This window comes from Pistacia vera, unplaced genomic scaffold, assembly GCF_008641045.1.
Source record: "Pistacia vera cultivar Batoury unplaced genomic scaffold, PisVer_v2 Contig344, whole genome shotgun sequence".
Lineage (NCBI taxonomy): Eukaryota > Viridiplantae > Streptophyta > Magnoliopsida > Sapindales > Anacardiaceae > Pistacia > Pistacia vera.
The window spans coordinates 82,074-154,162 of record NW_022196162.1 but is presented as its reverse complement, the minus strand read 5'-3'; the positions used below and the strand labels follow the sequence as shown (position 1 = coordinate 154,162).

The window sequence follows — 72,089 nt, the reverse complement described above, 5'->3', positions numbered from 1 at the left end:
AGTTGGACACTACATTTATTTAAGGTTGTTGTGTTGTTCGCCTCAACGAGGAATGGCAAATCTCAAGTCAGTTACGTAGAAATTTTAGGGCAAAGACACTTTGTGGGTTTATAATGCATTGAATAGACCATGTGAATTTAATGTTTAGTATAAATACTATAACTAAACGTAAAATTCACACTCTGGTAACTCAGGGCATGTCTGTCTAAATCCTGAGTGGATAAAGTAACATTTCTTATAGTATGTTTTCTTTAATGAAATTAAAAGATGAGACCACATGTGTATGGTCAATACTCTGGTTAGCTAGGAGAATATACTTATGAACATTAAAACTTTAATCCATGGATATGGAATTCATAACTCCTAAGTGAGATAAGAATGTCACCTTGAGTATTTTTGAGGGACTTTGATAATAATCTTGGCCAAGTATTTGATAATTAAATTTATCAAACTGAGACTATGCTTATATTTGTGTAAATTATGAGAAAAATGGTTTCAACAGATTAGATGTAATTATAGGAGTAAAACGGTAGCTTTCTCCCAGCTCCAACCAGGGGCGGACCCAGGCCCTTTGAGGGTAGGCCCAGGCCTGCCCTCAACTTTTAAAAAAAATTTGAGAAGTTTTTTAAAAGGTAAAAAAAAAAAGAGAAAAAGTTAGGTTTTGCCTTTTTTATATTCAAGTTTTTCTTTCTCAATTCCCAACTTCCCTTCCCTTTTACATGCGTATCTGGATTTGGAGTGATTGTAATCCATATTTTTGTAAATCTTTGTGTATTTTACTTTTATTAGAGTTGTGATTGAATTCTAAATTTATATAGAATATTTTTGGTGAATTTGTGGTTATTATAAATGATAATCCTATTTTTTCCTATGATTTTGTATTGAATTTCGATAGGATTTAGGATACTTCTNATTATATGATTGGGCTTCCCTTGGCAAAAATGGCCATCAACTAATATTTTTATTATAAAAGAGTGATCAAAGTATAATTGATAGATATAATCCCAGCCGTAGACTGAAGATGCCTTTGTGGGGTCAGTACTAGTCTTAAGGTTCTAACTAAATGAACTAAAATAGTAGTAGACTCAAGTCCTAGTGGGATTCAAGCTATTTTTATAGTAATAATTTGTCTGAGCTGAATTTATGTTCTTTATAGAAATTGACTCTTTTCCTTTTTTTTTTTCTTTTTTTTTTAAGACTTCAAATGTTAGGAATACGCTTAGATGCAAGATGTTTTTCTATGATAAACATTGAAATATTGAAAAAAAAAAAATTATTCATGATAAACCATACAATGTGTTAAGTTACTTGATAACTTAATCAACACAATGTGGAAGGTTCTTAGACTTATATCAATGTGAATAACTATCTATATGAGGTGGTCATATATAAGAGACAATTCTTTATATAAGTTTGAAGTTGTTCACAACTTTAAATAAAGTTGGACACTACATTTATTTAAGGTTGTTGTGTTGTTCGCCTCAACGAGGAATGGCAAATCTCAAGTCAGTTACGTAGAAATTTTAGGGCAAAGACACTTTGTGGGTATATAATGTATTGAATAGACCCTGTGAATTTAATGTTTAGTATAAATACTATAACTAAACGTAAAATTCACACTTTGGTAACTCAGGGCATGTCTGTCTAAATCCTGAGTGGATAGAGTAGCATTTCTTATAGTATGTTTTCTTTGATAAAATTAAAAGATGACACCACATGTATATGGTCAATACTCTGGTTAGCTAGGAGAATGTACTTATGAACATTAAAAACTTTAATCCATAGATATGGAATTGATAACTCTTAAGTGAGATGAGAATGTCACCTTGAGTATTTTTCGGGGACTTTGATAATAATCTTGGCCAAGTATTTGATAATTAAATTTATCAAATTGAGACTATGCTTATATTTATGTAAATTATAAGAAAAATGGTTTCAACCGATTAAGATGTAATTATAGGAGTAAAACGGTAGATTTCTCCCAGCTCCAACTATCCATATTCTATGTGGATACACATAAAATGTGTAAATTGCCATATGAATAGGGTTTTAATGTAAAATTAATCGAAATAATTTATTAAAGCTTTCTTAATAGAGTATCTAATTAAAGAATTCAATTTTGAGCTTTTAGTATAATAATCCAGAATGAATAGATCAAGGCCCTATTTAAGAGTCAAATTGATAATGCGCTCACTCGTTGGAGTTTTAATTATAGAGAACGACCCAAGGTTTGATGAAATGACACTTTCACACCCCTTAAGTTTTAAAATGACACATTCCCACCCTTCGTCAAGTTTTATTAATATTTTTTGTTAATATTTGACTGAAAAGACGAAAATACCATTAAATAGTTTATTTCTTAATTAGTTTATTATAAATTAAAATTTAATTAAGTCAAAGTCTTTACTCAATTATTTATTAGTTCAAGTGTAAAGATACTTTTTTTCTTTGTTTATTTAATTAATTAGGAATATTGATTTTTTATATTAATTAGGAAAAATGAAAAACATCATAAATTTAATAGATTATTGAATAATAGTGATGAGATATTGATGACATTATAAATAAATAAATATTTATATTAAGATCATTTAAGTTTAAACAATTTCATAACATTACTCCTAACTTTTTAGGTGGGACTAACTACTTTTTCTTTTTTGACTTTTTAATTAACTAAAAATTTATAAAATCAAATTTTTAAGGGTACTTTTGTCTTTTCAATAAAATATTAACGGAAAATATAACAGAATGTAACAAATTGTGGGAAAATATCATTTTTAAACTTGAAGGGCGGGAAAGGCCATTTTGTCAAACCTTGGGTGGGAAAGTGCTGTTCTCCCTTAATAATATATGCCTATACGGGTCCCCTGCATAGCTCCATATTAAACTCTAAAGAAATTATATTATTATTTGTTTTAAGAAATTATTTTATTATTGTTGTGAACAAAAATAAAATAAATATAGTTCTAGAGTTTTTGAACCCTTGACCATTAGCTTTAGTAAGACCCAAATCTACCACAAGGCCATGGGCTTTGAACGCATAAAGGGTAAGGCTTAATTTAATTATTGGATTATGAATCTTACTTTTATAATTAAAAGATTTTCTATTGACTTAGGGTTTATAGGGATGGCAAAAATCCCCTCGGGGACAGCCCCGCCCAGTTGGGGCCCGAGATGATATGCTTAAATTCAAGTATGGGCCAGCAATCATCCCCGCATTGATTTCTAGGCCCGACCTAACCACTAAACTCCAAAAGATATGAAGGCTTTATTTGATACACTTTTTCAAATGTTATTTTGGTTTTTTCAATAAAGTTAAAACTCAAAAATACATTTATTTTAATATTCTCAAAATCTTATTATATTTTATTCATCTCACAAAACATTAATAATTACCTTTCTCGTAAACATAACCCAATTTTACTTTTTTTTTCTTTTCAAAATATTATTCTAAAAAGTATCATAATAATGAATCAAACAGACCTTTAATTAAATAAATAAATTTTTAAGTGACAAGATTTTGCATCTTTAATGTATATTTGTTTCGAAGCTGATTTGTTTGTTTGCTTCACAATTATGTTTTGTAAAGAAAATATTGTAAGTTTGGAAAAAATAGTAATAATAAGAGAAATGTTTGCGTAATGCGTATGTAATCCTATTTACGTATATTATATAAATAATTATGAGAAACAATAAAAACATAGGTAATAATTTTCAAATTATAGTCTTACTTTTATTTATCTTATTACAAAAGGCACGAAACTTAATGCATGTTATATCATGTGGTCAATACAAACTACTACTAATAGTTTACTAATATTAATATTTTACCAATCTAATGGATTTAGTCTAATCTAATAACTTCACTACATTTTAAGTTTAATTGATTCTTAATATGTAATAAATATGTGGTTTTTTTTTTTTATTTTTTATCTCAATGTGCTATTGATTTGCAATTTTTGTGAAATTCCTTTAATTGAAGTAAACAAATAATTTTTTTTCTTTTGTTGTGTTAATAGGGGTTTAGATGCCCCGCTTCTGCATATTTTTTAACTGATGCAATTTTTAAAATAACTTTGAAAAAGAAAATATCAATGACAATACCTAACTATAAGCTTTATGAAGTCATATATGGTTTATATAATTTTTTTAGAAAAAAAAATGATAATTGAGGAATTCAAGTCGAGGCGAGGATTGAAAAAAATTTCGAGGTTCCTTGACCCAATCCCCATATAATTTTCACTTGGGGACGAGAATGTTGCTGGGCATATCCCTGACCTGTTGCCATCCCTAGTTTATGATGCCTATATAGGTGAAATTAAACCAAGGGATTTAATAATCATTCTATCTCCCAAAATCAGTATACAATATCCATAGTTAGTGTGTGAACGGCCGATGAATTCACTAATATTAAGGAAGATGATTAATATTTGTCATATAATATTTAGTGTTTTTGTGAACATGAGATACATTATAAATATGTTCCCTAATCGTTATGGGATATGACAACACTACAGATAAAACATTAACCGAATCTCATAATCTCCTTGGATGAGGTTTAAAATAAGTCAACAAAAATTTTGTACCAAGTAAACATGTAAAAATTTGTATGTGTATACAAAATATTCCACTTTATTATAAAAAAAAAAAAAAAAATTGGGAAATTGTACCAAGTAAACATTTACGTATAAGGTAAAAGCAAACATTCGGGTTTGACCCAAAGCGGATACATTGGCTCTTTTGGGCCTAGGTTGTTACCATTTGTATTAGATCATGGTATAAGACTATATGGACATAAGCTAGTGCAAAAAGGGGAACTAAAAGTCTAAAATAATGTCGAACCATTAGGATCTCTTATACCTAGTTATGGGCATTTATGTAATTTGCTTTCGTTTCGGTAGGTTATTTGTGTATAGATATATTGATCATTAAGTTAATGAATATTATTTCATCTGTTAGACGTTAAGAAGGTGTGTAGAAAAGTGAGGGTATATAAAAGTAAAAGTTTGGCTAGAAGTTAGATGATAATTCAATTTGTAAAAGTTAAATTAATTTAAAATATTTGAAATATTTAGAAGTTACTGACAACGTGGTTCTATAGATGAAAAGAAAACAAAAATTAAAGTGTTTTATCTGGGTAGTTTTGGAATTTTGCTAGGTGTATAGAGCAAATTTTTTAATGATGATATTTTGAAGTATGGTTGTGAATTGCCCCATACTTTGAAGGTATTGTCACCCTCCTATTACTCTTCTTAAAAAACAAAATTAAAAAAAAAAAAAAATGTTCCATATTTCTAAATATTTGGAATTGGTAAATATTTTCACTAATGTTAAGGAAATTGATTGATATTTGTCATATAATATTAGTGTTTTTGTGAATTTATATGACCCTATTTTAAGAGTTAAATTGAAAAATAACTTATTTTTAATTGTTTTTGTAAGTAAGACAATTGATACAAATTTTGGACAATTTTACCCTTGTTTTTCAATTCACTTCTTTCTTTCTCTTCTCTATTATTAATTTCTCTTAATTTTTTAGATTTTTTTTTTTTTTTTAGTTTTTTTTTTTTTTTTTTTTTTGTATTGTGTGTAAATGTTTTGGGGTGTATACCATGGTCATATAAGTTTAATATAAGTGAAATAATTCATATGTAGGGAAAAACAAACTTGAACTTTGAATTTCTGTTAAGATAAATTTGCTCTATATGAGGGAACAATACCTCCCAAGAACAATAAGAAGGAAGACACTTTTATTAATTGACTAATAACTTATTTCCAGACCACTATTATTTAAATACCCAACAAACCACGCATTTCTAATGAAGCTAGGAATCCTATTTAATGTAAACTACATATAAGAAAGAGATCATAATTAACTACTAATCTATTCAGAATCCAAAAACAACTAAACTACTTCCATTGCCGCATAATCCTTGGACCATATTGGAGGCTGCCGAACTCTTCTTGAAATTCTTCTTTCATTTTCAGCCTTGTCATCCGCATCTTCCTCCACTTTCCTAACATTGCCCATCTCATCTGGCACAACTTTGTCCTCAATGTTGGAAGGCAACCCCCCAGAATCAGTAACCAAATTTGCAGCATCTTCCCAAGACGCATCCTCCAAAGGTAGTCCTTCCCACTGCACTAATAGCTTCTCCACCAACCCACCTTTCTATTGCACTATACGACGACCAACCACTGCGAAAGGTGAAACCAGAGGTTGTCTTGATACGTCAAAGGCGACAGCCGTACTATATCTTGCGGTGGCATATCATGACATGGTTTCAATAAGGATACATGGAATACGAGATGAATCCGAGAGTTCGGTGGTAACTCCAGCTTATAGGCAACCTTTGCCATGCGCTTGAGAATCTTAAATGGACCATAGAACCGTCTCCCTAGATTGGAAAATGTACCACCAAAAACAGAGAGCTGCCGGTACAGTTGCATCTTCAAATAGACCAAAGCTCCCTCCTGAAACTCCAAGAAATACCCGTGCTTGTCAGCTGATTGTACCATCTGTTGTTGTGCGCAAAGAAAATTGGACTTCAATTCTCGCAGAATGCTATCACGAGTGGCAAGAGTACTTTCCATTGCATCCAACTTAGATTCTCTTGCAACATACGGACGGATCAAAGGAGGGTCACAACCATACACTAACTTGAATAGCGTAGTGCCTGCAACTGAATGGAAGGAGGTGTTGTAGGAAAGTTCCGCCTAAGGTAAGAAGTCAAACCACCTCTATGGCTGGTCCATAGTGAAACAACGGAGATACTACTCTAACATGTGGTTGGTAACTTTCGTTATGTTGTCTGTTTGTGGATGATAAGCCGAACTATGGCTAAGTGTAGTATCGTTGAGCCGAAAAAAATCCTGCCAAAAAGTACTCAAAAAAATAGGATCACGATCACTTAATATGGACTTGGGCAGAACATGTAATTTATAGACCATATGCAATAATAAATCTGCAACTTTGGCCGCTATAAACCCCTTGTGCAGTGGACCAAAATGCGCATGCTTTAACAATCTATCAATCAGACAATCACTACCGTAATCATTGTATAAACTACTGACACAGGTAGCTCAGTGATAAAATCTATCGCAACATCATCCCAAACTTGAGTTGGAATTGGCAGGGGTTGAAAAAGGCCGACCTGAGAGAGAGCTTGGTGTTTTGCTTGTTGACAAATGTGGCAATTTCTAATGAAATATTTAACATCACAGCCTAATCCTTTCCAATAAAAATTTAAGGCAATCTTGCCTTCTGTCTTACGAATGCCACTATGACCTCCTATGGGAGAAGAGTGAAACTCCTCCATTAACTGCCGCCGTAAGTCATCCCAAGGTGTAAGTAATTGATCTACCATAAGCAGCGAAAAACAAAAATTCAATCGGTAAATCAATTACCTTTCTTTGCCAAGATCCGAGTATAGATTATACCGTTTACATGTTTATAAACAAAAATCCGTATAAAGTAAATCCATTCAAGGATTAGAATACTTACGTACGTTTAGAGGCTCCTTCAAATATCTCTGATTTCGGACATGAACACTGGTCACTGGTTATTGTTCACGTCTACTGTTCACTTGATTCTTTGCTAATCGATCGCACTCACGGAAGTCCACATGAAGATAATCTGCAGAACCCTTGATTATTTTGCTAGAACAATCAAGGGCTTCAAGAATAAATAAAGAAGAACAAGAAAAATTTTCTTCTTGAGAGAGAGAGAGATAGGGTGGCTAGGGTTTTAATTGAATGAATAATTCTCATGTGTTTTAATTTTAAGTTGCACTTATATTGTGCAACAATTAAAACCCTATTCCACTTAGGAATAACCATGGGCTCCAACCCTAGTTCACCCTTGCAACCAAACACACCCTTTATGGTATTTTAATTAATTAATTATTATTATAATTAAAACAATAATATCTAATAATAAGGACCAGATTGGCCCCTAGCAAGACATCATGGCCACCCGACAGATTCGAATTCAGTGATGAAACCGTGTCTGTCAATGGTATGGTTACCGTGCAATCAAATCCTTTATCAACTGTTATAATTGAGACTGAGGTATAGAAATAGTGTCAACCTCAGATATCGTCGACATGTTTGTATTCAGTTACTGGACCAATGACATGAATATTAAATTGGATTGAGCATTAACTCAATCCCACTATGGCCACAGATTTAATGTCATTGCCATTTACTGAATTACCCAGTGAGATAACTTCTCCTATACCCAGGAGTGATGAATCCTTTGTCGATCCACCATAGTCTCGATACACTTGTCAATGTAGCCAATCACTACTGTATTGATGGCTCTGAATAGAACTACGTTGGGCTAGTGTCAAACTACACCAATTGGTGCACAAGGCGCTTTAGTGATCTCAAGTCTAAGGATCACATGCACCACCATCCGTTAGAGGATTTATTCCATAGACACTGGGGTTACCATCCATATGGAATCCTCTGGTGGGTTTGTCCAGTGAACTTGCCTCTAGCAAGCACCCATGCGTTGCACCAGGTTGTCGGCAAACAACCTTGACAAGTGAGATCAGTCACTGCCTTTTGACAGGGTCGTTCAACACTATGATAACCTTACCGTATTATTTGTGTCCTTGGTTAGAATAATACTAGGGCTACAGACGTTTCTAGAATGGCCATCATATGTGATCATAGGGTTCTCACTATCAAGATTTGAAATACTTAATACCCTCGTCACGGTTTTACCATCTTAAGGACATATATCATTACATATAGGATATAGAAGAATATGCATTTTATTGATAAATAAATATTTATTACAGAGTCAATTTTACAATATTTGATTGGCTCTAGGGCACCTACTCTAACACAAGGTGACACTGTAATATGCTCCTGGTAAAACAACAATTTATCATGAATAGAATACCCCGGGTGCAAGCTTGGATCCCTTTGTACCTGCTTGATCAACTCGGCACATGTGGTATCTTGAAGATGGGTCTCCTGAATCTGCTGTAAAATGTCAAAAATCAAGACTATTAAAGCAAGTACTTTCGATTCCTCAGTTTCTTCATGCTGGCGAGACAAAGCATTGGCGGCAACATTGTCTTTTCCTAGCTTGTAAGTGACGGTAAAATCAAAGTCGAGCAATTTGATAAAGTAGTTGTGTTGTTTGGATCACTTGCGAGAGAAAATTTCGTAAACTTTGCTGATTAATACGGATAAGAAATTTACGCACCAAAAGATATTAATGCCAACACGTCACAACTTCCATTACCGTGAATAACTCTCTCACATACGCGAAAGCTCGTTTTAGTCTCGACGACAATTTCTTACTAAAGAAAGCAATCGGGTGGCCTTGCTGCATGAGAACATCCCCTATGCCAATGCTCGAGGCATCAGTTTCAACCACAAACATGTCGTGAAAATTCAGTAAGGTCAAAATATGTGCTTTAGTCATTGCCAATTTTAGATTATGAAAAGCGTTCTAAGCGTCCGTGGACCGCGCAAACTTTTTCTTTTGGAGTAGGGAGGTAAAGGGTGCGGTTAATTTAGCATAAGACTTTACGAAACGCCAATAATTAGGGCTGTACAAAAAAACCGGTAACCGAACCAAACACGGCTACCGAACCGAACTGAACCCAAATTTTCGGGTATCCGAAAATTTAGGTCGATTTCGGGTAATTTTTATAAGATACCCGAATTTTTGGTTTGGGTATCGGTTATTTAATTTTAGAAAACCGGGTACTCGGTACCCGGTTTTATTAAATAAAAAAAAACAAAAACGCAGACTTTCAATTTTCAAAGGCAAAACGCAAAATCGCAAAAGCCAAAAGCCCCAAATCTGAAACAAATATGAAATCCTTTATGCCCTAAAACTAAAAACCGTCACTGCGTCAACTTCAAGTACTCAACTCAAGTCCTGCAAGACCTGCACACAGGCGCACTCAAACTCATCTCTCTCACTCTCAAATTCAGATTCTCGCCTTCTCCAGTCTATTATTATCTCTTTTCCATTATGTGTGTTGTTTGAAATTGAAATAAAAATAGAAATAGAAATAGGGTTGGTTAATGTGACCCATGCAATATGTCATGTGATTTCACATTCTCCATTGTAGAGAGAAGCACACGCAAGTCATGTGAAACTTCACATGCTTTTGGAGAAGGTGATAGTGGAGGTTTCCCATGCTTTTTCTTTAAATTTTTCTACCAATTGCTGCTTTTCTTTTCTATTCAAATGCCTTCAATCAATTCATTCAATAAAAGCAAAAGCATGAAAGAAAGAAAAAATCAAATTCTTGAATGAATGAATAGTATGAGTAAACAAAACTGCTTTTTTTCACAAATGAATTTCAAAGCTGGTGCAGTCTGCTGTGTAATTTTAAATTTTTAATCAAATTCGGGTCACAAATCGGATACCCGGTTTGTGACCCGAATTTTTGGGTACCCGTAAAACTGGGTATTCTAAAACTGAGTCGATTAACGGGTACCTTTTTAGAGGTACCCGAATATTCGGGTACCCGGTTTTCTGTTAAAATCGGAGCAGGTACCCGGTTTTTCACAGCCCTACCAATAATACCCAGTTAACCCCAGGAAGCCACGCAATTGTCGTACTGTGCTTGGGATTGGCCAATCGAACATGGCTTGAATCTTTGCTGGATTAGCTTCTACCCCTTCAACCAGAACAATATGGCCTAGGTACTCTAGATTATTGACGCCAAATACACACTTTTCCATTTTATCAAACAATTGATTTTCCCTCAAACACTATAGTACAGTCGAAAGATGGTGCACATGATCCTCTAGCCCATGACTGTACACTAAGATGTCGTCAAATAAAATAATAACAAACTTACATAGGAACGAACGAAATCGTCATTCATTATACTCTGAAAGGTTACTGGAGCATTAGTGAGACCAAACAGCAACACCACAAATTCATAGTGACCCTCGTGGGTGCGAAATGCCATTTTGAAAATGTGCTCCTCTGCCATTTGAATTTGATGGTAACCGGAACGAAGATCAATTTTAGAGAATGTAGTCACACCAAACAATTCATCCAGAAGGTCATCCTTCGTAGGAATGGGAAATTTGTCAAGAATAGTATTTTTATTCAAAGCCTTGTAATCCACGCAGAAACGCCATGAACCATTGCATTTTTTAACCAATAAAACCGGTGAGGAAAATAGATTGCAACTTGGACGAATAAACCCGTTTTCTAGCATTTCACACACCATGCGCTCTAAGTCACCCTTCTGAAAATGGAGATACTGTAATAGCCACTTTCTACTCAAATACTCATAATGAAATACATATAAAATAATATAAAGAAATTGGGCCCAAATTTTTTTCTTTTTATTACATATATATATATATATATACTTCACAACATATACATTTTTACACAAAATTATACAGTATACAAAAGTCATCAAAAACATAATAGACAGTGTAACCACTTCTCCTCGAACGCCGACGTCCATCCGACCGTGTCCTCACCTAGATCCTACAAAACATAGGAAAACAACGGGGTGAGCACTAAAATAATGCTCAGTAAGTAAATCCTCTACTCATCTATCCCCGTAACTCTCTCTCTCTAATTCTTTCCTTACAACTTCTCATTCAATTTCTCTTTGGTACTTCTCTCTCTCTCTCTCTTTCTTAGAACTCTTTCTATTAACTCTTTAATAAGTCACGGCCCCATCTTACCGGGGGCATGGCCGGGACTCGCTCCCACTTTACGTGACCTTACTCGTTCTAGCGATCGGACTCGGTTATGCATGGATTCAGAACCCTTGGCCACGTGAGTGTATAATCTCTCTCTCGGGTATCGGGTATAGCCCCATCCGCATGCACTCTCACGGGCTACACCATTCTCTATCTCATACTCATGCCGCTCTCTCAATGGGCGTACATGCGGGAATACTCTACCATTACTCACGGGTTCCCATCGCACAACTTACTCTATTCTCTTCTCTACTATATCTCAAACTACTTCTTGAGTGTATAAACAAATGTGTATAGATAGCTCATGCTCACCAATGCACTTATGAAATGCCAAATACAAGATTTCCTCAAAACAATCATTCTGCACAGGTCACACTAAAAGGCCATAACTTGCGTTATACACCTCGGATTGCTACGGTTTTGGTCTCGTTTTAAAGCTTAGAAACAGGGCTATAACTTCTATTCGGTCTCAGCCCAGTTTAACTCGTAAGATTCCCAAAAAACTAGAAAGTCATGGCAGTGACAGGGCAGATTTCACCTAGGCATTTCATCAAACAACTATGTGCATAAAAACACTCTACTAAAATTACTACTATACTTCATTCTCTAGCCATCCAAAATGGAGGAAAAGTCCCTCATATACTCATAATCCCTGCCAAGAAAAGCACTTCCAAATAGGTTCACACAACATCTCTCAAACTTCATCTCAAATTCCATTTCTCATCACACATCAAAAACACTTCTCATAATACATATTCATCTCAACTCAATTCTCAACAACATAACATACTTATACAAGCATACATCTCTATTCAATCTCTACATCTCTACTCAAAACTTAGCAAACTCAAGTTGGTAGGATTTACTTACCTTGTGGAAAGGTGACTTCTTTAGCACTTTTCCTTTCCTTTGTTGTCTTATCTTCTCTCTACAACTCAAAACAACAACAAGAACAACCAAATAAGACTTCACTATAACTATAAGAAAACTCACATCTAAAGCATGAATCCTTACCTTAGGATGCTTTAGATGAAATCTCTACTCAAATTTACTCAAAAGCTCTCTTAAATCCCTTGGAAATCTTGGAAGATTGGATGGAGAAATTGAGAGAAATTAGGCAAATGGAAGAGGCGGTGGAATGAATGAATAAAGGGTTTCTCTACACTTTAACTCTTTTTAGCTCATATTATAAGCATCCTTTCCCATTTTGCCCTTGCCCTTCCTTAGAAATTCCATCTTTATCCTTTGATTTTTTACAACTACACCCCCATCCAAACACAATCTCTACTAAATTTCCTTACATTTTACTCCCCACTTTTCCTACTAATTAGGGGTAGAATGGTCATTGTGCCCCAAAAGAAGAATTCTCTAGAAAACTCAAGAAACTTTTTATTAGGCTCATCGCCGCGGCGAAGAACTTTCCGTCGCCCCGGCGAAACAGGGCAGAACCTACCCGTGGGTGCAGCTCCTCCTCGCCGCGGCGAAGCTTCTTCTTCGCCCTGGCGAAGAATGGATTTCCAAACTTCATCAAAATTCAACCAATTTCAAGACAACCAATCAACCAACTCAATTGAAACTGAAACAGTAAACTTTTAACTAATACAGCAAATCTTAAATACGTACCTCAAGTGGGATATTACAGATACTGGTATGGCTTAACCTGAATAGGTGGAGTAGCGGCATGAAGAGGAATCCAATGATCACTAAGGCGTTAAGGAGGCAACTCTGTAGGGATGTTAACGACTGACGCATAGTGCATTAAAACGTTGCCGATGGTTGGTGCAAGAGCAGAATTTTGTAGTTGTGTATCAAGCGAAAAGGAACCTAAAATATCAAAACATTGGAAAGATTCATCAATAGAATTCATATTGAACAAATGTTCCAATTGATGGAACTAAATCGGGGCAATGTGTTGAGGTTTTGGCCTTGCAAAGTCAAAGAGTTGCCCTTCCAATTGAAGGAGATGGTTAAAGCCTTGTAATCTATAAGGATAAGACCCAAAGTCGCCAGCCACTGCACTCCCAAAATAAGATCTACACCACGGATTGGCAGGACAAATAAATCCACTGAAATTCATGGCCATCCAGTAGTAGAGAAGCATTTGCACACACCCCAAAACAACAAATTTGATCTCCATTGCCAATCATTACGATAAAGTTGGTAGACGCCACTATAGAGAGACCTAAATGAATAGCCACACTCTCTTGTATGAAATTATGTGTAAAGCCACCATTAATTAACATTTCCACTTATTGGCCCTGAAGACGCCCACTTATCTGGATGGTACTTGGATTGCGCTATCCCAATAAGGCATGCAAACTAATTGCAGCCATCTCCTGATCCCCTGGATTGTCAGCACTGTTCGTGGTCTCAATCTCAGTTAACATATCCTCATCCTCCTCAGTAGTGAGTAAGTAGAACTTGGCCTTACATCGATGTCCAAGATGAAAACATTATCACAATTAAAACAAAGTCCTTTTTCATGGCGCGCTTGAATTTGAGCTGGAGTTAAACGCTTAATGGGAAGCAAAGTGGCATGCCCGTTTGATGAGACCACTGAACAACGAAGTGGCTTTGGTGTGGGTAGAAAGGACGGTAGCTTGAATGATAGAGTATATCCTAGTCTCTGAGAAGCCCAACTACGCGAACCCAACATACGTAACTATTGTCTTAATAGACCCAATTTATCCCCCTGAAGCCGAGCCAGTCCCATTGCTTGCGTTAAAGAAGTCGGTTGAAACGAGCAAACCTCATGTTGAATATCAGATTTTAGGCTCGAAATAAAAAAACTAAGGAGAAAGGAACCAGAAACACTCCTGCGACTTTATTGGACAACTCCTTAAATTGATGCTGATACTCAGCAACTGACCCTTTTTGCGAAATCTTGGCCAATTTCCCCTGGTATTATACAAAAGTCGATGGACCAAAACAAGTTTGTAAATCTTGTGGGAAGGATCGCCATGAGCGCAGTTGTCCGTTGGCGTGCATCCAACGATACTAAGGTAATGCAAGGCCCTCCATATGGAAGGAAGTGATGGTTAAGTGAGGCATATGTGGAGAATTATGATAATCGAAAAATTGTTTAGCCTGAAAATGCCAACCTTTAGGGTCTATACCGTTAAAGCGAGGAACTTCCAATTAAAAAGGCTTGAAAGGAATGCCCCCCGAGTTCGTGTGCTGGAATCCTAAAGTAGAAGAAGTTGCGACTCCTATCTGATTACTATGTGTACCACGTCCTATCAATGGTAGCGCACTCTGTTGTGTCTGTTGCCTGTCCACGCGTTCTGCATGCAAAACGGAAACCTTCACACCAAGTTCTTTTAAAAATTGCCCCAAGGACTCCAATCGTTCAACCGTAGCGGCCTGACTTGTCACCAGTTGACTAACCTGTGTATCAAGAGTTTTCAAAAGAGTATTGTTGGCCATTGGACAAAAGCACCAATTGTTAGGATAAATCTGCTCTATATGAGGGAACAATACCTCCCAAGAATAAAGAGAAAGAAGAGACTTTTATTAATTGACTGATAACCTATTTTCCAGACTACTATTATTTAAATACCTAACAAACCACACATTCCTAATGCAGCTAGGAATCCTATTTAATGTAAACTACAGATAAGAAAGAGATCCTAATTAACTACTAATCTGATCAGAATCCAAAAACAACTAAACTACTTCCATTGCCGCATAATCCTTGGACCATATTCGAGATTGCTAAACTCTTCTTGAAATTCTTCTTTCATTTTCAGCCTTGTCATCCACATCTTCCTCCACTCTCCTAACAATTTCCTTCAATTTTGATTTTTTCTTAACAGATCTGTCAAGAATTAAAGTATCTTAACAGATCTGTCAAGAATTAAAGTAATGCAATTAAGTTTGGTCATAGATCCTCACAAAGTATTCTTCATTTTACTCTTTTATTTGATTTTTATTCTTCAAATCTGATAGGATCATTTTGAGTATTTGACTTTTATTTATTTGCTTGATTCAAGAGAATGATGAAAGACAAAACAACACAAACACTAACTCTTCATATTCTACAGAACGAATCAAATAGAACAAGCTTTTAAAATTCTACTGTAAGTGATATCATTTATTAGGAAAAGAAAAGAAAAGAAAAGGTCAAAATTAAAGTTTTTAATGGATATGAAAAAGAGTAATGCGATACCCTCTTTAAATAACTTTTTTCAAATTACAGTGTTATCCTCAATTAAAATTAGATAAAAAGGCAAATACAATTTTAAAGTAACTGTACATCAATTCATAGCATCAGTCTATGAAAAAGAATAATTGGGGTTTAGGCAAGAAGTGAATATTTAATAAAAAAACAAAAATATAAAATAAAATATGGATGTTATCAGAATGTGTATTGTCTGTAAATTTATTTAAGGATCACTTTCCATTCAAGAAACTCTAACCTCTATTGTACAATTCGTTTCAGAGAGAGAAAAAAACTATGTTTCTATTATTCAACTTTAGTCTTGAGTACAGAGACATATTACATTTGTTATATACAAACCTTGTTAACCATGGTTAAGTCAACCACAGTTAAGTACACTCTAACTAATCAATTAATTATAACAATTAACAACAGTACAATAAACCCAATACCCCCCCTTAAGTTGGTGGGTGATGAATATCAAGCACCCCCAACTTGGATAAGAGATGACAATGAAGAGAAGTAGCAACAGCCTTAGTAAACAAATCAGTAGGCTGTTCTTGAGTGGAAACATGAATGGGATGCACCAATCCTTCCTTAATCTTACTACGAATGATGTGACAATTGATGTCAATATGCTTCGTACATTCATGGAACATCATATTGGTAGCAATGTGAATTGCGGACTGATTATTACAGCCAAGAGGAATGGGTAGCAGAAGTGTAAAGCCAAGATCAGTCAAGAGCTGAGTGAGCCAAACAAGTTCACAAACCGTGGAGGCCATGACACAATATTCAGCTTCAGAGGAAGATCTAGAGACAGAGACCTGACGCTTAGATTTCTAGGATAGCAAAGAACTTCCCAAGAAAATGCAGAAGCCAGTCACTGACTTACGAGTCATAAGGCAAGAAGCCCAATCAAAGTCACAAAAAGCCTGAAGATGCAGTGAGCCATGTGTTGGGAAAAACAAACCCAAACCAGGAGAGCGTTTGACATATTTAACAATCTTAAGAGCAGCATTAATATGTGATTGATTAGGCTGATGCATTAATTGGTTGAGTAGGTTTACTGCAAAACTTAGATCAGGTCTAGTTAAGCACAAATAGAGCAATTTATCAATCAACTTTTGATAGACCAATGGATCAATAAAGATAGAATCCTGTTGACCAGGAAAAGCATTATCATACTCCACATTAGTGAGCTTCAAATGAGGATCAAGGGGAACCAAAGCTGTCTTGGCAGCAGCCAATCCATAATTAGCTATCAATTTCAAAGCATACTTTCATTTGCACAAACTTATACCTTTGGAAGAGCTTGCAACCTCAAAACCTAAAAAATATCTAAGAGAACCTAGGTCCTTTAACTTGAAATGTGAGTGTAATAGATCCTTAGTAGCCAGAATCAAAGAACTATCAGTGCCAGTGATCACCAAATCATCAACATACACAAGTAATATAACAATATGTGCATTGTGTTTCTTAAAAAAGAAAGAATGGTCTGAAGGTGACTGTTGGAAACCACCTGTCAACAAGGTAGCAGTGAGTTTAGTATTCCAGGCCCTAGATGTTAGTGTATGCCCTAGAAACCATTCATGTTGTCGGTTTCATAGCGTTTTATTTGTATCAATATATCATAGATAATAGAAGAAAGAGCTATTCAATTCATATATATAAATTGTTTCATTTATTCAGTCATGCATTTAAAATAAAGTATGTATATGAATTGTCCAGATGATTCATTTAATCGGTAAATGAATTTATCAAAAAGTTTCATATGGAAGCAATATTATTTGGGCAACTATATTGCATAGTAGGTATACTAGATGCTTCCGAAAGATATCATGAGTTGATATATATACGGATGACGATGATAGTCATGTCAATGGGGCATTAGTATGGATTAGCGGTTAGTGAACTGTTTTTCGAATGTGACCGAATAACGAAAAATTACTTCGAAAAACATATAGTCAATGATTTATTGTTTGGTTATATCAGTGCACGATGGTGTCCTTTGACCTGAGACATTGTGATCGGATCCAATATGGATGTGTATGGTTCATATGGTGTATAAGTACAAGACCAGTCATGTTTCGTATGATAAAGCCTATTTGGTCATGCGTTGTTCATGTGCGAAAATGAACGATGGTCAAGATGGGATCATTAACTCGAAAATATAGGATCAGGAGTATCACTGACTCTATCTAGATCTGGTTCCTGGATGAACGTCGATAAATGTAGGAAACCAAAATCTCTAGCCAGAGTATATTATTAGTCATACAAAAGTAAGTTTGTGATAACAAGCTCCGGACATATTGATCGACGATTCGATAGAAGATCAAGTTTAGGATTTTGACGTTCCATGAATCTGTACTCGATCAAGATATATCAATGGATGGACTTTACCTGCATAGTACATATGATCTGAAAAAGGGTTCGATGAAATATTTCTTCATTGTGGTTTAGGGACTATGGCACATTGCTAGATATTTACCATAGTTGTTGGGCCTTCAGACAGGTTTCCGGATTCATCCGAAATCGGCTCACGGTTAATCCACGGTGGACCTACATGGTCACAGCGATAGCCTTGAAAAGTTAGAGAAGGATAAGAGAGAGAAATGATTATTTGAAGAGGGCTAGCACTTTCCAAGGGTAATGACAGAATTTTTATGGTAATTGTTACATAGAAAATTATTCGTGACATTTTAAAGGTTAAAATGTCAAGCAATAATTAATTGTATTTAATTATTATATCTTAAAGCGTTAAGATAAATGAGATGAACTAAAATAACTTTTTAATAGTTAAAGGGCAAAAAGGTAAACTTACGGGTTGTTAATGTAAACTAGTGTAATTTACATGGGCCCTTAAATAATATTGATTATTCAAAGGCCTTTTAGAATAAGATTTTATTAGGGCATGCAATTGAAAGACAAGTAATTACAAAATGACCCATGTATATATAAATGCAAATAGTTGCATTTTAGGTTAAGTTGTTCATTGTTCACTCAAAAGAAAAACACAAGCTCTTTTTATATGGTTTAGCCACCCTCTCTTTCTCTCAAGGTGGTGTTAAAGTGTGGAGGGTTCATAGCTTTGAATCTTGGCTTCATTAAACCTAAGCTTTAAGGAGAAGGTATAATGTTAATTTATACTTTATTTAAAGTTTTTGAATCCTATAATCCATATCTTAGCTTGCATGTCTTGTTTACATGCATTCCATCATTTTTCCACCACCTCTTCATGGTTTTTTTCACTAGAGGCCCGTTTCAAGCCATATAAAGACTTGTGGAGCTTACAAGCTAAAGGCTTTTCATGCCAGTTAGAAAAACCTTGTGGTAAGTGCATATATATTTCTTCTTGAAGGTCCCTTTATAAAAAAGCATTGTCAACATCTAAATGATAAAGAGGCCAATCTTTCATGGATGTTATTGCCAAGACTAACCTCACTGTCTCCATCTTCACTACAGGAGAAAAAGTCTCCTCATAATCAATTCCAGCTTACTGGGTAAACCCTTTGGCCACTAACTTGGCTTTATACTCTCTAAAGTCCCATCAACTTTATACTTGAGCTTGTAAACCCACTTACACCCTATTGGAACTTTACCAGAAGGCAGGGGAACTAGAGACCGTGTCCTATTTCTTTCCAAAGCCTAAATCTCTTATTGCATAGCTACAATCAGTTGGGATCCTTGGATGCTTGGGTAAAAGATGTAGGCTTAGTGAGGACAGAAAGGCTGGATAAACACTTTGCGTAGGCAAAAGAAAGATGGCTATAGGAAATGTAATCATGGATAGGATATTTAATAGTAAAGGTCTAATTTGATTTAGGTAATGTAGGACATACAAAATCAGTGGTCCAAATAGGTGGTTTACCGACTCTACTAGTCTTTCTAATTTGGTTGGGAGAAGGTAAGGGTGCATTAACTACCAAAGAGGGTGAATGTGAAGTGCAAGAACTAGGTACTGCTGGTTCTCTCTCATGAAGAAAATTTGTAGAATCAAAAGATGTAGAGGTTAACTCTTCTTCCATGAAATGATCAAGTAGAAAATGAGGTTTGTTGGACTGATGTAAAGAAAAAGGGAAAATGTGTTCATGAAACAAGACATCTCGATTAACACAAACTGTTTCAGATTTCAAATCATATAGAACATAACCTTTTTTGGTAGAGAAATAGCCAAGAAAGACACAAGGAGTGGACCTTGGAGCAAACTTATTCTGGAGGATCAAAGTGGTAGCATATGCGAGACATCTAAAAACTTTCAAATGATCTAACTTAGGCTTATGACCAAAATTTTTTTCTTAAGGTGAAAGGCCATTAAGAACTTTGGTAGGCAGTCTATTAATAACATAAATAGCAGCCTTGACTGCATAGCCCCATAAGTAATCTAGAATATGAGATTGAAACTTAAAGGCCCTAGCTATATTAAGGATATGTCTATGCTTACGTTCTACTACTCCATTTTGATGTGGAGTATAGACACAAGTGCTTTGATGTACAATTCCTAAGCTAGACAATAGATCATGACGTTGATGATTGAAGACCTCTAAGCCATTGTCAGTTCTAAGATATTTAGGTGTTTGATTGTATTGATTTTTAACCATGTGAAGGAAATTTTTCAAGGTTTGATACACATCAGACTTAAATTGCATAAGGAAAAGCCAAGTTGTCCTAGGAAAGTCATCAACAACAGTAAGGAAAAACCTAGCATTACCCTGGGTAGAAATTCTATATGGTTTCCAAACATCTAAATGCAACAACTCAAAAACATGTGATGTAGTTGTTTCACTTAATGCAAATGGCAATCTAGTTTGTTTGGCTAAAGGACAAACATCACAATAAAAACCCTTTTGTTCAGGAAGACTATGACATAATTTTTGAAGAATTGGAAAACGTGCATGCCCTAATGTCCTGTGCCATAATTCAACATCAGTACTATGCAAATGTGTAGACAGAACTGAAGGTAAACTACCTTTTATTGATGAATCAAAAGATGCATTTTGAGAATCAGAAACTGGCCCTTTATTACAAATTGACTCTTTTATGCTTAAAGCTTGAACTAAAGCTGGAAAACATTATTTATTTTTGAAATAGGTATAAAATGGTTTACTCCCTGACATTGCTTACCAATCCCCTTCAGCTCCAAAGATCCTGGATAACACAAAAATCCTAATAAAATGTGATAGAATAGTGACTAGTAGAAGTCAATTTAGATATTGACTTAAAATTATACTTAAAGTCGGGTAAATATAAAACTTTTTCAATGACAAATTTTCTTGCAATTTGACAGAACTAACATGTTCAATAAGGGTTTTTGTTCCATTTGGGAGATCTACATAATTGGCTATGGAAGGATTGCTAGCAATAGGAGATTCAAAATTTTGGAAATTATGGGTCATATGGTCAGGAGCCCTTGAATATAAAATCAAAACATCTCTAATATCATAATTTGAGTATAGAGAAACTATTTTACTTGCCAAATTTGCAGATGGAGCTCCCATATTCTCCTTACCCAGCAACTAAAGCAATTGAGCATACTGCTCTTGAGTCAAGACATTGTCGAGATTAGCAACTCCTTTAACGTTGTCAAAAGCAGATTCAGTGGCTTGTTCCTAACTTGAATGAGTTTGATTAGCTTTGATCATCGTCCCTGATTTTCCTTTAGTGAATTGGAAATCTGTTGGATAATCATGTAGTTTGTAACAAGTATCCCTCTTGTGCCCTACAATATGACAATAGTCACATTCTATGTAGGGTTTTTTCCCCTTATACTTTGAATTTTGATTCTAATTCCTTTGATTTCCTTGTGAATACAGTGCTGTAGTAACCTCAATAGTTTGATTAGAGCTAGTCAATACCTTTTGACTCTCATCTTGACTCACTATAGAATAAGCTTGCTTGACTGAGGGCAGAGGAACCATTAACAAGATCTGACATCTCCCCAATGCATATGATTCATTAAGTCCCATTAAGAACTATAATAGCTTCTATTGGTTGAGATGAGCTAGATAAGCCTTGGCCGAGTCACTATCTGGTGGCGGCAAACTCACCAGTGAAAGTAGTTCATCCCACAAAGTTTTCAACCTATTGTAATAAGCCGCAACTAAACTTGTTCCTTGCACCAAATTAGCTATCTCCCTGTGAATCCCAAAGACTCTTGTTCCATTGATCTTGTGATTTTGTTCTTGAAGATCTTGCCAAACTTGATGTGCATTGTTTGAATACACATTACTGTTAAAAATGTCCTTCGAAACAATATTGAAAATCCACGCCAAAACTAAAGAGTTACAGCGTTCCCACTATTCATGGATAGATTTATTGTACTTTGACTTCTCATAATAACCATTAACAAACCCTAATTTGTTCTTTGCCCTTAGGAGACTGTCGTAGCATGACTCCATATCACATAGTTCTCTATACCAGTGAGTTGTTTTGAAACTAGAACTGAACCAAGGGTGTCTGACGGATGAATGTAGAGAGGTGAACTTGAATCTGTAACATTTGACATCTGTTTGAAGAAATTAGCTCGATTTGGCGACGTGAGCAATTATGAACGAATGAGAACAGAAGCTTGATTAAAGACAACTGAAGACGAGTCGAATCAGATGAGAAGTTCGATTGAAGACGAGAAGCTTCAATCGCAGTAGCTTTTAAGCTTGATTGTAGATGAGAAGCTGAGAATCTTCGATTGAAGAAATTTTAAGCTACAGGGAGCTGGAAATCTTTGATTGAAGAAGCGGGAAGCTGGGGATCTTTGATTGAAGAAGCTTTGAGCTTGATTGAAGAAGCTAAAACTTCAGCTTAGCTTGAAATGATGCACCATGTGCTCTGATACCATGTACAATTCATTTCAGAGAGAAAAAAACTATGTTTCTATTATTCAACTTCAGTCTTGAGTACAAAGACATATTACATTTGTTATGTACAAACCTTATTAATCATGGTTAAGTCAACCATGGTTAAGTACACTCTAACTAATCAACTAATTACAACAATTAACAACTGTACAATAAATCCAATATCTATCTTTTAAAGACCCACCAAAGAGTGAATCCGTGAGCTAGAGAAGGCTTTTAGGCTTATAGAATATATGGATGTAAAAGAAAAGTGTTGTGTACTAGTTATATGCTCAATGGAATTGCTGGAATCTGACAAAAAGGGTTCAAAAAGTTTGACGAGAGTAAGATCACATGGGTGAGATTTATGAAACTGTTCGATGATCAGCCCATCCACAAAGTCAAGGAACTGATAAGCAACCTGTACTCATCAAAATTTTTAGTGCAATTTTACTCTTCAATCTTGTTGTTAAAGTGATTTTGCTTGCTTTCATATTGTTATACACAACTATGAGTTGACTTTACAGGATGGCGACACGACCATTTTAATCATGGGGCCAAACTTTGCACTACAATTTATAGTTCAAAAAGAAAAAGTTTCTGAAATCTTTTTTTTCTTGGCATACTTCGACGGCAGTGAGAGGAAAATTTTTATCAAATAAAAGAAAAAAAAAATTACAATTATACTCATAAAATTTTAAGTATAAAATTAATGGGCATAAACAACAATTATAAAAATTGGACAGATCCTAATCTTTGCCGAACAATCTTCTTAAATCTTAATTGAATGTAGAGATGGTCGTTTTACCCGATCCACCAGAGCCTTGACCCTAATTGACCCGAACAGGGCGAAGATTCCCCGAAAATTTTAGGGATGGGATTGGGTATGGGGAGAAGGGTATTCCAAAGAGGCGGAGGCGGGTCAAGTTTGGGGCTGCATCCCTACAGGGCCCCGCTCCTGCCCTGCCCTGAAATTTCCCCACCCTGAGAATTACCCTCCCCACCCTGAAAATATATAATTATTTAATTATATGTTTTATAAAATTTTATGTAAAATAATTGATTTTGTGTAAAATAATCATCCTATGAATCATGTTATGCAATCAAATTTTGTAACTGTTATCTTTAATTTATTATTGAATATTTTAATTTATATATTAAAAGTGATTGTAAGGCATAAAGTGAATATATTTTGATATTTGATTAAAGATTAATAATTTATTATGTTTTATAAAGATACTTAATATTTTTAAGTAAATATTAATAATTCAAAATGGTCTCAGTAATATATCTCTCAATCTCTCTCTCTCTAATTAACATATTAAGTAATTATGTTTTAGTGCCAAATATAATCACCATAATTATGCAATTTTAAAAAAGGTCGTTAAATTATTAATTTTTGATATATTTATTGAATATTATAAAATTAATCACTATTGAACTCTTCAATAATGGAATAATATTTCCATTATGTGAAGTTTTATTATTTTTATTATTATTAGTGTAATGAATTATACCTAGAATGAATCATATTAATTTATTCTCAAACATAAATAAAATATATTATGTCACTATATATGTTAATTTAATAATTTGTAAATTAAATATAAATATTAACATATTAACATAATCTAATAGAAATTTGAACTCTTAATCTTAGATAAATGAAATCACAAGTCCAAAACTCCAAATTGTCCGATGTCAAATTTATTAAATTATTTATTTTTTTATTTTTTTGGAAGAGACTGATTAATGTTAAACACATTTATAATTAATATTGAAAATATTATATAACTGGTAACCCTTTGAATTGATTAAAAGAAAATATTAAAAAAAATCTAAATATATATATAAATATATATATATATATTATTATTTTATTATATATATCATATATATAATATATATATATATATATATATATATATTATATATATTGGTTGTTACAACTAACAATTAATCTCTCAAATTGACATATTTTCATACATAATTAGCTTTTATTTAAGTGGAAATAGTTTATAGTTATGTAGATAAAACTCAATCTATCCTAAAATATTATTGTAAATAAACTATAGTTTATAGGTATTGATTAATTGGTTCATAATCAAATGGCCTAATTTATTAATATTTAAAGTGCTTGATTGTATTTTTACTTTATTGAAATAGATTATTACAAACGTACAAATATATATTTAAAATCACCATTCATATTACATTTATATGTGATCAATATTTTTATTCGAATAAATGGTGTCTCTAACTCATAAAAATGACAATATCTCTTATGAATTATGATTGTGTATTTTTTTTTTAACTATACAATTATCTTACTTTTTAAAAAAAAAAAAAAATTTATGACTTAATAAGAAATAGAAAATGACCCACGGGATTAATCCCCATTCACAGGGAAATTCCCCCAAGGGCTACTTCACATTGGGGGAATTACCCGTGGTGGTTACTCCCCATCAGGGGAAAATTCCCTAGGGTAGTATCATACGAACATGACAAGGGATGGGGGAACATCTCATCTCATCGAGGATGGGGGTTCCCCGACAACCCCAACTTAGGTAAGGGTATGGTACGGATATTTCCCCAAGATCAGGTATGAGGAGGGGGACGGGGACCCATTCCTTGGCTCCAAACCGACTCGACCTGCGCCCATCTCTAATTGAATGGTCTTGTAAAAGTTTTATCACAACAATATATTTAAATAATAGAGAAATATAATGAAATCAGAAAAGTTGGAAAGACCATGCTAAAGTATAATAATATTTAATTAGGAAAAGACAATTCTTTAAATAATTATCAAGATTGTTTTAACATGTGTTTTAGAACAATATTAAAGATACTAGACAGCAAAATATTTATTTATTTATACTAGGTAATCATATTAAACAATCGAAAATTCAAGTGAATAACCGTCTCATATTCTAGAAATTAAAATAATTTTATTATAAAATTTAAAGATGTTAAAGTTTGATGTGGCTCTATACTTCAAAATAACTATTACACCCTAAATGTTTAGAACTTTCCTAAGTTTTTAAAGGGTAAATAATTAACTCACTATTCAAATATTAATTTTTATTAAAAGTAATGAAGAACAGGTTAACGTGACTTTTTGTCTTTTTCATTTGAAATTCCTCAAATGTAAATTGTAGACGAAATTTGGAGGGATCCAAATAGATATTTCAGCTAAGATTACATCAAATAATATTAGATTCTTAGGGTGGGCTAACATAAACAGTAATGCTAGACTATCGACTCAATTATCAACTTTGACATACCAACTCATAAAATTGAGTTAAATTTTGAGATTTAGATAATTGGGTCATCAATCAAAATCGATAGTTAGATAAGTAGTTTAACATTACTGAATATAAAATATGTTTACGCAGGGCAACATCAATATATATTGTTTTAAATATAATTGCATGCGTCAGCCGTCAAACATCAATACCAAGCAAATCTTTTCTCTTTCTCTCTTTTTATTTTAAAATATAATCGAAGCATATGCACTATCACAGAAAAAAATAATAATTACCCCATTTCAGAAAGTCTTTCTTTTAAAATATAGACTTTTCTAATCAATTGCCCAATAATTTCAAAAATTAATCAAAGAAAGACCAAAACACAAACGACATCTTACTGTTAATGATTTACCTGAATAAAGTAAAAGACTAGAGTACCTTTATTAATGAAGACTACAATTTTTTCCATTCTTGTTTTTTTCTTATTTGTCCCCCATATGTGTTTATTTTTACTTTTCTCCCCCCCTTTTTCTTCCCCCTTTCCCACCCACCTGAAAAACCTCCATAAACCCCCAAAAACAACCACAAAACACACTTCAACAACACGAAAAGAAAACTCCTCTACTCACCACAAAACTCATCATCATTCATCAACCATCTAAAACCCAACCAAAAACTCCTTATCTTGAAGAACCATATTAACAAACTCGTCCCTCACACAAAACCAATCCAAAAGTCCACCGTCAACCATTACAAAACCCATATCCATTACCTAAAGTAAAACTACCCTAAAATCCACTACAAACCTATTTAAATAATTATACTATTGAAATACAAAATGAAATGTTGATATTGTTTGCTTCGTTTAGCGAGATTACACAATTATGATAAATATTGTGTTCCTTTTATAATATTGTACTTTTATATAATAGGGCAATGTATACGCATGCAATACAAAAATTCAACAGAAAACAAATTCTTTCTATCCATTATCCCTTGGGCATACTCAAGCTATTCCCATTTGCCTCTCTTGTTTTCTCAAACTTTGACATCGTATAAGAGCAATCATTCTTATTTAGCTTCTGCTAATCCAACCACTTAGAGATGGTAATTGGCCCGATATTTTCGGGTGCCTTGCCCATCCCAAGGGTCGAGATTTACTTGATGTCAGTTGGGTTGGACATGGACATGGGACTTTTAGGGCCGACCTGGGTACAAGCTAAGCATGGGATAATTATCAGTCTTAGCCCGCCCCGGCCCGTACCCAAGGTTTTACTATAACTTTACCAATTACCTTATAATTTATATTTAATTATAGAATTGTCCTACATATACAGACCCATTTTTCCCTAAACCTAATCTCAGTCCATTCGAACCACTGCCCTAAACTAAACACACGACCTATTCGGCTATTCCATCTCCTGATCTCCATCACTAATTTTTTCATTCCCGTTATCATCGAATCTCGCCGTTGTTGATTCCTCTCGTCGTCACCGGTTTCATCTCGCCGTCACTCTCCAACTCCCAGCTAAATTCTTCTAATCTCTCTTATCAAATTTCTCTTTTAACTTCATTTTCATTGTGGGTTTGGAAACTTGCCCTTTGCAATCATGGGAGTGGGGTGGTTTGGTTTCGGAAGTTGTGTGGGCTGCTGGTTTGTGCTCCCTTTCACCACCACAAACAAACACCGCCCCGACCCCCCCACCCCCCCCCTCTCTTTTTTTTTCTCTTTTCTCGGACTTTTCATGTCGTGGTGTGTTGTTGTGTGGGTGATCCTGGGCAGTGGGTTTATGTTGATGGTTTGGTGGCTGGTTTTGGCCGATTACGGGTTTCCCCCCTCATTTTCTTGGTTTTTTCCGTGTCTCTAGGTTCAGGTCTGTTTGTCTGTAGTTTTGTGTTGTGTTGAGGTTTATTGGTGGTGTGTTGGTTGCTAGTATGGAGATTTTGAAGTGTGGTGGACAGGCTGTCGGTTGGGTAGTTTGGGGGGTGTGCCTTGGTCTGTAGGGGTGTGGTTGATGTTTCCTATTGTTTTGGCTTGCTGTGTTTGCTTTATTTCCAATCATCATGAAGCATTGCACTGAGTATTCATCTTTGAAAAACAGTCTGAACTAAAATGTATACATCTGGTAAATTATGTGAGGAAAATTTTTGTAGGTTAGGGAGAACCTAGACTAAAATTGTTTATGATAAATGGGCAAATCTATTTTCCTTTAACCGTAAATTAGCTGTTAATTAAAGATTTTAAGATTATTAGTTTTGCTTTAAAGTTTTTGGATGAATTAGTTGCTGAAATTTGTTTGCTCAAGTTATAATAGATTATTGTATGTTTAAATTTCTGGGCTCTTCTGATTAGGATTCTGTTTCAAAGCTAAAAATTAGTGGGTTTATTTCATACATCCCGTTATGCGATTGTTTAATATAAGAGAAATGCTAGGCTACGAAGAGAATACAAAGAAAAACATACAAAGATAATCCTACACTTAATCTTCATGATTATCTTTCTCTCTCTCTTTTTCCTTCTTTTAAGGGTATGATTTATCTTTGTATTCCTCTTGTAAGAGTAGCATTTCTCTTAATATAAAGCATGCCCTACCTTTTCGAAAACTATAAAAACCCCCTAAATTATTGAATACCTAAATTGTTAAAATTCCTCCTCTTATGGTCCTCTTATGCGGTTTTCAATAATATTAGGGAGTTTTTAATAGTTATACATTACTTAAATTGAAGATCTTGGATGTGTTAAGATTAAACATTTCCACATGGGGATGTATAAAATAAACCCTAAATTTCACTTAATGATTTGATTTTGTTGAACTTAACGAAGAATGATGCGATTGTTTAATATAAGAGAAATGCTAGGTTACAAAGAAGAATACAAAGAAAAACATACCAAGATAAATCCACTCTTATCTTCATGATTATCTTTCTCTCTCTCTTTTTCCCTCTTTTAAGAGAATGATTTATCTTGTGTGTTTGTCTTTGTATTCCTCTTTGAAGGTAGCATTTCTCTTAATATAAAGCATGCCCTACCTTTTCGAAAACTATAAAAACCCCTTATAATTATTGAATACCTTAAATTGTTAAAATTCCTCCTCTTATGGGGGTTTCAATAATTATAGGGGAGTTTTTAATAGTTTACATTAGCTTAAATTGAAGATCTTGGATGTGTTAAGATTAAACATTTCCACATGGGGATGTATAAAATAAACCCTAAATTTCCACTTAATGATTTGATTTTGTTGAGCTAAAAAGTGATTGGAATCTTTTTTCTTCATACAATAATCGATAAATGTATTCATTTTCTATCCTTTTTGTAAGTTTGTGAAGAGTTGAAATATATGTGGAAACTATTAGAAGAAACCGATGTCCTTATGTCCCTATTCTATTAAGTTAATTATGAATATGAGATTGTGTGGACATAAGTGTAAACTGTATCAGGAAATGGTCTTTGAATGAATTGAATACACCAAAATATAAAGTAAAAAAGCAAGAACATAAAAGAGCATCATGGGTGGATTTGCTTTATTTTCCAATCACTTCAAGCTTATAAAGAAGAGGTCCGTTCTAGGTTTCAACCATTGTATTGACATAATAATTCTCTGAATGTGTTTATTGATATTCATACGTTTCGTTCATTCCCTTAGGTTTCAACAAGTCAATTCAAAATTCTTTACTTGGTAAACGAAAAAGCTTAGACGAGGTCCACGAGGAGATCAATCTACCTTCTCAGTCATCGAAAAAATTGTTGACTTTGGATCCGATTGGAAGTAACCAAATTCAATCTCCAATTGCAGATACTGAGGAAGAAACACATGAAGAAGATGGTCCCTTTAATGATGTTTACGATAGTAGTAGTACTGTAAGGTCAAAATCAATTGTATGACAATATTTCAAGAAAGTTAAAGTTGATGGCAAGGACAAAGCAAAGTGTAACTATTGTCATAAACAACTTGTTGGTGGTTCTAAAAACGGGACAAGGCACTTGCATTCACATTATAAAATCTGTCCAAAGCAAAAGTGCAGAGATATAACACAGAAGATTCTGTCGATGACCGTGAGAGAGGATTAGTTTCAAAGTCACAATTGACCTTAACTCTGCATCATTTTGATCAAGAGTCGGTGAGGAAGGACCTTGCATTGATGATTGTTCTACATGAGTATCCTTTGAGCATGTTGATCATTACAGGTTTAGAAAATTTTGTAACAACATGCAACCGTTGTTCAAGGTTGTGAGTAGAAACACTATTAAGAAAGACATTTTCAAGATTTATGATGTAGAAAAAGAGAAGGCAATTAAATTGTTGAACAAAACTCGGAGTAGGATTGTTATCACTTTGGATTTGTGGACTGCCAACAACTAAAACAAAAGGTTATATGACGATCACAACACACTTTATCAACAACAACTGGGTCTTACAAAGTCGATTGATAAGGTATTATCTTTTAAGGTTTTATTATTTTTATTTTTTAATACAATTTTTGTAGTTATATTAATATTATTTTTTGTGTATAATTGATGTTTCAGATTTGTATATGTGCCTTGCCTACATATCATAGATGTGCTTGCTGCAGCGTTGATGGATTGCTTTTATGAGTGGAACATTGATAGAAAGTTGTTGACATTGATGCTTGATAACTGTTCCACCAATGATACAATTGTTGAAGATATCTTAAAGGAACTTAAATTGTTTCATATGCGTTGTTGTGCACATATTCTGAATCTAATTGTTCAAGATAGATTATAGGTGATTGGACAAGCAATTTGAAGAATCCGTGAGAGTGTTGCTTATTGGTTAGCATCGCCCAAAAGAGAGCAAATATTTGTTAAGCATCACATCAAGAAGGCATTGAAAGTATGAAGAAGTTGGCTCTTGACTGTAAGACTCATTGGAACTCAACATATTTAATGGTTGAAATTGCTTTCATTTACAAAGAAGTGTTTTTTCGTTTAAAGTTTCGTGAGCCACAATATAGATGTATGCCATCTGAGGAGGAATGGGAGTTGGCACAAACAAGTTTGTTCAAAGTTGAAAATATTTTATGTTCCCACAAACTTGTTTTCCGGAACAAAATATCCGATGGCTAATATTTATTTCCCAAAAGTTTGTGAAATTAGAATTGCATTGTCTAACTAGCTCAGAATTGAGAATGATTTGATAAGGAATGTGGCAACAAAAATGCATGAAAAATTTAGCAAGTATTGGGATGTGATTCACGGTGTCTTGGGGCTAGCGAGTGTTTTAGATCCTAAATACAAAATAAAATCGTTAGATTTTTCTTTTCCTCGGATCTATGGAGTTGATAGTAAAGATCATATTATGAGAATTCAAGGTTTTGTTCAGATTTATTTAGTCAGTACCAATCTAAGCAAGGAAGTAGTCAACATTCTTCTTCCAATGCATCTTCTTTTTAGATTGATATTCCTTATGTTGAGGAGGAGGGGTCTGTTAGTGACTTTGAGATGTATATTAAACAAGAATCAATGTTACCAAAGGAAAGTTAGAACTGGAATGTTACTTAGAGGATAAACTTTTGCCTAGGACTCTTGACTTTGACATATTGGTTTGGTGGAAGGCAAATGGGCCTAAATATCTAATCCTCTAGAATGCTGCTCGAGATATCCTTGCTATTCCTGTCTCCACAGTCACTTCTGAGTCTGTATTTAGCACGAGTGGGAAGATAGTAAGCCCACATCACAACAGACTTCATTCTAATACATTAGAGGCATTAATGTGTGCTCAGAATTGGTTATGGGTGGATATAAAAGGTGATTATATCAAAATTTTATTTCTTTAACATACCAGGATGCGTCTTTAATGTATATTTTGCATTCTTATTAGGTCAACAATTATACTCGACATTTTCTTATGACATTGATGAGGAAAAAGAGGAATTATAATGACGAAGAATAGGTATGCAATTGGTTAGATATTTAGTCTTTGATGTGTTGCATACTGTTTATGTATTTTATAATTGCAGAGTGGTGGACTTACCCGACTGGAGCTTTCAAAACTTAAGGAGACAACAGCTTAGAAATTTGTGATAGAGTTTAATGTTTGTTTTTGTTTAAATTTTAGTGTCTCAATTTGATTGTTGATCTCATGGTTATGTTATACTCTAAAAATTACATGGATGGATGCACTTTTAAATGGAAATTATATAAAAGGAAATGAGGGTGGAATGTTATTTAAAAATAAATTAATATTTAAAAGCTGTTTCTAAAATTAAAAATATAAAAAAATTGGAATTTATTTTATTTCAATATAATTTTAAGATTAATATTTAAAAATTGTTTCTAAAATTAAAAATATAAAAAAGGGTCGGGACTGGGATTACAAAAAGCTTGTTGGGCCGAGCTTGGGCATTACCCGTCAAGCTCATAACAGGCCTAAGCTAGGCATGGGTCTATGCCATAAGGGTCGGAACAGGCTTGGGCAAAAGGCCTTTCGGTCTTGGTCCGACCCATTGCCATCTCTACAACCACTCCAGTTTTTAGTTTTTTTTCCTGTAAAACACAAAGGCAATTGGTTAGAGAACTAAACCTCATAAAAATTTGGATGGATCTAAACCAGAACCTAAACCCCTTAGACCAAGAATAAGGCCTGAATAGCCCACACTCGGGGGCCCACAATGAGTTTGCAGAAAATCCAAAATCAGGCCCGCATTTGGATGGATCAAGTCTGGTCCACGAGACTCATGAATCTAGTCTGAATCCACCTCTTTACTTGTTTGTCTTTCCGAGTTACAATCCAAGTCAAACGGGTTCAAATCCCTAAACGGGTTCAAATCCATACCCGTTCACCTTTCAATTGGTTCCAACAACTAGCAATCGTTCAAAGTCAGGCAGTGTGTTGTATGTGTCAACATCAGACAGATCAGAACTCATTATCATCAAACAATCACTTATCGGTTCTGACAACTATGCTACATGGCACGTGATTTTTGGCAAGCACTAGTGATGAATGATAATGACAATTTTCTTGACGGAACCAACTTTCTGCCCATTGAAGTGCATCTTTCCCGACTAGAGCTGGGCAAGGGACCGGTCCCTTGTGGGCCCAGGCCTGGGCCTGGGACCGGTCCCAGGTCCATGAGAAAAACCAGGACTCGGACCAGGCCTTAGGCCTGGTCGGGACTTGTCCCATGGGCCTTGGACAATTTCATTTTTCCCCTCAATTTTTTTATATTTTGGGGGCAAAACAAAATTTTATAGGGGGTTTTTAGTATTTTTTAGGGGGTAAATTATAAATTTTATAAATTTTTTAGACCTGGAAGATTTTTTTTTTTTATAAATTTTGTAAAATTTTATTTTAGCCCTCGTAATTTATATCTATTTAAAATTAACAGGGAGTTTTATGTAATTTGGTAGGGGACTACATTGAAAAAATACAAATTTTTTTGGGCCCAGGCTTGGGACCGGTCCCATGCCCGGGCCTTGGAGGAGGGCCCGAGCCCTCTTCCTTAGGCCTGGTCCTGTTTTGGGACCAGGCCTCCTAGGTCCGGTCCTCTCAAGGACCGGTCCTAGGACCGGGTTTTAGAGCTGGGCTTTTGGGCCAGGTCCCAAATGCCCAGCTCTATTCCCGACACTAGAATCGCTACAACATGCTGGTCTAATCCTGGATTAGCAACTGCTTATCCCCAAAAGTGGCAGCCGACCTTCTGCCCACTAAGATTGTCATTGAGCTGTGGGCAAACATCAAATAGATGTATGGGAAATCGGACCTGTCCAAGACGTTCAATCTCTGGCAGCACCTTGTAGAAATCAAGCAAGGCAATTTGTCGGTTATAGCGTATTTTAACCGGATATTTGCCATTTGGAATGAACTGGATGCCGCTGAGGAGTCTCTGGACAAACCATCGAAAATATTGTGACAGTCCTAACGCATCAGAGATCGAGAACGCCTCATGTGGTTCTTGTTAGGACAAAACAAGACTTTTCAACCTTTTCGGACTTAGATTTTGGGCACATCTCCGCCACCACCACTTCTTCGGATTTTTCAACTTGCGGTTCAGGATGACAGTCAACGGCTGGTGTCTCCGAAGGGTGCTCGGGTTGGTGACGTAGCCATCTTTGATGCTTCGTAAACGGCTTTGTCGAATGGTGGAGCGACAGACATAGGAGAGCGGCTAGGGTTAGGATTCCACAACACACAAAATTACTCTCTTTTATATAAGAGCATGAGTGGACAGGATTTGTCCAAGCAATTGGATTGCCAGGAAGTAATATCTCTCTTGCACTCATCCAACAGCCCACAAGACACCAAGTCACACACCCATACAAATGGGCTTAGGTCAAATGGGTCTAACATTACTAGGTCTAGGTCATCCAAATCTAGAAAAGGAAAATTATTATGTGAATATTGCAAAAGGAAGAATCATAGCGGGACATTGCTGGAAATTACATAGGTGTCCCGGTGCATCCAACAATGACAAAACTGGAAACCCTTCAGTTTATCATTTAGCTAACACTATGCCTTCAGGGAACCAAATTTCGGCACCTATAATTAGTATGGAACAATACAATCAATTACTCCAAATGCTGAATCACATTCTATAGGAAAATATAATAGTATCCTATCTGAAATCTATTTCAAATGATGTTTAGATAATTGACTCAAGAGCTAGTGACCACATTATTTGCAACCCTAAATCTTTTTCCACCAATCATCTACCTACTAAATCATCTACTTTCTTACACATGCCAAACAGAAATTTCGCCTCAACCACTCACATAGGGATTGTCCATCTCACAGAGAAACTAACCCTTAGAAATGTCATGTTCATCTCTACCTTCCACTTTAATCTTATTTCCGTGTCAAAGATTTGCACAAATAATGATTGCCCATTGAAAAGCCTCCGTACTACCTGTGTATTTCAAGACCCTACGATTGGGAAACTAATGGGCTTAGGTAAAGCCCATCATGGTTTGTACTACTCAACACCTGTTTCTAGTGGATTTTCTGAAGTCCTTAAAGAGTTACCCACTTGTATTACATTAAATAACAAAAATTCTCATTATAATGCAAACATTAATAAAAAATCTTTTATTTTCCATAAAAAATTAGGTCATAGTGCTTCCATTCCCCAACCTCAATGTCCTATCTATCCTCTTGCAAAACAGTTTAGTAACCTTTCCTATAAGCACATCTTCTACTACACATCCATTTGTCTTAATCCCTCTCAATATCTAGGGTCCACATCAAACCCCTAATCATGATGGATCCAGATATTTTCTCACAATTGTAGATGATTTTTCTCGTAGGACATGAGTATTCCTTATGCAATCTAAAACTCAAACACTTACCCACTTCAATTTTTTTTTTTTTATCTATGGTCCAAACACATTTTCGTACATTAGTTCAACTTGTTTGAATTAATAATGCTTGAGATTTTTTTCAATCTCCAATGTTACTCCTTATTTTTTTTTCCCACAAAATTCTTCGTGCGAGTTCCTACACCTATACTCCATAACAAAATAAGGTGGTAGAACAGAACATCATTGCTAACTAGAAGTGGCTTGTGCCCTCAAACATCAAGCCAATATTCTTGTCTTTCTTTGGGTTGAATGTGTGGTCACAACTAGTCAATCACATGCTAACACGAGCTCTTGGTGTTAAGACCCCTTCAAGTGTTTGGATGTCTTTATTACTCCAATGTTATTAGTTCACATGACAAATTTAGCCCCCGTGCCACTCGATGTGTCTTCATGGGTTATCCAAAGTTACAAAAGGGATATAAGTTATATAATCCTAACGAAGCTAAGTTCTTGATCTGCCGAGATGTTGTCTTTCCTGAAGATAATTTTCCTTTTAAGGTCAACACCTTGTGCTCCACCTCACCCTCTTCACATTTGTCTGCCTTCTTGGAAGAGGATTATCCTGTATCATCAACCAAAAATCATTTCACCAAGCTTCATATGACTGACACTGGTGTCCCTACAGTAGAACCTGATACTCCTTTAATAGATCTAGGTACTCATCCAACCGCTGTTGATTCCCTTTCAGTATTTGCTAACTCACTCCAAGCAGAATCTCCTTTTGGCGACACTACTCCAGCATCTTCCATAATAGCTCATATTGTTCCTTCCTTAGAGATTGTAAAACCCTAACATGGCAAATACTTCTAGAGTTGAGGTGAATAGGAGTTAATGGAAATAAATCCAAAATAAAAATTCTAACTACCACGATGCATTAAAACAACCAACAATAATAAATGAAAGCATTAAATGTGCAAGAAATATTAAATGAGTTGAGAGAAAAAAGATGCTTAGAGCTTTATAGTGGTTCAGAGCTTTGATCAAGAGCTTTTTACATCAACTTCTTCAAGGCAACCTCCTTGAAGTTTTAATAGAATTGGATTTCGCCAATAAAATAGTTTAATAGGATTTTGCCTCTAGATTTATAGGATTTCACCTCTAATATGAATGAAAAATATGTTTGTGATTGTTTACCTCTAAGCTAGGTTGAGACATGCAATGGGTTTTGAATTTCTCTCTAAGGATACAAGTTTAAGTACAAATGAGAGAATAAATTTTTTATTCAAGATTGAGCTCTAAGGTTTCCAATAATGATGATTGATTGTTGCACTGTTCTCTCTCCCTCCGTCTTTCCCTTGTAATAACTCTCTCTATTTATGTCTTCACCAACCTTTGAAATAAATTAGAGTCATTGCTTCATTTAATGCACTGTTATTACTTTTTGCAAAACTATAGAACTCAGAGGAATGGGCATTCCCCTACCGAGTACAGGCGTTCATGACACCAACGATCATTTTTCTATGAAAATTAGGGTTTTGAATGGTCGTTCTCCTATCGCGAATAGGCGTTCCCCTACAAGAACGATCGTTCTTTCTTGGATCACTTAAGTCTAAAAATTCCAAACCATGAACAACTTCGAGGAATGGTGTCATTCCTTCTTGGAATGGCTTGATATTTTCTAGGAATGGGCGTTTGTCATGGTAGTTCAATTTTGACTTCAATTTCTCAAAACCTTGACTTGAGCTTGAATCTTCTAGGTCCAAAAATCTTGACTTGAGATGGAAGACACATTCTTCTTATGGAACAAGCGTTCCTCTTCAGATAGCAAAGGATGTCAAGACTCTAGAACTATGAATGATGTGATGGAACAACGTTGTTCATATGGAATGATCGTTTTGCTTCAAATTGCGAGTGAGTGTTAGCCTTTTCGAATAAGTCTTCAGTTATGCTCAGAACGACTTGATGGATCAGGGCATTAGATTTGGAACATATTGACTGCAAGTTGGCTTCTTTTTAGTTGATTGATGAACGAAATCATGCAACAATGTCATTTCTTCTTGGGATGCCTTAAGTTGGAGTTATTTTTAGTTAGAACTGAAAGAGAATGAGCGTTCTATCTACGAGAATGTGTGTTCCATCTAGAAAATTGCATTTCTGTTTTGAGGTTATGACTTATGTCATACCTTTGCACATTGTTAGTCCTTAAAATTCTTTTGATTAGTTTTGGCACATCAAAACATATAAGAGCTCAACAGAGATAGTCTCTAACAACAATCCTCCCGTCTCACTTGACCTCCCATTTGGACAGCTGACTACGTTTGTGCAACCATTCTGGCTCCCTTGTTGGGTACTACTTATCCCACATCTATTATGTCAGTTTTGATTGTCTTTCTCTTACACACAAGATTTGCATTAGCCAGATTTCTACCGACCAAGAGCCTTCCTACTACTCAGATGTTCTTGATTGGCACTAGACAATGACAACTGAAATTAATACCCTTGCTAACAATCATACCTTGGACCTGGTGCTCCGCCTTGCTTGGATGCCAATTGGTTGTAAGTGGGTGTACAAGATAATGTATCGCACCGATGGCTCCATTGAACGTTACAAAACCCGTCTGGTTGCTAAGGGCTTTACCTAACGTGAAAGATTTGATATTAGGAGATTTTTTCCCTAGTTTCCAAGCATGTCACTGTGCACGCCTTCTTCTCCGTTGCCTCTGCTTGTGGGTGGCCTTGCACCAAATGGACGTCAATAATGCATTTCTTCATGGAGATCTTCAATAAGAGATTTATATAGACCTTCCTCCGAGACTTTGTAGACAAGTGGAGAATAAAGTTTGTCATCAGTGAAAATCACCTTATGGCTTAAAACAAGCATTGCAACAATGGAATGTGAAATTTACAAAGGCATTCACAAGCATAGGCTTTAAACGGTTTAAACATGACAATGCACTCTTCTCTTGGTATCGAGGTAAATTTTTCATCACTCTCATAATATATGTTGATGACATCCTTTATCACAAGGAATGATAGAACAGACATCGAAACACTAAAAGAGCATCTCAATAATACCTTTCGTATAAAAAATCTAGGCGAATCAAAATATTTTTTGGGTACTAAAATTGAAAGATCACTAGTTGGTATATCTCTCAATCAGCATAAATATTTCTTAGAGCTCATATCAGACTCTAGATTTTCAGCATGTCAACCAAGTGTTGTTATTGTTAAACAAAATACCAAGCTTACCACCCAAGAGTATGATGATGAGATGGCGTCTTCAGAAGTAGATCCACCACTAAAAGATCCTTCACATTATCAATGACTTGTAGGACGTTTTATCTATCTTACGATGACACGACAATACATCAGCTATGTAGTACACATCCTTAGTCAGTTCATGCATGCACCAAAATAGTCTCACATGAATAAAAAATTGACACATAAATAACTATTCATACAACTATAAGAATAAAAATAGGGTTTATAGAGCAATCATAATTTTAGATTGAGAGAAACACAAGACAAGATGATGGTATATTAATTTATTATCATGTTAACATGGGAGAACATGATTAGGTACAATTAATTTAAGCAACCGTGATAAAACCGAGTGCAACTAGAATCCTGAGGTAAACTGAATATGAATGGATCTTCACTTTCCATTCCTACTTGTAACCCAACAAAATTAACTTAGGTTTTCTTTTTTACCAATAAAAATTAAAAGCCTTACATTGTTACATCAATATCTATATAAATAAAGAACAAAACTAGCTCTCAAAGCCCTAATTCATTCTCTCTTTTTCATTTTCTTTTTCTTCTTCCTCTAATGGAGACTCAAAGAGAAGAAAGGGAAGATGAGAAACTTGTTTCTAGGGGTGATGGTGGAGATGAGCTTTTTCAGAGTTATTGTCTATTGATTGTAGTGTTTGTAGCTTTCATCATCAACTGAGTGGGTTTATTTTATTTAATTTTTCAGTATCAATATCCAAATTCTTCAGTCATCAATTATTTTATTTATTTAACAACCGAGCTAACAAAAACAGTATATCTAAGTGAAATCGGTGATGACCCCATATTTTCTCACTTCTTTTACCTCAAAATGGAAACTTGGACATTATAGTATACTGCGATTCAGATTGGGGTACATGTCCAATGATAAGAAAATCATTCACTAGTTTTTGTGTAAAACTTGGAGGATCACTCATCTCATGGAAACCAAAAGAAAAAATCAGCAATGTCTCTTTCATCAGCAGAAGCCGAATAAAGCCATGGCTAAAACTACATGTGAGATCACCTGAATTTTTGAGCTACTAAAAGACCTAGAAGTGCAAATAAGAAAACCTGTTAGTTTGTACTGTGACAACAAGGCAGCTAACGACATTGTAGCAAATCCATTATTCTATGAAAGAAAATAGCATATAGAGATTGATTGCCACTTCGTCAGAGAAAAAATTCAGGAAGGCAAGATCAAAACTATGCACATTCGAACCTTGGAGCAGCCAGAGGATATTTTCACAAGACCATTATGTAGCAGACAACTTCAAGCTTATGACATATATAAACCACAAGCATGAGGGGTCAGGGGAGTGTTGAAATACAAAATGGAATGTTGATATTATGTTGTTTCATTTAGTGAGATTACACAATTATTTAATATTGTGTAACTTTATTTAGTGAGATTACACAATTATGATAATATTGTGTAACCTCATTTAGAGAGATTACACAATTATGATAATCTTGAATTCCTTGTATAGTTATTGTACTTTTGTATAAATAGGGCAATATATACAATACACAAATTCAATAGAAAACAAATTCTTTCTATTCTTTTATTCCTTGGGCATACCTAGGCTGTCTCCATTTGCCTTTCTTACCTTCTCAAACTTTGACATAAACAAAAAAAAAAATGTCGTGAAATATTTGGTCAAACACACAACCAATAGGTTTAATTAGAACACTCGAGGAAGGAACAACAAAGAATAAATATAGAAGAAAAGAGAAGACACACAAGATTTACGCGGTTCGACAATATGCCTAAGTCCACAAGACACAACACAAAAATATTTACTTCACTAGAACAAGAGTCACTAGAACAAGAGACAATTACACTATTAGGGATCTCTCTCTCTCTCTCTCTAGGAACTACCCACAACCTCTTAATGAAGTACTTGAGAAAAATTCAATATATTACCTATTTATAGTACTCTAATCCTAAGAATTTAAGAACCAGAAGTCTTCAAGGAATAGAAATTCTAAATAAATGTGTATACATAAAAGAAATAAATCTGACGTAAACAAGATTGTAATTTCTCATCATTCTAGGTGGAAAAGAATCCTAAGAAACAAGAATTTACATCCTATTAGGAAAAGAACTCCTAATCTAACACAAAACCCATCTTCAAATATCATACAATAAAACTCATATTCAAACATTTTCAAACCAAGGGAGAAGTTTATTATGGCTAAGGGAAGAGCTCATGGTGGCCAAGGGAGGAGCTCACTACAGCCACACGAGCTCCTTTTCTGGCGGCCAAGGGAGGTGCTTGCGCAATGTCATTTGGTAAGGGAGAAAGAGGGGAAGAAGAAAGAAAGAAAGAAAGAAAATGGGAGAAAGAGAGGAAGTAGAGAAAGAGAGAAGAACAAAGAAGATGAAGGAGAAAGAGAAAGAGAGGAAAAAGAAAAAGATGATAAAGAATGAAAAAAATAACGAATGGAGGGGAATTAAAGATATTAGGGTTTCAAAATATAAAAATGTGAAAAACTATTATGCCTTTCTTGACCTAACGTCCCATTAACGTCGTCAATGTGTTGTAGTGTCTTTGATTCATTTTTGAAACTGTTGGGGGCAAACTGAATAAAAATGTCATAATTTTCCAAAAACTGAGACTTTCTAAACTGTAGAGAGGTTATCATTTTTTCTCACACTATCATGAATTTTGGAGCTTTATTTGATCGAAAAATCAGTAAATAAAAAATGTCATAGAATTGTCTCTTTTCTCTCTTTCGAGAATTGAATTTTTTTAAGCATTAGAGATTTTAATTATTTCAAATATAAATAAAATAATAACTTTAAGTTTTATTTTATTAAAAAAAATTCAAAAATTTGGGATGCACTTTAAGATGTTAAAAAACTAAATAATATATAAATATTATTTTGACTTAAGCTATAGGATATTAAATTAAAAATTTTATTATCTAGTTAAAAATTTTAACTAAAATTCGGGACTTCAAAACTTAACGTAAACATTTGGCTATTTACTATCTTAATAGATTAGATGAAAGACCTGGCAAAATGGGTACTACATCTACGGGTCCATCCATACCCGAGTAATTTTTGCGGGTAAGGGTTAATATGTTTAGTGGGGGTGTTCAAAAAAATGCAAAAGGCGAACCGAACCGATAAATGAATCAGTAACAGAAGCAGTTTTTCGGTTATCCAAAAAACTAGTTTGGTTTCAGTTCAAAGAAATACAAAAACATATTTTCAGGTTTGGTTACTAGTTTACGGGATTATAAGAATCGGTTAACTGAAACTGGTTTATTATAAAAATCCTAAAATATAAAATAGAAACTATAAACCTTAAAGTAAATCCGCAATTCTATTTCATTCTCTCTTCTTTCATTCTTCGTTCTCCAGTAGCACAAACAAAGGCGAGCAGCTTCGTCATTCCTTCTCTGTCGTTCCTTCTTTAGTTTCATCCCCCTCATCAGCTTAGTCCCTCATCTTCTTCAGCTTCGTACCTTTCCAGATTCATCACAGATCACAAAGCATCCACCATTTTCTATAGATCACAAAACTTTGTCAGTCTTTGGGTAATTGATTTTTAATTTTGTAGCTTTGTTTATTTGCTTCTACATTTTGGTTCTGGTGAAAGAGTGAAGAAAGTTTGAGCTTTTTGTTCATGGGGTTAAATTATAAAAAAGATTGTTGTAGTGGTTGATGTCATAAGATAGTTTTACTTTTGTTGACGATTGCTTTCTTAAATTTGTAGAGGTTCTTGAGCAATGAAGAAAGGCTGATGCGGTGTGCTTTGATGTGATAGCACGGTATGCCTAGATGAGGGCATTGATGACCTTGGAGAATTTTATGGAGCAAGAAAGGCTTTTGCAGAATGGAATGCAAGGTTGGTGATTCTTTTTGTTTGTTGGAGATGATTGATTGATATTCTTGGGTGTTCTTATTGACTTTAATTTTGGATTTTGTAGTGCAATGGGTGGTTCTGTTCCTTTTGAGGAGGCCGTAGCTGCTAGACTTTCTTTGTTCAAACCTTCAATTTTGGATTTTTTAAGGCAATGGGCAATGAGTGATTTTTTATTGTTAAAGGGAAAACCGGTTAACCAGTTAACACGTTTTTCGGTTAACCGAAAAATTGATTTTTCCCTTAATTGGTTCGATTTCAGTTCAAGAAATTTCTTGATTTAGAACATTGGTTCGGTTTAAAAAAGCAGGAAACCGATTCGATTAACCGGTTATGATCACCCCTAATGTTTAGGACCTATGTGAATAGTACACAACTCGGCCCACCCATTTTTTTTTTTCTAGTGGGCCAAGTGGTACTCGCGAGTACCGGCAAAAAATTAAGAGAGAAAGGGGAAAACATTGCTAAGCCCCTAACTCCTCCAACCCAAGTCTCATCTCATTTCATCTCTAAGGGAAAGTCGTCGCCGTTGCACACCCTGACCCTCTCATCTCTCTCACAGTTTGTCACTGTCGCCAGCATCGGTCATCACCGATTATCCCCTCCAACCTTAACTCTCAAGTCAAGTTTGAATACTTTATTCCTCTTTAAGACTTAAACCTCTACTCAAAAACTCAAAGCTTTCCATTTCTTTCCTCTTCACTTTCTAGCTATTAAGCACCATCTCTCTCTTTGCGACATGGGTACAAAACCAGGAAATAAACTCCACAGCTATTGAAATACCAGGTCAATTGAACCTTCTTAGTAATATTCACTTGTACAAAACACTTAATAGCTTTCTTTCTTTAACTCAAATCTCTATTGTGTTTTACAGACATGGGTTTTGAAAGTTTCCATCCACTACTAAGGCTATAAGAAGAAAGTCAAGAAAGTTTCTAAGAGCATTAATGATGAAAATGTATTGATCTTTGCTTGAAGTTTGGTGAAATTGATGATGAAATTGTATTGGGTTTAGTTGTTAAGTATGTATGATTGGTGAAATTGAAAATGTTGTGCATAAAAAGTGAAAAAGGTAAAATTATGGCAGATTTGGGAAAAACGACTGACTTATGGGTTCACTCGTACCCTCATGACTAGGTATGGATTATGTATTTCCTTACTTGTTTACATTTTGGACCTGTTTTACCCGCACCCGTCTTTACCCGACCCGTGTCCGCCCTATTTACTCGTTTACTAGGTCTAGTAGATGAGTTGTGAAAGATTAGGGCCCCTTTGGTTCACTCTTTAAAATATTATTCTGGTTTTTCCAATAAAGTTAAATAGTAAAATTGGTCTTTGGTTCACATATCAATCCAAACAATTCAAAATATTACTCATAATATTTTTGACCGTTTCTGTCAAGTCTTTGTTAATAACTTTTTGATTATTTCTCCTAACTCCTACTGACATTTTTATTCCATCTTCTTCTCTTTATTTACTCCACCTATTCTCCACTAGAACACAACCATGAATCCCTTCCTCTCTCTCAGTCCGTCAACCAAGCACAAAGCACCCATTTTTCTTCTATTCTTCACTGAAAAGGCTTCCTACACTTTTTCTCTTACACCTTTAGAGACCATTTTCCCTTCTTCTTCTCCTTCTTCACTCAAAGTTTCAAACCCCTAGAAACCCATAGAAAAACTTCCTCCATTGCGATCTCTCTCTCCCTCCTTCCGACAACAAACCAATCTGCACTGATTGTGGGATTTTCCTCACAACTTTGTCACTCTCGTGAAGGCCATCTTAGTTCTCTCTTGTGTGCTCTCTCTCCTTCTGTCAAGCATCCTTCCTGCAATCAATTTCGTTTCAGATCCAGATGCAACCGAGCTCATCTCTTCGATTTCGTCCTCAACATCTCAGATTCAAAGCACATACGTAATTGTTAACCTTTTGTTTGTTTTTTAATTTTTTTTTTCTTTCATTTTTCCTTAGTATTTTTGCTATGTAAGTGAACGCTGCCTACATACCCATATATTCTTTGAGGCAAATACTTGATAGTTCATACTCTTCAAAAGAATGTATGTTGCTTCATGGAATCTTGGTTTTAAGCAAATGCATGTTAAAAAAATGGACATTCGTGTTGCATAGTTGCTCTACCCTTACTGTTAGGTGTGTCACATTGTTGTTGCTTTTAATTACTGATCAACACTTGCTTTTTCGGTGAGCGGCTAATTTTCTCTTTAATCTTTTGTTTTATATTCTCTTCTGTTGTGTTGGACAGATTAAGTTTAATTTGGGGGTGAGTACTTTGAGAATGAGATCTGGTCATTGTATAGTTCCCATTGCAAATTTTGGCTTCGCAATAACATGTAAATTTCTGATGTTGAGAAAATTGATTTCTAGCCATTAGCTTTTACAACTAATGGCAAAGCTTGGCCAAAGGTGATATGTTGTATATGTAAATGTCTGTTAGATTAGACCATTCATTCCATGGTGTACAATAATGTAGGAATTTACACTTGGAAGGTTGAGTATCACTTCAATTGAATGGTGGCCTTAAGACCAGTTTCATGCTTATTGCCTCCCCAGTATGTTTCAATTTTTTTGCCCCCATGTTATAGATTATTACAGAATGGTGGCTTTTCCGTTTGCACCAAATTATTTTATTTTCTTACAAAACTTTCTTTCTTTGAATCTATGTTATTGTTATTATTAGAGCTTGGACTTTTTTTTTCAATTAAAACGAGGTAAAGTAAACACTATATCCTTTGGACTAATTGTTATAAGTTTGCATATGGTGGTAAGATTTTCTTTAGAGCCATTAACATGACTTTTAGGTTATAATACTCTAATAGATGAACTAAATTTGAATGGTTAACAGAAGTGGGTGTTGGTTGGGGAGGTCTGATTTTTAAATCTTGCCAAGCCACATATCAGTGGTTGTTGATAACTCCAAGTTAAAGCAAAAGGCTGAAATTATTTGTCTAACTTATGTATTAATCATTTTGTAGGTTGATAACTCCAAGTTGATCGTAATAGCTACTTACAATGCTATGAACAAATGTACATGTCACTCAGCCCGCCGACGCAGAATTGATTATTACTTTTGACAGTGGAGGACGTTTTGACATTTTTTCGGAATTGGGTTACACAGTAGACCTTGTTGGTCTACCTTGACTGTAGTGTCCCTTGTTCTTTCCGTTGAAAGCAGCGTTGGGTCAAACGAGTTAATATTTTCTATCTGTTTTGTTTATAATGTTGTATGTTGCATATGTTCATATTGATATGTTTGCTTATTGTTACAATATTTCAATCCTGGTTGTTGTTCCCACCTTACTATTATTAGATGAGTGAGTCCGTTCAATGGACTACTGAACTCACCCATAGGTTTTTAGAACTGTTGGTTGAATGGGTGAAAATAGCCCACGGTACTATAATAAAATCTTCTGACCACAAGAGGATTAGTGAACAATTACAAAATGTAGCGAACAAGAAACAGGAAGTGTCACAGTTATCTTCTAAGTACCAACACTTGCCATCGACATACAAGTCTTGGCGTGCGCTAATAGAACATACGGGGTTTGGTTGAGATCACGAGTCCCAAACTCCAACATATCCTAAAGAGATGTGGGAAGAATATATAAAGGTAAACAACATTTTTTTTTTCCAATTCTTATAACACAGTAGTCAGTATGCATTTTTTTTTTTTTTTGGAAAATGTGAATTAATGTATGTCTATTTTCATTAACAGCAAAACCCTTGTGCGTAGCAATTCCTACATAAGGGACTTGTTGATAGGGAGTTATATGAGGTCATATTCAAGAAGCAAAATGCAACTAGCAGATTTGCTTACACATCTGCGTCTCAACCTACGACATCCAACATGGATTTTCTCAATCCTATTGAGGCAGACATGGATCCAGATGACTTCGATTCTGATCTAGATAGGTCAACTGGGGAAAAACAATCTAATAGGTTTAGAGATAGCAGATTCGTAAATAGGAGGAGAGACGTGCAGGGAAACCCATTATTGGGTGTGATTGGTCAGTTGGCAGAAGCTATTTCCAATAGGATTGGTTAGTTGGCGGAAGCTATTTCCAATAGGACTATGGGATCTGTAGCATCAAATCGCAGTGGTGGTGATAGGACCTAAGGGAACACAAGTGCTAGGATGGATTGATATTCCCTGGAAAATTGTCAGACAATTTTGGAAAGTATGCAACTTCCACCGCAACTATATTTGGATGTTGTGAAGTACTTAATTGCCAACCCATAGTGGCATCAGCTAATGGTGAACATATCACCGGAGATAAGGGAATTTCGGGTTTATAATGACTTCCGTATTATGTAGATGATGGTGTTTGACTTCCTTGTTGAACTTGTATTTTTCACTTGGTAGTCTTTATTTATTCCTTTGACATTTGAGATATTTTATATTTACTTTCTTCATATTAAAGACTTAACTTGCTTTGTTCTAAGAAACGATACACCATGTGTTGTTGTGCAATGTTTCATATATGTTGGATATGGTCAACTGATTTTAAAATTGAATGTTCTTTATACTTTGGTTAGTATTAAAAAAGTATGAACTAATGAACAAATTATTACAAATGGACATGTATAAATGGCGTCGTCTAGCCATACAAACCATAATCGAGATAATGAAAGTGAGGAAGTAGAGTTATATGTACATGCTGCAGCCGCATTGTGTGGGGCTATTGCATATGAAACAAAGTTCAGCATGCAAGGATGCCAACTTATACATACATCTGCATTAAATGGTCACGACTATATGGTGGAACTACTAAATGGTCATCATACAAGAATATACAATAAGTGTTGCATGAGCAAACGATGTTTTCAGACCTTATGTTATATATTGGCACAACAAGGCAAATTGCGAGTAACCAGGCACATGAGTATTGAAGAGTAAGTAATGATATTTTTGACAACAATTGGGAAAAATGCGTCAAATAGTGATTGTATGGAGGATTACCAACATTCCGGTGAGATAGTCTCTAGATATGTCCATGCAGTTTGTGATGCGATATTGGAGTTAACGTCAGACTTTATCAAGCCACCTGACTTCACTTATGTTCCATTGGAGATATCGACCAACCCAAACTACTACCCATTATTTAAGGTACTTAATTATTTTTAATTAGTTGGTAGTTAACTTCATTGTTTCATAATTGTTGTTCATCTTCACATATTACTAAAATGCAATTTTGTCGACAAGACTGTCTTGGAACGATTGATGGTACACATGTACGTGTGTGGACACCAGTTGAGGTAGCCGATACGTACCGAAATCGTAAAGGGGCATTATCGCAGAATGTGATGGCCGTCTGCGACTTTAATATGTTGTTCACATATGTTGTCACCGGCTAGGAAGGATTTGCCCATGATGCAAAGGTTCTAAATTCAGTTCTAGAAGATCCTGATTCGGGCTTTCCACATCCTCCTCCAGGTATAACTAACTTCTTTATATATTCTAGCTAAACTGTAAACATTTTTTTTATGATTCTTCAAATAACATTCAGCATTTCATTATAGGCAAATATTACTTAGTAGATGCAGGTTATGCGAACAGAGGTGGGTTCCTCGCCCCACATAGACGAGTTCCTTATCATGTTCCCGATGCGCGTTGTAACCTTTTTGAACCTATGGAGTTGTTTAATTACAGACATGCATCGCTTTGGAATGTTGTGGAGAGGACCTTTGGTGTTTTGAAAAAAAGGTTCCGCATTCTTGATGGCATGAACAATTACCCGTTAGAGAAGCAATTTAAAATTGTTATGACATGTTGTGTAATTCATAATTTTATCAGAAGGTTCGATATGAACGACCCTATCTTCCAAAAGTTTAATGCCGATGGAGTTTATGAGGAAGGAAATGGGACGGGTTCGAATCAACCAACTCTGCGTAATACAGACGACATGGGAATTGTGAGGGATAGCATAACTTATGCTATGTGGGCAGAACATGAGTCCATCTCGTATTGTTAACTGAATATTGGGGTACGAAGAATTCTGAGGGATGATTATTAGTAGCTTCGTATTATTAATTTAGATGTGTATTAATACCGTGTTTTTAAATGATATATTAGATTATTAGTAGTTGAAATTATTACGGAGAATTTGTTTTTAATTCAATGATAAAAAAATTACCAAACAACTAATTAATATTATTTAAATGTAAATTGAAAAGTTCAATAATCAAATAATAAATTTTTTAATAAAATGCATCAAAATATTCTATCTTAAAATCCTTTTTGAAAAAATATACTAAACAATTATTCATCAATTTATTTAACTCAAATATAATACATATTCAAATTCAAACCCTATTATATTAAATACAACTCAACTCAACTCAACTTTTTTCAAAAAAACCATTCTAAAAGGTGTCAAAATAGTGAATCAAATGGAGCCTGTAAACCCCGCGGTATTCTTCTGATGCCCTAAGGTATGAAATTTACCTTTTCAAGTAATTTTCTTTTTTTTGAATGGAAGGGTAAAATGGTCAATTTACATGTATTTCGAGATATGGCCATTATAAAGTGTAAGGGGTGATGTCATTGAAGAGAAATGAGGGTAGAATAGTCATAAAGTTGATTGATATGGTTAAATGGCGTAAATGGTAACCAAGGGTATAATGGTCTTTTCATACAAATCCATATGAAATACGTATCCATAAAAGCGCACCAAGGGTAAATTAGTCATTTACCTAATGAGATTGCTTAATTGTTAAGTGTTTTAAAGAAGTCAAATGGCATTAAATGAGTGCTAATTATTATGTTGTGGCAGAAATGAACAAAACGCCCTTATATGAAAAAATTATGCCAAATGACCCTTATATCTAACTTTTATTGACCAATCACATTAGAGTAATAATGGAATAAATATTTACAAGGTTTTAAGAGAGAGTAGTCGACCTTGTACAGCCCAAATGTATCATCTTCTTCTTCCTCTCTCAAATCCACCATAAAAGCCACTAATCCAAGCATTTCATTCTCAAATTTTCTTAGGATTTCAAGTTGATTTTCAAAGGAGATCACCATCCACACCTAAAGAACTTCAATTTTAGGGTTTAAGGTGAGTTTCAAAACCCTAGTTTTTCTGATCTTTTAGTTAAAAGAGAAATTCATAAGTGGCTATGTGTGTAAGGTAGAAAGGGTGAACCTTTGGAGCTAAGGAGGAGTGTCTTTGTGCTTTGAATACTAAGGTAAGGAAAAAAAATCTCCCTTATGACTACAATTGATAACACCTAGGGTTTATGAAACTTAGATTTATTTATGTTAATATGAGTGTGAGGCTATGTTTTGGTTATGGATTGTTTAAATGGGTGTGTTGATTGGTGTATGTGTGCATATGGAGGATGATTATGCCAATTAAGAGATTTGTAGTTGGACGATGTTTTGGCACTTTTTGGTTCTATAAAAAGGGAGGTTTTTATGGCCTTTTATACTAAGAATGATATGGCAAATGATGTGAATGTGCAAATGAAGGTGACATGGTTAAAATGAATAGAATTCGGATTTGACTTTTTAGGACTTATACTGTACATGCTTCACTGAATCGGTCATAACTGAAGTTATAGAAGTCCGATTGAGTTGATTCTTGAAGTGTTAAAAAGTGGAGAAATAGACCTAAAACTTTTATAGCCAAAAATCAATTCGAATTGAAAGATAAGGGAAAAATTACTTGAAAAGTGACGAACTATATGGCATCCACCTTCTTAATGGAAACTCCCATTTGTTTTTAATTCTAATAAACCCCTGAATAATCTTACAACAGAAATTCCTTGTATTGTATGAGAAATAGAATGAATTAAGTTAAGAAGTGTACTAGGAGAATATAGTATGATTGAGCATGGGAGATGTTAGTCCATATGTTTGCATTCATAATGGTAATGCATATAGCTTATTTAGTTGTCTTATGAAAAAATTTATGAAATGTTAAAGAATGAATTACATGAGTCTCTTGAGGTATAAACCAAGATCAGAGGAATGGAATTCTTATGGAAACCATGAGTCCTTTGAGGTGACGACCAAGAACAAGGTAATGGTTTAAATGAATCCGATCGGATAACAAAGACTAATGAAACCATCAAGTATAAAGACAAAAGAAATAAGCATGTCATGTACATGAATATTTCATAAGTCATATATATTCTATGTTATAGTATGTATGTTCTATGTTATAGTATGTATGGTTATGTTATGACTTATGTTTATGACAAAAGTCCAAAGTGTATGATATGTTTTATGAACTTGTTATGTCAAAGAATGAAGGTCATGTTTTGTAGGTAGGTAAGGTCCTAAGTATTATATACTTGTATAATGAACCTTAATAGTTTATAAATGGCCATATTTCCTTACTGAGCGATTAGCGCTCACCCCACGAAATGTTTTAAAATGTTTTGCAGGTAAGGATTAAGGCATAAAGTTGGGAGAGGATTCTGAGGGACGCTATGAGCATAAAGGGATGTTTCAATGATGACTGTTGAATGGTTTTGCTAGTTGTTAGTGTAGTAATTATGTTCATATTTCATATTGCAACAAATCTGTCCATGTTCTATAATGGAGTAAATATGTTGTGTTAATAAAGGAAATCAAATTGCTAGTAAATTTTGTAAAAGTGTGTATGTTTTAGTAAGTATTACTATGAATTTCATAATTTACTCTAAGAAAGGAAACTATATTTTTTGACTCATACAATAAACTTAATTAAGCAAATATATATATATGCTTTTAAACTACCAAGCTTATTCTTTAAATAGGATTTTAAAATAAACTTCTTTCCTAGGCATGCGTTTTCTAGGTTCTCAATGGCCAAGGGATACTTAGGAAATACCTGGCTAGGGAGGGGTTTTACATAGCCTTTCTTTTTTTTTAATTTTTTAATTATGATTTTAAGAAAAATTTTTAAGTAAAAGGAATAAACAATTTTAGCACGCACTTTTAGATGTTTAAAAGGTAACAACAAATATTCTTTTGACTTGAGCATTCCAATATTAAAAAAACTATTTATAATTATTGGATTAAAATCTTTTGAACTTAAATATTTGTATGTTATCGAAGTACAATTAAACAAATGATAAATAATTTAATAATTTTCTCAACAGTAAATATAATCCTTATTGCAATAACTATATTTTCCTAGCTCACATATTTTAAAATGTTCCCATATATATACTTTGGGTTGCATCATTGATTAGGCTATTTGAAGTTGAAAAATTTTCATCTTCCATTTAAAAAATATAGATTAAAATATAATTTAAAGCTAAAAATCAAGTAAATACTTATAACATGAATTTTCATAAGCTACATTGCCATGAAATTGTTAAATAACCGCTTCAATAGTTGACAGATCAAACGCAAGCGGTGACTAGAGTAATAATAATAGTGTCCATCATGTGTTTGATAAATATTGCCATAATAATAAGATTCTAATACCAAAACATGCATATGAAATAGACAACTTACTATTAATATGGATTTGTCTAACTAAAATAAAAGCTACACGTATCTTTTTGAGTCAGTGGTCCTCACACGCTATACAATATAAATAATTTGGAAAGTTATACCAAACAATGCCTCATTGTTGGAGACAATTTGGCACATCACATACCATTTGGTGCTACTCTGTTTTGAGTATGTTGTGATGTGGCACTTGATGACACTCGTAGAAGTCAAATTTGTAGTATGACTGGTTAATGTAAATTGTTAAGACTTGAGGGGCAGTTCAATCTATTTGCTATCTTCGAATGACCTAATCTATTTTTAGGTCTTGTGCGCAGCCCACTTCTCTGGATTCTCTCTTGGTTAACAGAGAGAGAAATCAATTAGAGGTGCTGTGCTGGAAATCCGAGGTTCGTCCATGGAATCAACGGTGATGGTAGGTGTGAGCTGTCCTTATTGTTTAGTCTTTCTTTTGCTTTATAAATTGATACTGATTTCTGTCTATTTTGTGGTGGTATGAGTGGTGAGAGCATCTGGGTATACGGGTGTAAAATCAGAGGGTTTTGTATCGGGTTTGTGCCTGTGTAAAGGGGTGAGCCGATTCTTCTGTAAGGTTTCTCAAACTCATAGTGAAACTTTCTTTTTCTTGCTCTGAAGAGTGGATGTAGGTAATCGTTAAGATTACCGAACCACTATAAATCTGGTGTCATCTCTCTCTCCCTTTTCTCTTCTTTTATATTTTGCTTAATCGTTATTACTGCACTCAATATTGGTGGTTGCTGCATTTTTGGTTACTGCATGTTTGTACTATTTTTGGATTACATTTTATAACAGAGTACATCATTGTTTTTGTGTTGTGCAACAGATTTTCAGAAAGATAATTCTTAGGGTTTCTTAGTTGTTCAAGTGATTCAAGGTTTTTTATTAACCCAAAAACCAAATCGATTTAATCAATTCTTAAACCTTTAAATTGATCAGTTTAGATATAGCATACATAATCAAACCAATCAGGTCTAATCGTTTGGTTCAGCTATGTGGGTATTAATTCAGTGGCGAACCCAGGATTTTTTGCGAGGAGAGGCCTTCGTGGCTCCGCCATTGTTTGTCAAACAACTAGTGAAAATTTAAAAAAAAATCAACAAACTTTAAGTAAAAGAAATAATATAATATCAATAATTTGAAAGAAAATAATACAACAACACAATACATTACCACTTGAATAAATTTATAAGAAACAAAACCTTGAGTAAATTATGTTAAAAATAACAAGGAAACACAAAAAAAATTTTACGTGGAAAAACCTTTTCAATTAAAGAGAGTAAAAGACCACGGGAATCTAACGATCTACTTAAATCCAATATAATTAAAAGAGTTTACAACAATCATAATCCACCAAAAATGTTCTAAAAAAATTTCTTATTTCTCCTCTTTTTTTTTTTTTTTCTTTTAATTTTTTTTTTCAAAGATTGTAATATAAATTTTTATGATTTTGATCACCTAGCCTAAACTAAAGTCAATTAAAACTTAAATTAAGTCAACGTTGCATTGATTTTTAATATGAATTAATAAAAAAATGGAAAATTTTCTTAGTATAAACATAGATAATAACTCAAATTTCTTTAATAATTTTGAGCAGTTAAACGGTGACGTTTGAAATATAGGAAAGTGGTGGGTGAAGGGCGAAGAATAACGTTCAGTAAAATATAGTTAAGGTTTAATTTAAGAAAGCAGGAACATTCTTAAACACAAAACACAAAACAAACTCATAAGATCCATGTCTTTTTCCATCAAATTAGAATAAAAAACCTCCAAAAATAAGCATGATTCAACCATAAAATAAGCTAAAATGAAATGAGCAATACACATACCTAAAATTGAGAAAACGGAAAATGAAGTTAATTGTGACACCTTAATGAGTGAAAGTTTCAACAATTTCAATCTTCAAAAGTTTTAAGAACGAATAACATGAAGAAAGTGAAAGAGAGAATGAAAGAATAAAGAATTTTAGAGATAAAATCATAAAAAAACATATGGACGTAAAAAAGAGTGGAGAGGGTTTTAAAACTTTTAATATGATATAGGTGTGGAATATATATATTAATAACAAGTTTTTTATGAGTTTGGATATATGTATAATATTTCTTATTTTTAAAAAAATTAAAATAAGTCTAGATATATATTTATTAATAGAATTTTTGTATGGGACTATATAAATAATTTTTTTTTTTTAAATGTGAGGGTAGGCCCGGGCTGGGTCCGCCGTCGGGTACTTATGCCCACCCCAACTTTCAATAATTCTTTAAGGGTTGTTTTAACGTGTCCCTTGGGCACAGATTAAGGACAATAGAAGACAAAATATTTATTTATTTTTATGTATATTAGAAATTGACAAATTATAATTAAACAAATTGAAAATTCAAGTGAATAATCCGTCTCATATTCTAGAAATTTGAATATTTTATTTACAACTTTAAAGTTCCAAAATAATGACTATTACACAATAAATGTGTAAAGCTTTCCTAAAATTGTCAAAGGGTAAAATAGATAACTTGCTATTCAAATATTAATTTTTAATAATTAAAGTTAAATGACAGAAAAGGTTTCTGTGACTTTTCAATTAAAATTCCTAATATTAAAAGTTCATATCTATAAAATTGTAGACAAAATTTTGGAGGGGTCAAAATAGGTATTTCATCTAAGATTAATACATTAAATAATAATACTTGCTTTCAAAATCAAATATATATAAAGCAATACTAGTCTTACTCACTTCTCAGTAAGGTTTAGCATAAGATTCACACATCACTCATTCTCCCCATAAATGAATAAGAGAAGTGGGTGAGAAAAGTTAGTAAGTTTAGTATTATATATATATGCTGACGTATGTGCAAACATTAATACCAAACAAATATCTTCTTTTATTATTATTATTATTATTTTTTTAAATATAATTGAAGTACATCACTATCATGAATTTTGGTGCTTTATTGGGAGAATATCATACGCTATCCTTAAGGTTTCTCCATTATTATTTGGATGATAATTTTTATATTTGTATCAAATAGACCCTTAAAGTTTGACTTGTATCATGGATACCCTTTTGCACTATCAAGTGGACCTTAGAGTTTAAAACTTTTATCTCAAATACCCCTTTATCCTAACTCTATTACATTGTTGTTCGATATATAAAACATTTTCTTATAAAACATAAGTTACCATTTACCCCAACACTTTCTTATAAGACCAAAGTTATCATCTTGCTCATATACCACAAATAGCAGCATAACAAAGTTAGGGCAAAAGGGTGTCCATGTTTACAATTTCAAACTTTGAGGGTCCATTTGATAAAAAAAATGCAAAAATTATCATCCCAGTGATAAATTTGAAAATTTTAAGGACAGTCTAAATATTTTCCTATACTTTATTTGCTTGAAAAATCACTAAATTAGAAAATGTTAAAGAGCCATATTTTTCACTTTTGACAATTGATTTCTTTTAGGCATTAGAGATTTTAATTATCTCAAGTATAAATAGAATAATGAATTTTAGAATTTTTATATAGAACAAATTCGCAAATTTAGGATGCACTTTAAGATGTTAAATAAATAAATAATATATAAATATTATTTTGACATAAACTATAGGATATCAAATTAAAAATTTTGTTATCGGGTCAAATGTCTTTTAACTTATTAAATTTGGGACTTCAAAACATAACTTAAACTTCAAAGTAAAGATTAATGTTCTTTTAATTTTTACTAATTATCATTTTAAGTTTTTTTTTTTTTTTTTTGAGTAAAAGGAATTAATAATTTTAGCACGCACTTTTAGATGTTTAAAAATAACAACAAATATTTTATTGACTTAAGCATTCCGATATTAAAATAAAGAGTAAACGACTTTTTTATTGTTTGAGACTAAAGTGTTAGTCACCAAAACGTTAAGACCAGAATAGAAGAAATCCTTAAGGTTAGGGACAAAAATGTTAAAACCTCTTTTAGACAGATGACTGCAATTCAATGGATTCGCGATCTTGTATAAACTTAATCCAAGTTGAATGTCATATATCCCTTCAAATATGGAAAAAGGATTTTTTTAAATTATATAATGAATGTTTAATAATTTTTTATACTAGCTTTTGAAAATGCTACAGTAAGTTTGAGCTGGAAGGCGATAGTGGAATGTAGAAAGACTATATTACCCTTTATGCATTCTAGAAGCAGTTAACAATTTTTTTCCCCTGGGGTATGATTTGACTAAAAAATATCTCACTGAAGTATTTAAAATGACAAAGGTCCTCCTACCCTTAAATTTTCCGTGTTAAAAAAGATGATAAAAGGGTAATTTTGTAAATATACATTAACTTCTAATTGTGTACGATCTAACGGTTCACTCAAATTTTACCACCGATAGGGGAAATTTTGTTATTTTAAAAAACTGAAGAACAATTTTGTTATGGAATCATATCTCAGGGTTTCCATTTTTATCTCTTCTAGAAAGCAGAAACCATAAACGGAGGAAAAAAGAAAGAAGAAGGAGAATGGCTTAATTTACACTGAAGCATACGCAAAAGATAAAAAGAAGAGAAGGCCCAGTTGAATTGTATTATTTGATAGAAGGCTCTAGAATCCTCTTCCAACATTTAAAATATGCAATTATGGAAAGATTGGCAAAATGAATCTTTGACAACCAAATAACATGCCAAAGCGTGTCAAAATTAATTATTTTCTGTTCATATTCGTTTCTTGACCTTCAACACCAACTACGCCAACTATAAATCTTGGGTGGGTCTTTTGAACTTCTCTCTATATCGTAAAACCATTCTGTCTTTTAAAGTTTGATCATTTGAGAAGTTGAGTAATTAAGAAGACATGGAGAATAGCGGAGAAAGTAGAAAAAGAATGGTGGTGATTGGTGGAGGCTTGGCTGGTTCACTCGTTGCTAAAACTCTTCAATACTCTGCTGATGTTACCCTCATTGACCCGTGAGTTTTTTCTCTTTTCGTTTCTTTTTAATTTCTCATTGTTCTGTTTTTGAATGATGAAATGGTTGAGTTTAAGTTGTTATGAAGAGAGGGATGAGATCAAATGGAACCCATTTCATAAATTGGAAAAATCACCCCAGTTTACACTGTTTTATTGAGATTTGAAATGTTAGCTGATTGAGTTAGGTTTCAACTATTAAGTTCTTTGAAAGATTAAAAGATAAGTTGATGTTTGAAATTTCAGTTTTAAGAATTAAGTCACAAGCGTTGGGAGTCTGGGAGTATCAAAGGAATGATCTAATTCAATTTGAAAAAGAAAATATTAACGAATAATTGAGAGGTTAACGTTAATCCATTTATGCATGAATATGATTCTACTTTTAGGATAATTTTCTACTATGTTAGACCCATCAGGTGCAACACAGTGTTACAAACATAAATATTTTATAGTAAAACAAATCGATTCTGATTCTGTTATGCTGGAAAATGTTTAAATTTATTATTTTGTTATATTGATGTGATATCATGAGTGTAAGATCTTGGAGTATCCATTTATGGTCAAAGTAACCAGATCCTATGCTTTTTGGAGATGGAAAGTATATAGGAATACCAGCACACTGAAGCTAGAAGTAATTAAGAAAATAGTAAGAGTGGTTGCAAGGTCTTGCATGTCAGTCTTTGTTACAAAGTTCTTATATATGCTAATAATTGTGCTGCGATTGATTGATGATTGTAATCTTTTCCACTGAGAAGTGAAGAATTGTTAAGTAATAGACATTTAAGGAATCATATAACAATTCTGGTAAAGATGGGTTGAAGGTGGAGAGCTGACTGGGGAACGTTGACTGATTGATAATTGTAGTTCTTTGTGTGTGGGATTGGTAGAGGGCAGACTCCATACAGGTAGAGAGAGAGTGCATTATAGAGTCTCAGTTCTTGCAGTAGTTATATGGTTACTAGGTTATTTATCTATGTGTAATTATTTATTGCTAATCAATGGTCCAGCTATATTACCACATCCAAATATCCAACAGTAAGACACTTCATAGTCTGCATTGATTTATCATGATCAATGCTACTCTTCTAACAACTAAAGTCATTCTTTTTACCATGATTGAGTGTAGTACCGGGATTATCTTATGATCTCTTTATGCTTCATTTTTCACATTTAACTGAAGTGTGTTTGGTAAATCCAGAAGTAGTAAGCCAAAGAAGGAGATAGCTATCATGGATAATTTTTTATATTTAATTGCTATGATCTTTGACTCTAAGAATAAAATTAAATTTGAAACAGGAAAGAGTATTTTGAGATAACATGGGCAAATTTGAGGACAATGGTGGAACCGTCATTTGGAGAAAGAACAGTGATTAACCATAGAGATTACCTCATCAATGGACGTATTATCACATCTACTGCAACCAATATCACTGAAAATGAAGTTGTGACTGCAGATGGTCATTTTATTCCTTATGATTATCTTGTCATTGCCACTGGCCATGTGGAGCATGTTCCCAAAACAAGGACCGAGAGACTTAATCACTACCAAAAAGGTATGGCCATTGTGTTAGAATTCAGCTTTAGGCAATTCAAAACTATGATCATCTTTTTTATCATTAATGTTTAAAAAGACTTTGAATTTTATTCTGTGAGAATCCAGTTTCGCGATATACTAGTATAATATTCCTTCTGCTAAAGTTAACTCTGTTTTCTTTGCCCTGGCAGAGAATCAACAGATTAAATCTGCCAAGTCAATTTTGATTGTTGGAGGAGGTCCCTCTGGTGTGGAGCTTGCTGGAGAAATAGCTGTTGATTACCCGGATAAGAAGGTTACTCTAGTGCATAAGGGGTCAAGGTTGCTGGAATTTATTGGACCTAAAGCTGCTGATAAGGCACTAAATTGGCTGAGATCACATAGAGTTGAAGTGAAATTGGGACAATCAGTCGATCTGAATGATTTTTCAGATGAAGGCACATATGTAACATCAGCAGGAGAAACTATCCAAGCAGATTGCCATTTCCTGTGCATAGGGATACCACTAGGCTCATCATGGCTTAGGGAGACTGTATTGAAGGATAACTTGGATAATCGTGGAAGGTTGATGGTTGATGAAAATTTAAGAGTCAAGGGTCACAAGAACATATTCACAATTGGAGATATTACTGATATTCCTGTAAGTCCTAACCTGTCTTATTTTGAATCCTGCTAGTGTTTATTTAGTTACTTAGTTGTGTTATTTTCCTCAAATCTAGCTCAATTAAGCACAAACCAATGCTTTTGTTTCAAAACAGTTGGATAATGCCAACATTAATGTAGGAGAGGATGTTTTGAATATTTTTAGAATTTTTATTGCTATTCTACTCTCCTCGCCTGTTTGAGTTGAAAGGCCTAATTTTGGCTGGAATAGTGTCTGATGTATCTGTTCTTTAATAATATGAATTAATATAAACTTAAAGTAGTGTATATACATGAACTGGTTCCAGGTCTTTCTCTTGGGAGTGCTTAATTGACATTTTGATTGTTATTATCATATAAGAAAATTGGTGTTATGCATAAACTGTATTTCTTTATATTAATTAGTTTGGAAACGAGTAATAGAGCGCCTTGATAAACATTTTGATGCTTTGAGAATAGAAAATCTTATCTGTATTATCTCTTGGAAAACCTTATTGCAGGAAGCAAAACAAGGGTATTTGGCGCAAAAGCATGCTTTAGTGACTGCTAAGAACATTAAGCTATTGATGGATGCACAAAAAGAAAGCAAACTGGCAACATATCATCCTGGATCCGCAATTGCAATTGTTTCACTGGGGAGGAAAGAAGCAGTGGCACAATTTCCATTTGTGACGATTAGCGGCTGTATTCCAGGTATGATCAAATCCAAAGATTTGTTTGTGACTAAAACAAGGAAGGACCGGGGCTTAGATGCTGGTAATGCAAGTTCGAATAATAAGTGCAATTAGTTTGACAACATAATACTCTTATTTTTTCTTTGTGAGAGTTGCCCCACCAATCCTTTGATATAATGTATTGTCGAAGGCTCATTTCTTTGTATTTCTGCTGTGAGAGTTGCTGTACCATTACTATGATCATGTATTTTTGAGGTTTCTTTGTTTTTATTTTTATTTTTTAAATGTCAATGTTTTGATTAGATTGGAAAATTTATTTGTTTGTTTACAATTGGATATATTTTTATTCTGTTTATATCTTATTATATTCTTTGTATATTCAGATTGATGCATGTAAAATTTTTAAGAGGGAAGGTTAATGTCTATTATCAGCATCAGGTCCGTTTAACATAATATCTGCTAAAAAATAGGAGCCCTTTAATTAGTGAGAAACTCATCTGGGTTGAAATATTATTTCAACTAAAATTCTAAGAGAAGGACAAATACTTTTCAACATCTGCATCGTATGGTTTTATGGATATGGATATTGTTAGGGCCAAAAATCGTCCTCGGTCGAAATAGAAAAGCAGGATCATTTGTGAAGAGAAGATCAGACCTAAATCCCAAAGAGGCCTAAGCCAGATTAGTCCTATTCGATACGAGATATGGCCTGCCCAAACCATCTGGGCATGGGCCTCCCAGTTCCAGTTCACTTCTTGGGCCTATAGGCGAGTTTCGAGCCCACGGCCCACTGATCATATTCCTGTTCCTGATCAATCTCCTACTTGAAGTCATTTTCTTGTTCTTGATCAATCTCTTGCTCAAAGTCATTTTCCTGTTCAGAACATTTTCCTATTCGAAGTTACTTTCCTGATCAGAATCACTTTTCTATTCGGACACTGGTAAGCTAGCTTACCACGGCCCTAATTTTTTTAGGGTTTGCATCAGAGTCACATTAGGACTCCTACTCCCACCAGGATTGGGAGATCAGACAGTCACTATATAAACAGAGGTTAGCCCTCCCACACTGGACAGACGACATTATACCTTCACACTCGAAGCTCCTACTTGAGAGTTTTACATCACTGCCATAGTCACAGTCTCCGACTAGACTTCCGGTAATCTCTACTCCCTAGCCTTCACTATATTAGCCTCTCTCAGCCTTGCTGACTTGAGCGTCAGAGTGCCTACGGCAAACACCACCCCGGTATTTCTCGTTCGCTTCACGTGTGTGTTTCTCTACGTGTGCAGGTGTAGGGGATCGCTAGTGGCCTCAACCTCACGGGATCAAACCCCCCTTCCGTACAGGTAGATTTTTACGTCTATAGTTTGGCGCCCACTGTGGGGCCTCTAGCAACATTCAGCTTGACGAACCTTGCTACATAGAGGAATTTTCCATGGCTGACCCTTCGGACAACGCTAACTTCGGCCTCGAGGCCAGACTGGAGGCTTTGACCGCTCTCGTACAACAAAATTCAGACAAGATGGCCGCACTGGAAGCCGAGAACAATGCAATCCGGACCGAAAACGTGTCCATTAGGGTTGAAAACCAGTCTCTAAGAGAGAGGGTGAGTCAATTCTATGATCTCCAGTTCTTGCCCAACCAAGTACCCCCCAATCGGTTCCGCGCCCCTATCCCATCCATGCAACCTCTCTCCACACCAGAGCATCGGCCCTCGGTCTCCGGTAAAGGGCCGCGTCCATTTAAGTGCACTAGCACTCGACGACTCCGTGTGACTAATGAGACAAAGATATGCCACGAACACCATCCAGCGATCCATCCTAGCCTTTTGATCAAGACAATCCAGTAACAGAAAGCTCGATCCGCAAGACCACTCATCCTTATCATCCTGCCTCACTTCCATCCCACCACACAACACAACCCCCTTCGGCTGGTTCACCCTCGCAGGTTGAACGGCCAAACCAAACCAACTCCAACACTTGAGCTCATCCTCCTGACGGACCGAGCGACTACCAACGACTCCCCTGACCTTCATGTAGGCGGAATAATAGAACAGTGACAATGGGAGTCATCCAACGGAAGGAATGAACGAAGATCCATGCTACCAAGGAATGCATGACGGAATGATCCATCAGACTGCCCCACGAGGGGTGACCCACGAAATGTGTCGAGAACAATGCAATAGCAAACCCAGTAAGACGGTATGACCCGGTAGTATCCTCCTCTCCTATGGAACAAGTACTGGCTAGGGTGACCGACGTCGAGGCAGTGATGAGACCATTCCAGGAATGCCGGTCCCAACCAAGAAGAGCAGGCCCCACTGTTGTACTGATTCACCCTTTTGTGATGAGATCGCCCTAGCCGACATGCCTTAGAAATTCCACCTCCCCAACATGAAACCGTACGATGGTACCACACCACCGATGACCACATAGCCTCGTACAAGCAGCGGATGTTCACAGTCTCAATACCCCGATCACTTAGGGAACTTGCATGTGCAAGAGTTTCGATTCTAGTTTATTCGGTCCGACACTCCAATGGTACACGAACCTCCTAACGGATCCATGCCTCATTTGCCTAGCTTACCGCACCCTTCGTGGAACAGTTCGCAGCGGCAAGAAACTAAGAAACGGTCGGCCGACCTATACCGAATATACCAGAATTGCAAGCCACTGAGAGAATATGTTACAATTCAACAAAGAAAGATCTATATCCCATCGTGTAGCCCCGAGCAACTGTGGACGCTTTTGAAAAGGCCTCCTCCCGGATGGAGAACTGAAAAGAACTTACGAAGCTGGGTTGCACCACATGGAAAACGCTCTAGCCCGGGCATGATCCAAATAAGATGAGAAGAAGACAGATTAATCGAGCGCTCATTCCAGTATGAGTCAAGGCAGAATGACCGGAAGCCAGAGCGCAGACCGGTACCAACCCTTGTCACGTAATACGGGCTGAGTTAAAAGCATAATCGCTAGCCCGCGAGAAACGATATTAGGCATTTGGATCGAACCACCACAAATACCGAGTACAACCTCAACGTCGAACCAACGCAGGTCGTAGCAATAATGAAAGGAATGGGATCCACCGTCAAGTGGCCTGGCAAGCTCACCCCCGAGGCAAAGACGTCAACAATAGTTCGATGCCATTCACCTCAACGCTACTACTTCTAGGTGAACTTTGTCTATTTTTTTTTTTTTTTCGTTTTTCGTTTTTTTTCATTTAAAAAGGATGAGTTGGCCTATCCACCTCCTCTTGACAGTCGACCTCATGCCAAAATATTTAATGAAGTACTATTCAGAAGTTTTCGTCTCCAAATCAACCCTGGTCGATAATTATGTACACCTTCGAATCGACCCTGCTCGTTCACGATACACCTTCAAATCGACCCTGCCTGATACCCGTACTTACACATCCCTCCAATCGACCCTGCTCTTCACAATGACACCTTCAGATCGGCCCCCCGATAAACGTACGTACACCTTCGAATCGACCCTCCTTGTCATATTACACCATAGATCGCCCTGCCCGATCCTCGTACTGACATTTCTGGATCGCCCTGCCCGATTCACGATTTACACTTTTCAATCGGCCTCACTCGGTCTCGAAACTCAGCACGGCTTATGATTCACACCACCCAGTCGGCCCGATCTGACCCAAGAACTGCACTCCAGTTTGACTCTTTCACCAGGGGACTATACACTCGGTCGGCCAAACCGAATGAATGGTCCTTACACTTTTGACAAAAAAGCACCAACTTAGCCCAACATAAAGCCTACATACCTTAGCCACTGGGCCACTCCAAAGTAACATACTGACAAAGTGCACCTACAAGTAAAAAACACGAACAGTTTATTCATCCACAAACAACCACCAAGAGTCAAAATATTGAAATGTAATATATAGCATCAAACGGCCCAGTTCAGAATACAAAAAATGGCACACACGCCAGGCAAAAGGGCATCGTAGGCCCCAAAGTACATAACAAGAAAAACGCTAAGTATCCTCAGCATGAGCCTCATCCCTATCGCCGAATCGGTCGCCATGTCCGCACCGCCAGTGCTCGCCAGCAGCTTGATCGCTCACAACCACAACACCCGATGGACGCGGCTGGCTGAGGTCAAGCATCTGCTCCTCGTCCTGCCCCCTCAGATCAGCATGGAGATCACTGCTCCCTGAGAGACTCGACTTCTGCGGTTCTCTCGGCTAACTCACGCCTCAATCTCTCGACCTCACACTCACTATCCCTGAGCCGCTGCTGACTCTCCTGCTCACTTCCGGATGTTGCCTCCCTCTGAGCAAGCTAGTATTGGCCTTGGATACATCTTGTATCCGTTTCTCCTGCTCCACATAGACTTCCTCAGATGAAGACTGCTAGTGAGTACCTGCCACAACAACATTGCCATCAGAACAAATTCAAAACAGAAAAACTGAATAATACTATCATACCTGAACGGCGCGGATACCCTCAATCAGCGGTAGCAACTGCACCCATCTGGTTCAGACGTGCCTCGTCCGCCGGGAACAAGAAAGAGTCGGCTAGCTTCCTCATAGAAGTTGCATCGGAATAAGTCGATGCAGTAGCCAGAACCGTGAATGTATCGTCCCAGCCTCCTCATCCACAGCTGTACATGGGACCCCGAACCCGGTTGCAGGCTGCGTACTCGGCGGTATTGCCACAACGTCTTTCGCCCTCACGTCCGCCCTGGCCAGCGACTCCCTCCTCCCCTCTCTCTCGACGCCGGGCGATGGACTTGCTCGCACTCGGGACGCTCAACTTCTTCATCTTGACTCTGCAAGTGCAACTCTCCAATGGTTAGTGGGTTCAGCCCGGACTCACCAAATTGACACGTTACATATCGACTCATGAACTCCCAAGTCTGCTTCAACGAGGGGAAGGTAGTCACTCGGATCGCCTCTACACCGGCCCAAAGAGTGCTGGTCCTCAAGTTTGACTCCGCTAGCACCATCGCCAGTCCCTCCGCTCCGACGGAATGGCTAACACCTTCTGGGTCGCAACATCCACCGTCCCCGCTTTGCCCACCCGATTATACTCAAGCTCTGCAAACAAAAACACAATCAAGATTTAGTAATCAAAGCATAAAGGAAACATTAAGTTCTTATCAGTAGCTCCGAACCCGCAAGGATCTCGCCCTGTCCTCTCTCTCCAAAAACACTCTTGACCCCTCAGAAGAAGTAGCGGTCTTTCCAGTTCTCATCACTGGACCTAGTTCGGTCACCAGGTGAGACCGATCATGCCTCAAGTTCAACAAGTATCGACCTTTCTCTTATCATCTCCTTCAGAAGTACAGTACAGCAGCTCGGTGCAACTTGAACCTCACTTGGTTCCGAACACACAGTCCTTTAGGCCTCAGCAATCTCCAAGCATTCGCATAAGCTGGGACGGGGCAATCAGAAGTGGTTTAGCCCCTCCCAGACTAGGCGAGGGATAGATAGCCTCAACCCATCATGGAACCACTTTTCGTAAACACTAATCCAACCTTGTACTCCCAGTCGACCTGTTCGTACGCACCGCGGTACCGGATATCAATCGAACTAGGGATGATCACAGTTCGATGTGCCACACGTCACTATCCTTCAAACCGGGGTAATCTCTAGTCAGTATCCCACTGCCTTGTTGCTCGGCTCTTCCTCAGAGCTATTACCGGATGAAGATGGACTACCGGCCCCATCCGAGTCTTCCCCACTTCTCCTATGCCTACCCGAGCCACTCAGCCTAGCCTCACTCGGCCCTGAGCGGTTACACTGACTCCAATCGTACGCCCACCGGAACGCCCGCCTTAAGCTCATCACTATAGTCGGGGCATGCTCGTACTCATCCCCTGGGTCCACCGCAATCCGCTCGAACTAGCCGATGCAGATCTAACATGCTGCTCATCGCCCAACCTGACAGATAGACCCAAGCCTTGCTCCTAACTGCCAAATGCTAAGTATCAAGCAACCACGACCCAAGATACCAACCGAACAGATCGGAAGCAGAGTTATCACTCGCCCTCAATATCGATCGACCTACCCGAAACAAGTTCTCCCAAACCTTGGTCGACCCTCCCAACCGATCGACCCATTTAGATCCAAACTTTCCTCCGCTCGCCCCGGGTAACCGACTTGCCTTCAAACACTTAAGTTTATTCGTCACCGCTCACCGATTCATCAACTCGAAATCACCCTCCCGGTCGGTCTGGATGACCAACCGCCTCTTCAGTCCGCTCCACGCGCCCCCTCTCCACCCAGTCATGGACCGGACGACCTAACTCCCCACAATTACCAAGAAAGTGCCTTGTTCGGTCAGGAAGACCGATCGAACGAACCCACATTAACCTGTCTTTGCCTTCATGATCCCACCCAAACAGTCGAAGACCCACCGAAAATGGACCAATCCACCAAAAACCCACCGAAAAATCCCAATGCACACCTATTTTTGAAAAAAACAAGACCTAAACACCTCAAATCCCCCTCAAAGTTCCCGGAAACTTCAAAAAAAAAAAATTCCAATCTCTCTTCTAAAAGCTCAAAATATCTCAGCCTCTCCCAAAACCTCAGCAAGAACAAATGAACGAACAGAACAGACGAAAGGGAACAGTACTTACCGTAAGCCGCCCGAAAATCGTAGAAGGAAACCACCGCTGCCAGGAAACTGGAACGAAAACGAAAAGAGGAAAAGAAAAAGAAAGAACAAGTTGCAAAGAATGACAGAAAAAACGGCAATGGATACGAACGGTCCATTCATCAGTTTTTATAAAAGAAACCTGACAGAAACGACACGTGGCGGCTTGCTACTGCACAATGGTTGGGACGCCTCTTTGTTTTCCCGCCTCGAAAACAGGAGTCGATCCCACTGAACACGTGGCAAACATACGTGGCACCTAGGAATCGTGATGTCGTATGAGAGCTGTGCTCAATCGCCTTGTCTTCCCGTCGAGCCAGCACATAACTCCCGCCTGATCGACCAGCTTGGAACGACCCAGCCGAACTCACCATATGAAAAGGTAGGAGCCTCGCCCCTTCGTCCTTCCATAGCGGACGAACGGACGAGTCAATGGTCGAAGCTCAATATCCTTTCCACTCGATAGCCCGATCCTCTTACCGACTTAGCCCTGGACTCCTGAAGGCATTCAAAGTGCCCCATGCTTCTCCAGCCCAGAATGCCTGGCAACCGATCATCAGCTTGGAACGGCTCGATCCGAGCCCTCTTCAGAAGAACGTAGAGGGCCTCGCCCGTTCATCCTTCCGTATCGGACAATGGACAATCTTTGGTCAAGGTCCATGTATCTCATCCACTAATCGTCCATGCGTCCCGACCAAGCGAAAATTTTTAGACCAGTAAACTTCCACCTCACTCGACCCGAATGCCGACGAACACTCAGGCTCTGAATTGATGTTTCTCTAGTCGTCGGACGTATTGAAACGAGCGCGTGAACTCCGAAGCCTGCTTCTCTTATCCTTCGGCCCCTCAGACCGATCTGGCATACCACCTTGCATGATGGCATATCTCGGATCATGTACGGATACCGAACGCACCCGACCAGGAATCTACCTGCAATAATCAGTTTATCCACGCCGACAATCGTTCGTCCACGAAGAAAGACCGAGTTCGCCGATCGCTACCTACTCTCTAACTTAAGAAACTCTTAACTCAGAGAGTGGGGGACAAATTGTTAGGGCCAAAATTGTCCTCGGCCCAAATAGGAAAGCAGGATCATTTGTGAAGAGAAGACCAGGCCTAAATCCCAAAGAGGCCCAAACCAGTTAGTCCCATTCGATACGAGATACGCGTGCCCAAACCATTTGGACACGGGCCTCCCAGTTCCAGTTCACTTCCTAGGCCTATAGGTGTTCCAAGCCCACGCCCCACTGATCATATTCTTGTTCCTGATCAATCTCCTACTCGAAGTCATTTTCCTGTTCAGAACACTTTCCTATCCGGACACGGGTAAGCCAGCTTACCACGACCCTAATTCTTCTAGGGTTTGCATCGAGTCCATTAGGACTCCTACCCCACCAGGATTGGGAGACCAGACAGTCACTATATAAATAGAAGTCAGCCCTCTCACAGGGACAAACGACATTACACCTTCACACCACGAGCTCCTACTTGAGAGCTTTACATCATCGCCGTAGTCACAGTCTCCGACTAGACTTCTGTAATCTCTACTCCCTAGCCCACATATTTAGCCTCTCTCAGCCTTGCTGAGCGTCGGATGCCTACGCAAACACCACCCCGATGTTTCCCGTTTGCTTCACGCGTGTGTTTTTCTACGTGTGCAGGTGCAGCAGATCGCTAGTGGCCTCACCCTCACGGGATCAAACCCCCTTTCCGTACAGGTAGATTTTTACGTCTCAAGATATGAATTGGGGTATAATATATTAGAAGAGTTGTGAATTAACCTCATAAAAAATATAAAATTTATTTTTATGAATAATTATTTAATTAAATTAAAGATTATGAACCTCAAGGGGTTGGTTTGACAGTCATGAATGTTTGTTTTCTTCATTGATTTCTTGAGTTTGAATCGCTCTTAATATTTATGACTTACTTTTGAACATTGAGTTTGTAGGATGTTTAATGGATCTCAAGGATTAGTTAAGTCCGTGAAGTTGACTTAAACACTCTGGTTATTAAAAAAAAAAAAAAATTTACCTAAAAAAATTAAGATTTAAATAATTATTATGATTTTTAATAAATATTTTATGAAAAATATGTCAATTTTAATTATTATATTTGTAACGGTGTAATCAAATTTACAACATATACGTAACATTTATAAAGCACAATAATTTTAAAAGTAAAGTCTATAAAATGCTGTAAATTTGTTTGGAATTAATTATTACCATTAAAGCCCTAAATAATTACTTCAAATATAGCATCCCAAATTGGACTAAGTTTTAATTTTTTCAAAAATATATATCTAATTTCAATAAATGACATCCAAATAATAATTGTATAATCATATTTCATATAGAAGTTAAATTTAATAAATGTATAGGTAAAATATGTATAATTTTTATCAACAATATTACTTATAATTTAAGTGAAACTGAATATACAATATGCTGTAATAAAGAATATTTGAGAGTTGATAATTTTTAATTTTGAAGATATGAAAATTGGTGCAAAAAGAAAAAATAAAAATGTGAGTGTTTTAGAAAATAGACTTGGTTGGAACAATTTATTGAAGTATGATTGGTAAAACATGAACCAAATAACATTATTGTATTTGAAACCAATAAGATCCGTACCAATACATTTAACTTAGGATTGAAACATATTAAAACTTGAAGATCATATATAAACCTGCAACTATTAACATGAACTAAAACAATGACTTTGTTTGAAACTAACAAATTTTATACTTAAAACGTTCAACGTTATTTGAAACCTATAAAAAAAATGTACTTTAAACAAAAAACATATAGTTAAACTTATATAACATAAAACTACAAATTATTAACATAGAACTTGTATTAATTGTTTGAAATTCACAATTTTAACTTGAAACTTTAACATTAATTTGAAAACTATAAAATAATATTGAAAACAAGGGTAATATCATAAATCTACAATGTAAATGGAAACCTATAGCATATAAAATTTAAAAGACTTGATATGAAAATATTTCTTTTGAAACATAAACATCACACTTAAAGCCTTTAACAAAAGACACTGCAGTTGAAACTTATAACATAAAACTTGAAATTATTAAAACGTTGAACTTGAAATTTGAGGAGCTTGATACTAATGATGTCATATTTTGAAATTAACAATGCTATACTTGAAACTTTTAACATTAATTTGAAAATTATAATTAATACTTCAAAACTGATAGTATATATGAAATCTACAATATAAAACGTGAAACTTATGATATATAATTTGAAATCTAAAAAAGTTTATATCAAAAACATTTCTTTTGAAATTTTTAACATCGCATTTGAAAATTTTAAGATAGATTTAATACCTATACATAGTTTGAAACCTAGAACTAAATATACATGAAACTCATAATATAGAAGTTGAAAGTTAAAGCATTGGGTCTGATACATAAAATAAGACACTTGAAAACCCATAAATAGCAAGAATAATCCTTGAAACTCAAAATAATATATTGAAAACTCCCAATATTGGACCTGAAACTATAAACATTAAAATTGAAATTAACAAGACTTTGATATTAATATCATTATACTTAACATTTTTAACATCAAAACACAATTAAATTTTAAAATTAATTTTTTTAATTTTTGAAAATTAAAATAATTTAAGAATAAATTTCAAATAATTTTTATTTAATTTTTTGGTACAACCAGATATCATAACTGACTGTCCCCAGTTATTTATTTAATTTGGTCTTGTTTAACCTTACGCAAAATTAGCAAAATCCATGGAATTTAACCTAAAGTTAACACTTGAAACATAAAATAACATTTACGAATGTTACAAAAAACTTGAAAAGAATAACATAGAATTGAAAATTAGTTGCATTGATATATATATATATATATATATATAAACATGTTTGGAATAAATAAATAATAGCATAACACTTGAAACTTTTAATATCAAACTTGATACGTTTAATATTTGAGTTATGCCCAATTTAATTTAATATTATGTTTTATCTATTTAAAAAAAAATAAATGAATTAAAACCTTAATTAAAAAAATAACTGAACTTACTACACTTTTTTTTTTTTAAGTTTTTATCATCCTATTTGATACTTATGATACTTGACTAACAATTAATTACATTTAGAATTATATCATGCTTAAAAACATTATTAATAAATTATGTTAACGGTTGTCCCGAGTTATTTAGTAACTTGGCATGCGGCTCATTGTTGCAAAATTTTATTTCGCATAAAGTAGTAAAATTTTATCATCAATTTGAATTCAGAAAATTGTATGTAATCTTTTTTATTTTTTATATTTATCATTACGGAATAATTTTAAGCACTTGTCCTAAGAATTAGAAATTATTTTAAAAAAATTGAATATATTCCTGACACCCCCTAAACTAAGTAAATACCGTAGTTACCCTTGATTTTCAACAAATAAAGAAATAAAGGCTGTATTAATTTCTGTTATCAAAATCATTTTCTTTAGCGTGAAGTGTGAAGACGAATAAAATATATGTTCATTTATCATTTTCCTAATTTCTAGGAGGTTTTACTTTACATGGACACTCCTTGATGTTTAGGGAAAGAAACATGTTTTTAAATTGGAATGCTTACACCATTGTACCTTTGGAATGAAACACTTACATTCTTAGGTTGTATTTGAAAGGCAAGATTGGATTAGGTTTTGGGAAAGGATTAAATTAGAATAGTACTTTTCTATGTTAGAATTGGATTAGAATATTACTTTTTGTGTTTGGTGAAGTATGTGATTAGATAAGAATATTTATTTAAAAACTAATTTAATATTGATTTTTAAGTTATAAAATATTCAATACCATTTTCATCATCTTAATTTTACTAATAATTATTTTAATTTATTTATATTTATATTAATAATTATAATATTTATATAGTAATTAATTATAAGAAACTTGAATGGGAGATATGTTAATTATTTTAAGGGTTAAGATACTATGATTTAATTTTTTAAACCTCCTTATGAATTATTCATCTTTGTTAATTGACATCTGTTATCATCATTAGATCAACAATGATAAACTACTCAAAAAATTAAGTGAAAAATTTAAGTTACAGTATCCTAACCCAATAAGTAATCATTTTTGTACCATAAACAAAAGTATTTATTATAATTCAGTATATTATTATATTTTCAAATAAAAAATTAAATTAAGTATACAAAGTTAATTAAAATATATTTTCAAAATATAAAAGAAAATATTATTAGCTAAAATACTATTAATAATATTTTTGTAATAAAATATTTATGAAAATTAATTTGTATTATTAATAATATTTTTATAATTATATTATATTTATAAGAAATTAATTTGTTTAATAATATAAAAAGAGTATAATAAAAAAAAATTATGCCCACTTGGCCCTTTGGGACTGCTAATTCTTATCTTTTGGGATTATTGGTGGGCTTCGGATAAATTTTATACCAATTCCAATCTCCAAGAATTAAAGACAGAAAAATTAATAACCCCAAGGCTGCGTTGGGTTAGGGGTCTAGGATCTCTGGCCCGGCCCAAAAGCCCAAGGGGATTCCCTGGTCTCGACCCTAACCCGTTTGGGGAATTCGGGGAATCCCCAAATAAAGCCCGTTCGAATTCCTCGTTTGGGAGTTTTGTGTCTTTTGTCTCCTTGATCCTGCCTTATTACCATTTTCTCTAAATTATAATATACCATCTAAAAAGAAATTAAATCTATAATGTAGATATCAAACATAACGACCATACCATAAATGATGTATAAATGTACGATGTAAAATGTATAATATCAAATGTAAACTATATATAATGTATAATG

General features: G+C 35.2%; 2 protein-coding genes across 2 annotated transcripts; both read left to right on the top strand.

The window, feature by feature from the left end:
- Positions 1 to 47,265: 47,265 nt before the first annotated feature.
- LOC116138791 lies at positions 47,266 to 48,337 on the top strand. Its single transcript, XM_031424462.1, has 3 exons — positions 47,266 to 47,472; positions 47,721 to 47,799; positions 47,886 to 48,337. The coding sequence occupies exons 1-3, from the start codon at positions 47,266 to 47,268 to the stop codon at positions 48,335 to 48,337; spliced, it is 738 nt and encodes a 245-aa protein (XP_031280322.1).
- An 8,029-nt stretch (positions 48,338 to 56,366) lies between these two features.
- Positions 56,367 to 59,741, top strand: LOC116138790 (apoptosis-inducing factor homolog B-like). Its single transcript, XM_031424461.1, has 4 exons — positions 56,367 to 56,779; positions 58,074 to 58,330; positions 58,503 to 58,951; positions 59,454 to 59,741. The coding sequence occupies exons 1-4, from the start codon at positions 56,667 to 56,669 to the stop codon at positions 59,739 to 59,741; spliced, it is 1,107 nt and encodes a 368-aa protein (XP_031280321.1). The 5' UTR covers positions 56,367 to 56,666.
- Positions 59,742 to 72,089: the final 12,348 nt, after the last annotated feature.

Bases quoted from the DNA above. Each gene is read 5' to 3' on its own strand.
- LOC116138791 (XM_031424462.1), top strand. From the start codon at position 47,266: ATGATATTTTTGACAACAATTGGGAAAAATGCGTCAAATAGTGATTGT. The intron at 47,473-47,720 runs GTACTTAATTAT...GTCACCGGCTAG, and splicing joins ACTACTACCCATTATTTAAG to GAAGGATTTGCCCATGATGC. The intron at 47,800-47,885 runs GTATAACTAACT...ATTTCATTATAG, and splicing joins CTTTCCACATCCTCCTCCAG to GCAAATATTACTTAGTAGAT.
- LOC116138790 (XM_031424461.1), top strand. From the start codon at position 56,667: ATGGAGAATAGCGGAGAAAGTAGAAAAAGAATGGTGGTGATTGGTGGA. The intron at 56,780-58,073 runs GTGAGTTTTTTC...AATTTGAAACAG, and splicing joins GATGTTACCCTCATTGACCC to GAAAGAGTATTTTGAGATAA. The intron at 58,331-58,502 runs GTATGGCCATTG...TTGCCCTGGCAG, and splicing joins ACTTAATCACTACCAAAAAG to AGAATCAACAGATTAAATCT.